The sequence below is a fragment of the Diorhabda carinulata genome, chromosome Y, assembly GCF_026250575.1.
Source record: "Diorhabda carinulata isolate Delta chromosome Y, icDioCari1.1, whole genome shotgun sequence".
Taxonomy (NCBI): Eukaryota; Metazoa; Arthropoda; class Insecta; order Coleoptera; family Chrysomelidae; genus Diorhabda; species Diorhabda carinulata.
This window is the reverse complement of record NC_079473.1, coordinates 2,370,237-2,442,325: the sequence shown is the minus strand read 5'-3', so window position 1 is coordinate 2,442,325 and position 72,089 is coordinate 2,370,237. Positions and strand designations below refer to the sequence as shown.

The following is a 72,089-nucleotide window of genomic DNA, read 5'->3' as shown; positions in this document are numbered from 1 at the left end:
TTGGATTGTAAATAAAGTGAATTTAACTTATATTGTTTAGTGATTGATGTCTTGTACCTTGTTATTTTCAAACTAAAACTATTTAGATGATGTTTCTGTTTGCCAATGAACACGAAAATTGTTCAGAAAATGGGAAAGTTTTGAAATTATAAAAAAGAAAAAAAAGATCGTTTTAGTTCCATAAAAGGTTATTAGTTTTTCAACTAGAAATATTTAGGCAATTTAAAAGAAATTTGCTTCAGTCTCAACAACTAAGCCCCGTAATGGTTCGTATTTCTATATCAAAATGAATCATTCATTGAGATCTCTCTGTGGTAAAGCATTGTCGGTCGAATATAGAAACACCCTGTATTTACTAAGTTATATATAGATTATGTAAATTCCAAAGATAATAATCTTGATGTATTTACTCAACCTCTAGACAGAACTAAATTTGTTTATTTCAAAAAAGTTCTGCGTATATTTTAGGATTTAGCTTTACTTCGTTTGTTCTATATGTATGTTTTAATACAATTTCAATGTTGTTCTTTTTTATACTGTTTACTCCTTTATTGTATAAGCAGCTTGGGCTCCCCTATGGTGGTTAGGTTAGGTTTTTGTGCCAAATGGAATTGGGCATCAAATTGACGGAAAGGAGCATAAAAATGGTTGGTTCGGCGGATAACGCGTTAATCATGGAGTTACTCATATTTATGACGTTTTAATAAAAATATAATTGAATTTTTTTCAGAAATTTAAGGAAAAGGCATGAAACTGTTGAAATTAGGCATAAAAAATGATTTGCATAAAATTAATTAAAAAAAAAATGATTTTTCAACAAACTTTATTGAGAAAATTAACAAATTTTTATCAAAAATTAGAACGAGAATTTTTCCTTGAAATCACGACACCATCACTCAAAAGTATATTTCTGGTATTCTCCTCATATTTCGTCCACCTTCTCTTCTTCATCCTCCTCTACTTCTTGCTCCTCTTCTTCGTAGTCTCCCGCCGAAGATTCCGTCTCATCACCCAACTTCGCACGTTTCTTCTGTTTACCGCCTCCATCCTCACTCGCGTATCTCTGTCGCTTCGTCTTTCTGGAAGATTTCGCATATCTATATATGAAGCTGTACATTTTCAGTCTGTCGAGCAGCTTCATTTCGACGGCTTCTTTAGCCTGTTTGACGGCTACGTCCATCCTGAATTTGAGTTTATTGAATTTATCGTTCAGCACAAGGTTATCGTCGATATTTTTCAAGAACGGTTTCAAATTTTCGGCCTTTACCCAAGATCTAGTCACCGCGTCGGAATCGAAAAATGTCACGTGGTAGTGCGTCTGAAAATAATCGTTAACCGTCAATACACAGTGTGACTAATTCCATAGATTGAATACCTTGTGTCATTTCAAGAATTTTATCGAAATATATTACGAAAAAATAATCGATTAACCACCCTGTATATGACCATCAGAATTTAAAAACTTAATATAAAAATAATAAAACCTGTATATGAGTTTACAAATTTCCCACTCTCTACTCTCAATTGATAAAAAAAATCGCACTCTATTTAAGGTAACTTGAAATTTATTTCGATTTTCACTCCAAATGAAATATTGGAATAAGTAAAAAAATCACCCTGTATATAAGGTAACTTAATAATTTCGATATTAAAACAAAATCATCCTGTACGTTTCATGAACTAAAAAAATGGTACTACACTAATCTAATGAAAGTGACCAAGAGAAATATTAGACTTACCGGTTCTAAGGAATCTTTCAAGCAAAAATAATTTTCGATATCAGGATCATCTTCCACCATAGCCGGCCACCATGGATAACCTTCGATTTTCGCCCAGACGATGCTACCCGCGTTATATTTATTAAATATCATCAGCTCCTTTTCTTTATCGTCTATCGATTCTTCTTTGATTTCGCATCTATTATACCTCCCATCTGGATTCATCCAACAATACCATTTGTCAGATAGATCCAGGGGATCTTTCACGTCGGGTAGGTATCTATACTTGTCGCAAGAGTCGCAATACACGTAGAGACCGACGTTTCTAAATTCTTGAAGTGATCTCATTTTCTCGTAGAAGCTCTCGTTCGAAAAGTTCATATGTTCCTCCTCTTTCACATCTTTTCTGTTTAGAACTTCCTTGGAATTGGCGTCGCTACAGTTCATTGGTGGTGGTGAATCGAACTTATCTGCAGGAGTCACGATAATCTTCTTACCGTTAGCATCTTTTTCCTCCCTTGGAGCTTGGAACGATACCGTTGAGTTTTGGTCTTGATAAGTTTGTTTTTTCTTCTCCTTAACCAACTTCAACCAGTTATTGAACTTTGTCACTACCAAATTTTTGTAATACAAATTGACTTCTTTACTCAAAGATGACGGCATTTTAAAACTTCTATAATTTTAATATACGAATAACACTTATTAACCGTCTTACTTTCATTCACCTAAAAAAATATTTCTGACAATTGTTGACTTTTGAAATTCAAACACTTTCAAATGTTTATCTCGTTAACTAATCGAAATCATCAATACGCAGTATTAGTGGTGACGTCACAATTTGTAACTGTATCTAAACAAACATATCGTCCATTTAGATACAATAGCTGTGATTTTAGATCAGTTATTATTTCCTTATATTTGAAAAAAAATAAATTATTTTAACTTGTATACATTCACTAGGACGTTTACTAAAGTATATATTCGACTCCAATCAAAACAGGTACGTTTTACCATATAATTTGAATAAAAAGATAAAACTAACCTAACCTCACTATTGTAATTTTGTTAAATATAATTGTTTTAGATAAAATGTACAGTTTGAACTTTTATTTTACGAAATCAAGTCGTTGTGAATGAAATCAACCTTCCTAAATAATTTCACGGTATACTTAAAAAAATTATAAAATTTCTGAAAAATGTGATTTGTTATACCTACTAAAATATCTGATGAGTTTTCATGAATTTCTATTTATAAGTGGAATTATTCAGAAACAGTTAGTTTTGTTTACAAAAATAACAATTGTTCTAATTCTTTTCTCATGTTTTATATCTAATTTTAGCGTTTTTCATCTAAATAATAATGGTGCAGTGCTGGGCACCTGGCTGTAAGCATTACAATGTCAGAGAGCGTTGTAAGTTTTATAGATTTCCAAAGGATCCAAAAGTAAGAAGCAAATGGATAAAGCTAACAAGGTATATAATGATGAATTTTATAACTGTTTAAAATTTTATTTTTTCACAATATTTGTAGAAGAACAACAGAACCAGGTCCCGGAGCTTTTTTGTGTAGTTGTCATTTTGTAGATGGAAAAAAAGAAAATGGGCCAACCATTTTTTTACACAATGAAGGAAAAATGTTTAACGACCAATATCCCCAGAAAAAGAAAAGACCACTTCAAGATGGGTTGGAGTAAGTAGATACCTTTAGTGATTTTTTTATTTCTATTTATTGTTTTATCCATTTGCAGATTGCAAATTGAACCACAAGCATCTACGTCAAAAGAAACAGACGACTTCTCTCAAAGCAACCATGTTATGACAGAAGCAGAAAACTATTTCTTACGACAAAGTCTAGAAAAAGCTACAGGTAGTCTCTCTCACTTATCAGAAACATTCTCCTTTGATCATATTAGGAGTGATAATAACTTGGTCATTTTATATACTGGTTTGCCTACAACAGATGTATTCATGGCTCTGTATCATTTGTTGGAAAAAAATGAAATAAGATATTATTTTAAATGGAAGGTAGAAAAAATGAGAAAAATTGATCAGCTGCTCATGACTTTGATGAAATTGAAACAAAATTTTCCACATCAAGATTTAGCAGTAAGGTTTAATGTTTCACAAGGCACAGTCTCAAATGTTGTAACAACATCGGTGCATGCCTTGCATGAAATTTTATTCAAACAATTCATGTCTGAAATACCAGATAGAAGTAAAAATCAGTTGTGCTTACCAAACTGTTTTAGTAGTTTCACAAATTGTAGAATTATAATAGATTGTACGGAAGTTTATACTTGTATAAATCGCCAAAGTATGTCTTCCCAGAAGTTGACGTACAGCTCATATAAGCATAGAAATACATGCAAAGGATTAGTAGGTGTTGCACCAAATGGTGTAGCTACATTTTTATCATGTTTATATCCAGGTTCAACATCAGACAAAAAAATTGTCAAAGATTGTGGAATCTTAAATCAACTTAAACCTGGAGACTTGGTATTGGCAGATAAAGGATTCCTAATTAAAGATTTAATGCCTCCCGGAGTTCATATTAATATTCCCCCATTTCTTACAACTCCTCAATTCACTACAGAACAAGTTCATCAAACTGAATGCATTGCTCGAGCAAGGATTCATGTGGAGCGTGCTATAAGGAGAATGAAGGTGTTCAATATATTAAATTTAATTCCACATTCTTTGTTACCACATGCTGATGCTGTGTTTCAGGTAGTAGGTGCTTTAACAAACTTGCAGTATCCTTTAATTAAAGAAGTTGGATAACTTTATTATGAAGGGATTTAAGATTAATCATATCGTTAAATTTTGTATAAATAGTTTTTAAGTCTTATGAACCTATTTAACTTGTAAAACATGTTTATCTTTGCATTGTATCAACTTGTCTGTAATATATACATTGTTATTTTAAATCTGTTGTTTTACTTACAAATAAAGTTATTATAGCTAGTTTTATTAAACATTTCTTTTTACTGAACCTTAATTTTCCCCTTTTTATCAAATGTAAATCATTGGCTTACGATTACATAATTAAGACAGTTTATATGTGTTTTCATATTAATTGAGAAGAATATATGTAGTCACACTTTTGTAAACAAAATGCCTTAAGGGCAATTAAAATTTGAGAGCCATGGATAGAAACTCTGAAAAGTGACGTAGTGTTTGAAGTTTTCACACTCTAAATAGCTTATTGTTAATCATTTAAATTCAAAACTTTCTCTCAATTTAATTCCCTTTGCAGGAAATGAATAAAAATTCAGAATTCTGTTAATATTTTATTAGGATAAAATAAATGGTATGAATTTTGAAATATAAAATGTTTTTAAAATATTTAAATTTTTTGTCCATTGTTCACTCCTACCAATTCGTACAATGATACAGTCACTTGGTACCCATATTACTAAATAGCACATATCCTTTTCAGCAATATGTAACGCACCTTGTACTTGGTGATAATAGTGATGATTCTCGTTAATTATCATCAAGTTTTCTTCAAAGTAAACTATGTAGTTTTTGTCTTTTAACACTGGTCTCAATTTTCCAACATTTCTGTGTTTGAAGGGACACTTTACTTCAATTAAGCATCTTTCGCTAACAAACCCATCAGGACTAGCACCCAAAAATCCACAATAGTCCATGCAAAATCCGGCTGGATCCACTGATAATCCGGTAATTTTTTGAAATACAGCAATTGCTGTCACTTCATGTTCTTTTCCCCACTTTATTGCTTGTATACCATCCAGCTCGTACCCTTCTAGTAGGCTTGAAAATAAAGATTTTGAGAATTTGTTCCTCCTGCAGGCTGACAGTATAGAGCCAAATTTACTACCTAGTTATTCTGTACTTTCTAGCAACTAGCCAATTTTCATTAATTGACTGTCCTCTAGTTATTTGTTCAACTTTATTTATAGTATCGATATCTACTGAGCATTTTGATTTTAAAAATGTCTCTTTGTCAGTAGCCTGTGTATACTCTAGTGAATATAAAATATCTTCAATATTCTTTATTATGCTTGTCAATTGTGATTGCTCAGACATAAACAGCCATGTAAATCCAACTGGATTAGAGTATCCTAATTCATTCCTAAAATCTGCCATTTCTTGGGTTGATGCTGGTCTCGAAAAAGCCTGATAATTAGAAAATTTTGATTTGTAGAGATCACTAATCCTCACAATTTTTTCTCCATCGCCAGTAGGTTTGCGCTGATTCCACACACAGGTTTTGTCAGTAACACTGACGTTGTTGTGTGCATGAAAACATACAGCTGCCATGTGATGGCATACTGGCATACTGCTTGTCCCCTGGGGCAGGAGCAGGTGGCATCCAATATACCATCCTCGTAATCAATGGAAACCTGAAAAATAACATGATTATGCAAAATAACAACGATCTTTTTGATATGACTTCAAAACTCACCTCAACATTATAAGTTCTATTCTTCATACTGGCTGTAACTTCACCTCGAAGTAGGGCAGGGGAAATAGCAGGATCGAAAATCATTTTTTTCACATTGCCACTGCTATAAGAGTTTTCACCTCTTTGTAGTTGGGCGATATTGTCCTTAAAAAAGGTTGCTATAGCAGATAATGTTAAAACATGCGTTGATGACACTAGAACAAATAATCAGTATTATTTAATTTGATATATTTCAATATTATTCCAATAGTATACATTAATCCAGTCAGCATAACCTAAAATATAGCTTTTAAAATAAGAAAATACTGTATTTTTTGTCAATTTAAATTATTATAACTATTTTTATTTTATCAAGTGAATACGATTACTTACTTTTTAACAATTTTTTTCCTTTAATAACTCCTATAAAACGCTTAATTAATCAAAAATCTAGACACAAATGGAAAATAGTATGGCTACCAGGTTTGTTTAGATACAAAGAATGTTTGTGACGTCAAACTAATGCCGCGTATTGATGATATCTTTACGTATCGGAAATAAAAAAAAGAAAAAAACGATTTTTCGCCTTGTACATCTCGAAACAAAACCGCTATAGTTACGATGATTTAACTATCTGAAACAAATAAAATGAAAATATGTAGACATATATGTAATACCAACTGTCCATATAGGAGTCTTACCTATATGAGTATTAATAGTATTACCATTGTATAAAGAATATTCTTTAGGCAATAATACGTTAGGCAACGTATTATAGCCAAAATAATATTTTACAACGTTGCCTACAATATTTTTTGTATCGAAACGGAAAACGGCAACATACTAGTACGTTGTGAAGTTGACTTCTTGTGTGATTAGACAGTTTAGGTTATTGCGTATCTGTCATTATATTAAGTTATAACAATAAAAAGGATATTTTTATTCTAATAATACCAAAAACAACAAGTTATGGGTCCGAGACTTTTCACTGTATAAATAAATAATTAGGATTTCGAATCTAAAAACGAAAATTCATTAGAACAAAAAACTTTTCTGGAAACTGTAAAATAAGTGGAATAACTTTAAAAGCATATAGAATTATGGACTTGGTTATAAACCGCATAGGTACCAAGTAGTATTCATGATTATGAATTATAAAAACATACATTTGTCAACATATATTATGAGCTGTACTGGTAATTAAGTGACACGGAAATATTTGAAAAATTGTCTAAGCTGTATGAAGGACATACAGAACAATTAAAAGGTAAGTTCACTCAAAAATTTTTCAGCTATACCTATAAGAGAAATGATAATCAATATATCTGTATTCATAAGCGATAATAATAACCACAATGAGAGGCGATGAGTACACATTTAAAAAACTAGAAGATCAAAGCATGATGAAATCTGCAAAACGTGACATAAGCATAAAAGTTATTAGAAACATACATTTTGATGAATGCTTTCTTCAGAATGTTATAATATTTTCACTGGAACACAAAAGTTGAGTGTCAGACTGGATAATAGAATACATAAAAATGGTTGAAATTAAATTTGATACAAAAGTTCATTAAGTAAATATGAAAAAATGAGGTACTATTCTTGATTATACTCCAGCAAACTTTCCATAACTTAATGGAAAAGTGATTGAGGGTAAACCACGGACACTAAATAATCCAAGTGTATTTGGCTCAGATGCTTATGCCAAACATTTAGAAAAAAACCTCAAAATTTGACAATAAAAAGAAAAAACTTCAGGTGATAGGATACTCGAATGGATATCAGCTCTGGAATAAAAATGAAATACATGATAATTCCTCAAGAAGCTTGAACAATCTTGACAGTACTTTAACTCTTGATAAACATTGTACTTCACAATGAAGCAGGAATGCTTTGTGCTCACTTCCCATTTCATCACACAGAATAGCAAAAAGTCGGGATTGCTTGGGCCGTGACTTAATGAAAGTTACAACCCTCAGTTCATAGCACGAGCACCATCAGTTGTCCGTTTTATTTCGTTATCTGTAATTAAATCATCGAGATATTTAAAAATTTTTTCCGCTGTTGGTTTTGACTATAAAGACTTGCAAAAAAGCAGTTCTTCTTTTATGCTTTAATTGGGTTCGAAACCTAACAAAGGCTAATAGATTAGCTTAGCAAGAAACTTCAGTACTTTCATCAAGTTGATGTGAAAAGTTTGTTTTAAAAATTCCTTTTCAGTGAATGAAACTTCAGATTCTACCCTACAGAATGAGCTGTTCCATTTTTAGCTATCAATACGAATAGGCGATATGATGCAATTGTAGCTTGTCTATTTTGCTCACCAGAAATTGATGTTTTCATTACTGAGTGTGACTTTAAGAATAAGTTCAAGTAAGAGGTGAGAATGCTTATCATTTGAACTGAACTTGAATGTTACAATCATACATAATTTCGAATTGTATAGGTATGAAGAAATTTAAAATGGAACTGAAGATACCTACAATATTAAACTCAAACCTGAATGTATGCAATTATGGAATGAACGTTTGATTGGATTGCACAGTGACAAATTGACAAATGTAAAAGAAGCATTAAGAAAACGAATGGCAATACCAATACTGACAACTCCACATCAGATAATACTTTGAATGGCTAATGAAGATGCTAATAGAAAACAAAATGGGGAAAGTGAATTGAATAATAGAGGTAAATATTTAATTACAATAAATATATGTAAAAACTTATGATATACATGTTGTTTGGTTGATTGTACAATGAATCGACACTGAGAACATACACACAGCTGCCGAAAATTTGTTGAATAAACATATTACAAAAGTAAAAGTGCTTAAAAGATACTATGAAGGTAAGAAGAATACTCACATTGAGAAATCCAAGACATGTACTACTATTACAACACTCACTATTACACTGCCTGGCGCCTGTTTCTATGTTCTCCGTTAGTCTCTATGTATTTTGTACAAATCAAAAAAATATTACCGAGTATAATTTGATTTAAGATCGTCAGTTGATTGAATTAGTAAACTCACTCTCTACTCAATAACAACATTCTGAGGGCTAATGTAAAAGGCTTTTCTGTTCTATTTTTAGCGTGATGGGTGATGGGATGGTTAAAAAATGTTTTTGATGAATTTAAATTTGAAAAATATGTCCCCACTTTCATGAATAAATTCAACGCATTTTTTTATTAAATTAGTTTTTCGCTACCACAAAGTCCTTGCAAAATGAAGTACCCAAGGCCCCTTGCTTCGGGTAATTCATCAGTATTCATGTTTGTTTCCTGTTTCTTTTTTATTGGAACTTCAATACCAGTGACAACGTTAGAACATTCTTCTTGTTGGTTACAAGAGTTAGTTTATTCTTAGAAGAACTTAAAGTTTCAAATGAGTGTAATAATTCAATTTAGGAAAATTTAGATGAAGCGGCTCTTTCAGACATCGTTGTAAAGTACAAAATATGCAATAAATATGCATGTCGATGAGTATGATTTACACAATCTAAATGCTTTTAAGAGGTTGGCAATATCTAATACTAATGAATGAATCACCTCTTCCCAAATAGTATTTACAAAGCCAGATCGATAAGTCCACTTTTTGAATTTCCCGCCTGCCAACTGAAACAGCAACACTGCACATATCAATATGCGGTGTTGTTTGATTACTATATCTATACACCAAAAAATTGCTAACAATAATTTATTCAAACTGCTTAAGTTATTTAAACAACTTTTTTTTATTAATATTAAATATATTGATTAAATCTGAATAACTATATGTAAAAAAAAACTCGCGTGAAGAACAGCAAGGGCACGGAGGTAAACGTATAAATAGTATGGGAGCTCAACAAGATTTGAAATTTTTATAAAAAGATTCATTAATATCTTATATGAAAGAATAATCTAAATCCCTTCAATTTCAAACACATATATAAACATTTTTCTTCAAAACAATTAGAAAACACAATTAAGATTTTTACTTCACCAAAGAGTTTGTGATAACCTTTTCAGAATGTAAATAAATGATTCTGTGAATGTAAAACGATCGGTTAAACTTACATTCTGGTCCACATTTCTTAGAAGCACATTTTAATCATTCTCCAAAGCAACCATGGCATCTTAAATTCAAGTAGTCACAAAAATCTATTTCTAATTTATTTTCATAAGATTAATCTTTTTCTTAAAAGCGTCTTGTAAGATTTTTCAGTTTGTGGTTTTGTTGTAAGTGAATATAGATATATTTTCGAGATCTTACTTTCTTCTTTTTTGGAGGGCTAACGTTTTCATTCAGTGCTCTGACTGACACTGGATATTGACGGTATTGCGGAATTATACTGATACATTTTAACTAGACATGATTTTTTCCTTGGAGGTTTATCGTTATTTTCCTAAATAAAAATATTTTCAAGACCAAGAAAATAATTTTGATGAAAAAGTTTATGAAAATATATAAGCTAGGCAACATCGCTATGTATCTGTAATCGTTTGCGATAAAATGGCTGCCTTTGTTCACTAAAAACTGAGAAAGCATTTTGAATAGATTTGTTGGAGTGAAATATTTTTGAGTGTTTAGTTATTGTTCAAGTGACGTATTAGTCTTAGTTTTAATTTTTAGAAAAGCTTTTTATATTTCCCTATTCCAGTCATATGGTTAAATTAGTTACTTACAAAACTCTACAGAATAGGATACTCAAAAATTGTATATTCTTTTTCTGTTCAAGGTCAAATACCTTTAACTTGATAGTTAATCTGTAGTTTTGTCGTTTTTCAGTTTTATGGAAAAAATAGATTAGATAGTTACATATTTTTATCGTATTCCTACGTCACATCGTTGTGAAGAAGTGATTCATGAGTAAAAATGCAAATAAAATTTGAAAACTTCATTTTTTTGGCCAGCTTATATAATACCAACAAAATACTTCATCAAATTAAAAACAAACAATATTATCACCTTTGCATAAAAATGTACCAACTCAATACTCAACGAAAAGTATATCAATCAGTTGTTCTACAGTTTAGAGACTAGGTACCTAATCATTATAATTACCTAATTATAAAATAATCTTTCTGGCTTTCTGAGTGGCAAATTTATCAATACTTTTAGAAGCACTTAAAGTTTCAGGTGAGTGAAATAATTAAATTTCTAAAAATTTGGATGAAGCGGATCTTTCAGACTGATGTAAACTACAAAATCAGCAATAAGTATGCATTAACAACATTTTTCCAACAGACAATAAATACCTTTCAGATGTTAAGTCTAAACACTGCTAAGAAGTACCCGGTTTAATATCCCCAAATTTAACATAACTTTTTGCCGGAAAGCAATATTCTTTGTAAATAAGCTAATTCTTTTATCAATTACACATTCTTTTTCAAAAATATTTTTTCAGGATTTTCTTCCATTGAAAATTGTCTGCTTTGAAATGAGATCCACAAATATAAACTTCTTCTGGTAAATCTTTTTCCTGTATTTTCAATGCATCTAGCTACTTTTGTCTTTGCTCTACATTCGTACGAAATCTACAATTTTATATTGTAAAAAGTTATCGATTTATCAACAAATAAGACTAATATGTCACTCGAAAAATATCTAAACACTCAAACAAAGGCAGCCATTTTATCGCAAACGAATACAGATACATAAGATGTCTCGGTATAATTCCTCAATACCGCTAATATCCAGTGGAGTCAGAGCACTACATGAAAACTTCAGTCCTCCAATTCTATATCCACTTACAACTAAACCACAAACTGAAAAATCTCACAAGATGCTTTCAAGAAAAAGATTAATCCGATTTAAATCCGCCAGACCTACAGCATCCAGTCAAAATTATCCTCAAACTGATAAAAATAAAGAAAGATCATGGCGACTTGATACCGCAATTTTACCGACATCGAATTAGTCTAAGACACCGATTAAAATAAATAAAAAAAACCATTTCGATATGGTTCGGCAAGTCTATCGCCATCCAGAGGCACTAGTGAACAAATTGCAGAAAAATAACGATATTCTTCCACGAAGAACATCAATCCCGTTTGACGCGACAATGCCGTCATCATCTTATGAAAATAAATTAGAAATGGATTTTTGTGACTGCTTGAATTTAAGATGCCATGGTTGCTTTGGAGAATGCTTAAAATGTGCTTCTAAGAAATGTGGACCAGAATCTAAGTTTAATCGACCGTTTTACATTAACAGAATCATTCATTTACATTCTGAAAAGGTTATCACAAACCTTTTCATGAAGTAAAAATCTTAATTGTGTTTTTTAATTGTTATGAAGAAAAATGTTTACATATGTGTTTGACATTGAAGGTATGTAGACTATTCTTTCATATAAGACGTACATGAATTTTTTTATAAAAATAAATAAAGTTAATTCAGTTTTAATCAATATATTCAATGTTTATAAAAAAAGTTGTTTAAATAACTTAAGCAATTTGAATAAATTATTGTTAGCAATTTTTTGGTATATAGATATAGTAATAAAACAACACTGCATATTGACATGTGCAGTGTTGCCGTTTCAGTTGGCAGGCGGGAAATTCAAAAATTGATGGACATATCGATCTGGCTTTGTAATTACTATTTGGGAAGAGATGATTCATTCATTAATATTAGATATTGTCAACCTCTTAAAAGCATTTAGATTCTGTAAATCATACTCATCAATATGCATATTTATTGCATATTCTGTATTTTACATCAGTCTGAAAGATCCGCTCCATCTATATTTTCCTAAATTGAATTATTATACTCATCTGAAACTTTTAGTGCTTCCAAGAGTGAGGACTCTCTTATAACCAATAAGAAAAATGTTCTAATAATGTCACTGATATTGAGGTTCCAATAAAAAATAAAAACAGGAAATAAACATGAATACTGATGAATTATCCGAAGCAAGGGTTACTTCATTTTGCAAGGACAAGGAAAAACTAATTTACAAAAAAAATGCCTTGAATTTATTCATGAAAGTGGGGACAGATTTTTAAAATTTAAATTCTTTAAAAACATTTTTCAACCATCCCATCACCAAAGAAAAGCTTTTTACATTTCTCGATCCTATCGTATGGTTCAATTAGTTATTAATGTTGCTCGACTTCGAGATAATGAAGGAGTTGAGCGGAAACAAAAATTAAAACAATACATATTTTCTACGAAAAGGATTTTAGGGATCTCAAATATTTGAGTTTATTCACTCGAAAGTAGCTTTTTCATAACTACGATGTTTTATATAAAAACACATGATTTGTTAGTATTTATTTAAGTGATACCAAAATTTAAATTGTCCACAGTAATCAGTACAAGATGAGTAATTATTGAACTTACCACTGAATTTGGAAGTTGTTCTAATTCAATCTGAGTAATGATAGATATGTAATCAAATTACATATTTTGTTCAATGCCTTTAGTGAGTTTACTAATTCAATCAACTGACGATCTTAAATGAAATTATACTCGGTAATATTTTTTTGGTTTGTACAAAACACATAGAGACTAACGGAGAACGTCGAAACAGGCGTCAGGCAGTCGAATAGTGAGTGTGGTAATAGTAGTACATGTCTTGGATTTCTCAATGTGAATATTCTTCTTATCTTCATAGTATCTTTTAAGGACTTCTAGTTTTGTGATATGTTCATTCAACAAATTTTCGGCAGCTGTCTGTATGTCCTCAGTGTCGATTCATTGTACAATGAACCAATCAACATGTAAAGTACGAATCAACTAAGAAAATGCCACAGGCGTCATCAACTAGTTATCGTCTGCCTCACTTTAAAATATTCCCTCTCTGTCGCTTCAGACTGATATACCAGTAGCGTAGGTTCTTATTTCTTATTTACAAAAAAATATATTTTAAAGATTTAAACATATATTACAGTAGGATATTACTTAGTTATTACTATCTTATAGAAATAGCAACTGTTTATTGCATAGAGGTTTGGTGTGCATGGTATATTTATAATAAACGCAGTGTTTGCACGTGTTGAGTGTAATATTTTATCTATGTCGTTAATTAAAAAAAAAAAAAAAATATTCGCTATCAGAACATCCTAGTTAATCCTCTAATAAGCTATCAGTATCCTCGCTGTTTTTGTCTTCACTTTCTTCCGATGAACCCGTGTTTACTGTAAATATTAAGTGATCTAGAGTGTGGTCTAAGATGTGCTCTTTTTGTATAAGGTCATTCTCATATTTTTTAACATGTTGGCAAATATTATACCACTCTTGTTCCGATACCTCCTCAAATTTTTGCCTAGCGAGTGCCGTTGTATTCTAAACCAGCATGTATTATAATCAGCCGTTGGCCTTTAGAAATTGGCTTCTTCATTCCTTTTAGAGTCTCATCGTACCAGCCTCTGTCTTTAACATGACTGCTGTGTATGTAAGTTTCATCAGTATAACATATATTACGGCCTCTGGCGAGATACGATCCAGCTTTCTTTTTTTAGTGTTACGTATTTTTTTCGGCGATTGAAAAGATGTGCTTGGCCCTCTCCACTCAACTTATTGAACTTCTTTTGATATCTTCTGGAAAGTAGACCTTGACACCCCAGTAGCAGCTAGTACTCTTTCCCTGAAATATCACAAAATGTTAATATTCTAATTTAAAATATGACACTCAATAAGTAAGTGCCTATATAAAAATGTGTAAATTCTGCATTTCTTCAATCTACTTCTCGAATTAAATCTCGCTACATACCTGTAATTTTTTAAAGGAATAGTAACTCCTTCATCTGCCTCTTTTTTCATGAAATTAATAATATTTTGATTATGATTTATCGCGTATAATAAGACCTGTTTAACCATTTAATGTATATATTTAAATTATGTTGAGTGCGCTACTGAACTTGGCACATGCGCCTACCTAGAGTAACCGGGCTTGCGCAGAAGAAGACAGACATCAATCATCAAGGAGCCACGAGGCCAACAGCGTTTTTTGTTCAGGCACACAAAGCATTTGTACAATAAAGTGAAAATCGAAACAAATCGTTTTATTGTGCTTCTCACATTGTATACAGTCTACTTTAAAACATTTTCAATCAAGATATCCAACCATTTTGGTCTCTTCGAGCGAATTTAGTGTAAAAGCAGCGGCAACAGTTCACGCTGATTCAACAATTCAAGACAGTACTTACAACAATCAGACAATCACAGGCTGAAAAGTGTAGTGCAAATCATTTATTCTTCCAAACCGTAAGTTTGTTCCATTTTATCATCTGCATGCATAGGGATTTCAAATCATTAAAATCGATATTATTTCATTCTGAATCTCTATAAGTATTTTACTGCAAACTAGTTCATTTCATTTAGTCGGTTCTCACAAAACATCACAATGTTAGCAGGAGAAAATGAAGTAAATGTGTCAAAAGTAGATCAATCGAAATCGGACAAAACCGATATTTTGCTAGAGTTAAAAGAGCAACGCGATGTAGTTATCGAAAAGCTGAATAGGTTTATAAATTTCATTAAATGAGCCAACGAATCCGATTTATTAGAATTAGAATCACGTCTAGACCACGTATCGAGTATTTTCAACCATTTCGAACAAGTTCAGTCACGAATAGAATCGCTAGAAAAGTGTACAACTAATTCAGAATATCGTTAAACATTCGAAAACAGCTTCTTCAAAGCACAAGCCGGCGCTAAAAATAAAATTGTAAAGTTTCACAGCAACATACAAGCCAGAATAACAGCTAGTCATAATGTAGCTAGACAAAATAATTTGTTCAACAATAGTGTTACTGTAAATTCAAAAATTACACTGCCACCAATTGACTTACCTATCTTTGATGGCGATAAAAAAAAATGGGTATTTTTCATTCAAAGATTTCAGGCATTAGTTGACCAGAATCAGCAGTTATCTCAAGTAGAAAAGTTGTATTATTTACAGGGCCGACTTAAGGGTGAGGCAGAAAAATTAATTCAGCAACTTGAGTTGATAGATGAGAATTATTTAGTAGCTTTACGTATATTGCGAGAACGATTTGAAAACAAAAAAATTATTATAGACAATCATGTAGAAGAATTATTTAACATGCCAGTAATTACTAAGGAATCAGCTCATTTTTTAAGAAATTTAACTGACACATTCAAACAACTAATTACTTCACTCAAAGCTCTAGGTGAACCAACTGATTCGTGGGATCGCCTATTAATTCAACTATTAAAAATTAAACTAGACGCACGTACTAGGGAACGTTGGCATGAACATTTACATTTACAAAATAAAAGAGAACCTCCACCATTGTCAGAATTTCTCGACTTTTTAGTAAATCGTTGTGAATGTTTAGAAAGCAAAGAAAAAACTGATAATCAGCAAACCATGTTAAAATCTAACTATTATAATCACACGCACAAAAATGCAAATAACAGTATACAAACAAACAAAATTAATTCTAAATATCCCTCACGAGGTGAAGGTCAAACAATCAGAGGTGATCATAGGTCAGATTCTTGCACTCGTGGAACCTGCAAGGTTTGTCAAAAGAAACATATCACACTAATTCATCGAGACTACATTCAAACACAAAATCACAGCAATCCTTCATTAGCCACAAACACACATTTGGCAATTGAAAATAAACAAAACACAGACGCACCTCAAGAAACTATCCAACTCTCATCAATCACACATCATCTAAATAATAAAAAACAAAATGTTCTTCCCCAGGTAGCAAGGTCACGTGAAAATGACGTCGGAATCTGGTCATGAGATGACTAGTAATGACCAGTTCAATGACGTGAATATAACGTGAAAATGACCTCCTAATGTCTCGGACCAACGACGTCATTTATATCACATGATTTACACGTCACATAAGACGTGATTTTTAATTGTTGTATGACGTGATTATGGCGTCTACTACTACGTCAATTTGTCCCAGTTTAAAAAATGTTTAATAGGCTTCAATTTGTTTTAATAAAGAAAAAGATTTTACATGTACATAGGAAAGGGAGCACACCTATAAAAATAAACCAAAATATTATTTTGATAAAATTTATTTATCAATAGCATGAAAAACATGATGTAACTGCAAAAGAAACTTAAAATTCCAGTTTTCATAACACAAATTAACAATGTATTGTAATATCTGTTCAAATTAGAAATACTGAATAGTATATGGTTTATTTATTATGAAAGTAATATTTTAAAATGTCAAAACGTCCTGTGAAACAAATGACTGCTCTATTTGCATGAAAAATTGGAAAAAAGAACCTAAAATTGGCTATGAATAATAGGCATCGCCATTAGAGAACCCCTTAATTCAAGAACAATACATTTGGCAGTTATTTTCCCAACAGGCCATATTTTGAGATCTGTGAGATTTTCAACTATGAAAATATTTAAATTGCTGGAAGGATATGGATATGTATATAAGTCTGAATAGCCAAGAAACTCTTTGCCAATAAGATATATTTGACTGTCAGCAGATTTTACTATATTATGAATTTCAACTATTTTATTCCCAATTAAAACATAACTATCCGCCTTAGAATGATTAAATGCTGATAATGTTATGCCTGGTAATCTCAATTTATGAAACTGTTGTTTCCATTTCAAATTTTCGTCAAAAATAAGTGGTCCCAATGTATGTTTACTTTCCAATTTATACGTAATATTAGATACTGGCTGTGAAATTAAAAAATCCTTTTCAACAAGTCGTCGATGAACTTGTTGTAGGGGATTGGTTGGAGATTTTATTAATGATTTTATCTCTCCCAAATAATTTTCAAACGGAAAAGTCGAAAAATTGTCCAATTTGCCTAATAAATCTACATCATCACAAAGATGTGACATTAAGTGTACATTATAAACCATGAACTCCAAACCATACAAAGATTTTGAATGTTTGATAAATACATTTATGATATTTCTCACAAAAGGGATTTTAAATTTTTCAATATGGCTCTGTGATAACAATATTGAAACAGAAAAATGAAGAGCAAGAAAGTTTTCATATATAGCTAAATCCACAATATCTTTAAGAACCGAAGGACCTAAGTACACTAAAAACATTCTATATTCAGTAGCTTTCCAATAATTTAGTTCATTAAGCGAACGGGGTTTTCGATTGAATTCTACTGGTATCATATTTTTAAGGTTGAGCAATCGTTCTGAAATCATTTTAACTCTCTGATGTTGTAATCTAACCTTCAAGGATCCTGCAATCCAAGTATTCAGTAGCTTTCTAACTACTCCTAAGCAAATGTTGTGCATGTAGTCAATCGGAAAACTACTAATTAGATCAATTGGTAATTCATGAAAACTAGTCTGCGAGATATGATGCTCATCATCCAATTGTAAGCGAAAAGATTCATTCGTGCGTTTCTGACCATTTAAACCATTGAAAACTACCTTGTGTTTATAATATTCTCCGTGAATTGTGCATCTATCACAAGAGGAATATCCTGAGTGGAATTTAGTGCCTTTTAGATAGACCCTTGCAGGTGCATCGCACACAAAACTATGTACCTCTAATGTGAAGTGTTTGTTACAAATAACAAAACCATTTTGCAATAAATCTTTCAATTCTACTATGAATGGATGAAGAAATGTATTTAAAGGATGTGGTTTATTTTTTCCACAAAAGATGGAAATTGCAAAAGGTCTACTACCAGAAATATTTTTTATTAATCCCAAAATAGGCCAAAACTGCATTTTTGAACTTTTGAAGAGTGGAATGCCATCAACATTAAAACTAATTTGAATTTTGTCTACACAAGTATCATTTGAAATAAGCTTAGAAAGAGCACTCCTCAATCCAAAATAACAGAACTGACCAGATTCTATATCAACAATTGGTGTAAATTTTGGGGTTGATAACAAGGTACGACTGTCTAAAGGAAGTTCAGGGTGGTAAGGATGAAGCAAATGAAGTAGGTGTGTCAAAGCAGAAAGTGAAATTTTATGTTTTATAGCCCATTCAGCCAAATCATTAGCAATAGAAGTTTCTGTGCATAATGAATCATTGTTATCAGAACTGATTGATTTATCAACTTTAACAGATGATGTACTAGTACTAGTACTACTAGTGTTGCTGCTAATAGTATCATTGAAGAAAAAGCAGTCATTTGTTTCATCAACATTTTCTGCACCCCGTCCAGGGTTAACAGAGGTTCTTGACTTATATTGAAATTCTTGTTTGGTCGCTTGTAAAGCCCTTCTACACTTTTGTCTTGAACCAACCAATTCTTTCAACTTACGTTTTGACATTTTTAAAAATAAAAATATATGCTAATAATTCATAAAAAGTAGTTGATAATACAATCAAACCAGAGCACCAGCATTTCTTTTTTGCTCACGTTGTTTGGCATGTTTTAGCCATATTTTGATAGCATTTTCCACATCTGCTTGAGAGGTCAAGGGAGTTTTGATTTGTATGGCACCTGTAACGAAATAAATGAGTGGTTATTTAATGAGAATTATCCCTGTCGCAGAAATAAAAAAATAGTATTATTCTATTATGCTTTATGAAGGACGAATTTAGGCAGTACCACACAAAAACAACGAATAGTACTTACGAATGATGACAGATTTCACTAAAGTGTTGGAAAATGGCACTTTATTGTTTCTCTGCCCCGCAAAATTATACAATTTGGCCAAACCGTTGGTCGAGAGTAGTCTCATGATTCTATTAACATGAGCTGTGGTGCCATTTACTCCAATTGAGGAAAGGTAGGATGCCTAAAGCAAAAAATAAAACTACTATAATAGAACTCCATAATAAAACTATCACAAAATTCTATTTTAGAGTAAGTACAATAAATATTTAGATTACAATTACACTTAAATCAATGGGAGATGTCTAATTCTTAATTCACTTGTAATGAAATTCTATGTAAAAAGTACTTACCAAATCATTAAATTTTTCTTCGGATTTCAAATATTGTTCCAAATTTTCAAACCTCCTTTGATCGTCTATTGGAAACTGCACGGGTATGTCATTGGGTAGACTAGCAACTACTGAACTTCGAGAGTTTTTTAAAAGAGTCTTTACTTCCTTGATCTCTTCTCTCAACTTTTTCAATTCCAGAAAAATTTTCTCTAAATCTATTATATATATATAAAAAAAATTATTCACAGTATTAAACAAATAAAAGAACCTACTTTTTGGATGAATTCTATCTGTATTCTCTTCAGACTGTATATTGGAAGTTGTTTGAATTGATTGCGAATGTGATCCCCCAGGTGTTTGAGAAAGCAATTCTGTACTTTGTCTAGTGGAAGTTGTTGGAGATATTTGTGAATTTGGTTTCACAATCGGCCTAGAAGCTGACTTACCTAAAACAAAAGAAGAATTCTAATTTTTTATTATTTATTTTCAGTGTCAGATTGTACGCTTAGTATCTACGCTAACTGCGTAGAGCCCAGTTTGATCTCATACCTATTAATATCTATAAAAATATTTCATCCTCTTAAAAAATTATTTGTAAATAAAAAAATAAGTTAGACATTATTTCGATTAAAGCTATTTTAAATAGAAACATATTTATAGAAAAGTGTAGTCATTTGGTTCTTCACATAGTGTGAGAGCCTCATTGAAAGCAGCACTCGTTCTGTATGGTGGCCACAAAACATTCTGCTTCAAAGGGGTGAACCAGGAAGAATGAACCAAACCTATTAAACCATTTTCGGAAAATTCTACACCCACAAATGCCATTGTTACTATAAAACTACAAAATAAAGGTCAAAACTCATACCACTGCTAAATACCAAGTTAATAAAAATGCATAAAATCTACTTCTATTTGAGACAAACAAGGTAAATCATAGCACTACAAATATAGCCATTTAAGTCAATGTATGAAGTTAAGACATATGGTTTATTGAGTTTCTTCATCTATTTGAGCGCTAAAATTTTGGAGCCAATTTATTCAATCAATACCTCCAATTGGCTATTTCCCAATCATAAATGTTTCGCTTGAAACATGAAAATTATAACTGAATAAAATTAAGAATTGAGAAATTGAATTATCATTTTCGACCATACATGCCATAACCTTTAACCAGATATATTCAAATCAAAAAATATAAATAACTGTAATAATTATTATACTTACCACAATGGAACAACAGAAAAACTAAAAACACTAATAGCAGCACCGCAGATCATGTAACTATTATTAAATAAAATATATATTCATAATAAAATATATAATCATAATAACCAAGCCGGTTTATGATTAATATAAAATGGTCGTTCGTTGTGGATGGCGGGTTGTCATCATCATGTTAGCTAGCGGCGCAAGCGCATACGCGTTACCTAGTAGATCCCGCCAATTATAAATTTTTATAGGAAGTTTCTTAAAAACAATTATTTATAGATATTAGATAATATTATAGGTTTTGTTTAAATACTATATAAAAAGATCTCAATTTTTTTGGACTTAATAAATAAAAAAATGCTGGAATTTTCAGTGTCATGGTTGTTTATTATCGAAAATAGCCTCACAAAATAATTACATTAGTCACAAAATAAAACAAATGAAATATATCTGATTTTTTCAGATGAGTTATCACTAGATAGTCTCGTCATTATGACGTGACAAGATGTCGTGTTATACACGTCAATTATTTGACGTTATTATCACGTCGATTTTTGGTGGTCTCAGTGTTTTCGACCAGTGATCACCAAATGTTGGCGTCATTATGACGTGCCCTTGCTAGCTGGGTCTTAGCACAGCGGCTGTATTCCTCAAAGATAAATCAGGCAATTTAATCAAAGCACGTGCATTGTTAGACTCGGGTTCTCAATCAAATCTAATAACCTCTGACCTTGCGCGAAAATTAAATATCGGTACTACCAAAATAAACTTACCAGTGATCGGTGTTAATCAGGTTACTACTAATATCACAGAGCAATTAAATATTGATATAATTTCAAGAGAAAACAATTCTTTTCAACAAAATGCTACATTTTTAGTTATAAACCAAATAGCGGGTAATATTCCAAACTTCAAAATCGATTGTCAACATTTAAATATACCGAAACGAAACACATTACTCTTGCGGATCCTGAATTCGATAAATCCGCCAAACTGGATATTCTCTTAGGCGCAGGTGTCTTTTGAGATATTTTAGCGGATGGGCAATTTAAGCTCGGCGACGGTAAACCGATACTTCAGAAAACATTATTTGGATGGGTCATATCGGGACCCATATATCAAAATTATTCAATTCAAAATAACAGTAGTAATACCATATCATGTAATTTAATCACAACTACGCTTGAAAACGCAATTGAGAAATTTTGGAAAATCGAGGAATACCAAGACGATAACAAAACCAAACGGACGATTGAAGAAAAACAATGCGAAGAACATTTCCTAAAAACAATTCAGCGGACCGAAACTGGCAGATTTCGTGCGACGTTGCCAGTTCGCGAAGGTGTAGGCGATTTGGGGAATTCGAAGATGAATGCGATTAAAAGGTTTCACAAATTAGAAAGTAAACTGATCAATGATACAGTCATACGTCAACAATATTCGGAGTTCATGAGGGAATATGAAAAACTCGGGCACATGACCAAGGTGCCGACGTGGGCAACGGAAGTGGATGGAAAGGGAGTTTTTTACCTACCACATCATGGTGTCGTGAAGGATAGTGCAACCACTAAACTACGAGTGGTGTTCGATGCATCCGCCAAAACAGGAAACGGTATTTCGTTGAATGATACGCTAATGGTGGGTCCTACAATACAGGAAGATCTTTTTGCTATCATCATTCGTTTTAGACAACACAATGTAGCAATGGTAGCGGACATAGAGAAGATGTACCGGCAGGTGGAAATTGTAGAAGAGCAACGTGATTTACAGCGAATTATGTGGCGTTCGGATCCAAACCTGCCTCTAGAAGTCTACACATTAAACACCGTAACATACGGCACAGCTCCAGCTTCATTCATTGCTATACGATGCTTGCACCAACTCGCTTTAGAAAACAGTAAAAAGTACCCAGTAGCATCACAAGTAATAACTCGCGATTTTTATGTTGATGACCTCATCACTGGTACAGACACCATTGAAAATGCACAAATTTTGAGGCAAAACATCACCAACATTTTAGAAAGTGGATCCTTTCCTCTTCGGAAGTGGAAAACTAACAAACCAAACATTTTCAACGATATTAACAACATTTCAGATCTACCAGATCATTATCTATCAACCGATGACCAATCAAAAACTTTAGGGCTTGTCTGGAACTCTCAATCAGACACGCTACATTTCAGCACAGATTCAATACAAATTGAAAATAACAATTTCACAAAACGCGAAATACTCTCCGTAATTGCTCAGTTATTCGATTCATTGGGCTTGGTCGGTCCAGTAATTGTTAAAGCCAAAGTTATTCATTTACAAAAGGAATTACCTATTTTGGCTACAATTAAAATTCCTTGACAAATAACAGTTCCCAAAGCCAATATTATTGAAATTCACACTTTCAGCGATGCATCTACTATCGCGTATGGTGCATGTTCATACCTACGAACTGTAGATAACTCCGGACAATGCTCTGTACGTTTAATTTGTGCTAAATCAAGAGTAGCACCTTTAAAGGTTGTCACGTTGCCACGCTTGGAGCTAAACGCAGCCTTATTAGCAACGAATCTGACAGCTAAACTCATGGAGGCTTTTACTTGTCGTATATCTAACATTTTTTATTATACTGATTCAACCATCGTTTTATCGTGGTTAAATACGGAACCCGCACTTTTAAAAACATTTGTAGCAAACCGCGTAGCGGACATACAAGGAAAATCCAAAATCGAAAATTGGCAACATGTAAAATCCGAACATAACGCGGCTGACATCATCTCGAGAGGATCAGTACCCAGTCAGCTGCTCGAATGCGACATGTGGTGGAACGGGCCATTCTTTCTAAGCAATCCTAATCAACCGGTCACGAATAATAATTTTTTACCACTCAATGAATTACCAGAGGTAAAAAATTCCGCGTTAACACAAAATGTAATTATAGCTGATAGTACGATATTCGAGAGATATTCTAATTTCGACAAATTAAACAGAGTCATAGCGTGGATTTTACGATTTAAAGGTAACACATTACGTGCAAAACATGATAGAATATACGGTACAAAACTCACAGTGCACGAATTAAAACTGGCAAAACAAAGTATTATAAGGGCAACGCAATCAGTGCATTTTGCGGAAGAAATAAAATGTTTAATTAAAAATAAACCGCTAAACGCTCATTCAAAATTGTTAACTTTAAACCCATTTTTAGATAGCGATCATTTATTGCGGGTAGGGGGGAGAATTGTCAATTCAAACTTTTCATTTGACAAAAAATTCCCTTACGTCATACCTCATAATGGTCACGTCACGCGCCTTCTAATCGAAAGAGAGCATACATTATTATTACACGCTGGTGCTCAAGCAACTTTGGCCTCTTTCAGAAACAACTTTTGGCCATTGCGGGGTAAACGAATTGTCAAAAAGATTTTACATCAATGTATAACTTGCTTTCGAGTAAAGCCTCGCTCTTACAATGAAAAAATGGGAAACTTACCTAGCGTACGCTTCGCACAAGCTAGACCGTTTTTAAGCAGTGGCATCGATTACGTGGGGCCATTTTCGGTCAAGGAAGTTAAGCACAGAAATAGAAAATTTATAAAGGCATATTTGTGTATTTTTATTTGCATGACTACCAAGGCTGTGCATTTAGTGGTAGCAACTGATTTAACTGCAAATTCGTTTCTAAACGTCCTCAAAAGATTTGTTTCACGGCGCGGTCTATGCAGTGATATATATTCTGACAATGGGGGATGTTTCGTTGGAGCAAACAATGATTTGCGATCGTTCCTAAAAACATTAGAACAAGACAATTCATTTTCTACATTTTGTGACACACAAGGAATTCGGTGGCATTTTAACCCTGCGAACATCCCGCATATGGGTGGTTTGTGGGAATCGGCTGTGAAATCGGCCAAATATCATCTAAAAAGAGTGATAGGCCTAAACTGCTTGTCTTTGGAAGATTTTACCACCCTATGCATTCAGGTGGAGGCCACTCTTAATTCTAGACCTCTCATCCCATTAACCGATGATCCCAACGACCTTTGTCCTTTAACTCCCAGTCACTTTTTAATTGGCGACGTGTTGAAGGCCATACCTCAATCAAACGTTCAGCAAATACCAGTTAACAGTCTATCAACGTATCATGCACTGCAGCAAATGTATCATCATTATTGGCGACGTTGGTCTTCCGAATACGTCTCAACTTTGCAGCAACGTGTAAAGTGGAAAACTGCAAGTAAAGAACTTCTCAATATAGGAGCTCTCGCCTTATTGAAGGATAAGAATTCGCCGCCATTGTATTGGGCTTTAGCTCGCATTGTTAAGCTGCATCCAGGCAGCGATGGCATCACTAGAGTAGTTACCCTCCGTGCGAAGAATGGAATCCTGAAGAGGGCGGTGTCAGAAATTTGCGTCCTACCCATAGACGTTTAAAAAGTGTTTCTTAGTGATTGACATTTATTTTGACATTTTACTTTTAAGTTGTTTGAAAACACATATAAATTTCATAATTTTTTATATTATTTGTCGTTTGAAAGTCGAGCCTTTCAAGGAGGCCGGTATGTTTAACCATTTAATGTATATATTTAAATTATGTTGAGTGCGCTACTGAACTTGGCACATGCGCCTACCTAGAGTAACCGGGCTTGCGCAGAAGAAGACAGACATCAATCATCAAGGAGCCACGAGGCCAACAGCGTTTTTTGTTCAGGCACACAAAGCATTTGTACAATAAAGTGAAAATCGAAACAAATCGTTTTATTGTGCTTCTCACATTGTATACAGTCCACTTTAAAACATTTTCAATCAAGATATCCAACCAAGACCTTGCTTTCCAACTTTTTTTGCGGACATTATTAAAACGATTTTGTCCCTAATGTTCAAAAACAGCGCTATCTGTAGAATAATCTATGGCACAGACTAAAAAATAACACCGAACACAATAAATCACACTATCTACTGAACAACGAATAATACTAAATGCTGAATGTCCGATGTTCGTTCGGTTATGCATCTGACCATAAGCGCAAATTATTTATCATATTACCGTACTTTCCTTCCTAAGTAAAGGCTTGGCAACATCGAAGAGAGGCTCGGGATGGTAATAGATCCATGTATGGAGTGTAGAGAAGGAGTAACATCTCTTATGGACGGTACGTTTAAAATATGGTCTGAATTCTGTAGGGATAATACGTGGCGCTGATTGTACTATGAGATTGAGATCTGAAGTTAAACACTTACTATATCTGAAACTAGCTTCAGATTCTATAAACTAACGAAAACAGAATATTATGTAGGTGGTGAAAAGAATTAAACAACGTTTAAAAATATTAAAAAAATAGTAAAAAAATCATGGTGAAAACTTGTTGTATTTCTGGATGTATAAGTGGTTCTTTAAAAGATTGTGGTATTCGTTCATCTCAAAATATAAAACAAGCAAGTCTCTTTGGAATACCAAAGGTAAGTCATGTTTGAATCTCTTAGAAAGCAAAATTCATTCAAAATTGATATTTTTATATGACTATAACTATTATATTAGTTGCTAATGAAGTTCAATATTTTATTTTTATGAACCGAAATATTTTTTTTATTATTCTATTATTTTTATTGATCTAATTATATCGCTATAATTATTATATTAGTTACGGATAAAATTCAATATTTTATTTTAATCAACCAAAATGTTTTTTTTATACTATTTCATTATTGTTACATGATTCTACTTTTTTTTCATATTAGAATATATGTATTATCTAAACCAAATAAATAGCTAAATAATAAAGTTAATTTAACGAGATTCTGTTTTGTTAATCGTTTCATTATTTTAATACTACTAATTTCATTATCACGGTGCATTATTTAAAGCATTACTATACAGTTATTTTCAAATCAGCGCGTAAAATTCAAGCGAATACCCTCTATAATCAGCGCCACCTATTTTCCCATCAAAAATCAGCTCACATTTTTTAACCCAGAGATGTTCCTCCTTCTCTACACTCCATAGATCCATGGTTACGCGACGACTTACCTTCGAATTCTGATTTGGACCATGCGGCATTCGTGCAGCGTTGCGTCTATTTAGCACTTGCATTTCTATATGAAAAATACCGAACAATCGTAAAAAAACGCCAGTGTCACATAAATGGAATGGGCCTAAGAGAGAAGGAAATTATTGCGGACTTTGTCAGTTATGACGCGTCTGGCCTTTTCTTAGCTGATTTGTACTTTATACAATAAGTTTTTACATATATTTATTGTATTTAAATATTTACCTCTATTATTCGATTCACTTCCCCATTTTGTTTTCTATTAGCATCTTGATTAGCCATTCGAAGTATTATCTGATGTGGATTTGTCAGTATTGGTATTACCATTCGTTTTCTTAATGCTTCTTTTACACTTGTCAATTTGTCACTGTGCAATCCAATCAAACGAAGACTACGAAGAAGAAGAGGAGAAGCAAGAAGTAGAAGAAGAGAAGGAGGACGAAGTATAAGGAGAATAGCAGAAAAATACTTTTGAGTGGCGGTGTCGTGATTTTTAAAAAAATTTTCTATCGGAATTCAAATTTCCGTTCTAATTTTTGTAAAAATTTGTTAATTTTCTCAATAAAGTTTGTTGAAAAAATCCTATTTTTTAAATTTAAATAAATTTCAATAATAAATCATTTTTATGCCCCTTTCCGTCAATTTGATGCCCAATTCCATTTGGCACAAAAATTTCAAAAATATGACTTAATTTATTATTCAACTATCAAGCCGATAATTTTTCTTATGTCTCAAGTCTATCAATTTCAATAAATTCCAATAAAACAACTAGAAAATAGCAATTTTTTTTCGCGTAATTTCGATGCATAAATCAAAGATTCTCAACATTTTTTTAGAATATTGTTGTGTATCGTAAAAAGTATAGAAAAGAAAAACAGCAGTGAGCGAAGAATTACTTAAACTAAAAAAATTTGATTCTTGTATTTTCTAAAATTAATATTCATCATAATAGAAGAGTGATAGTAAATTGACCAAATTTCGACTGGGAAAATGTGAAAACCAACCTGGAAAAATCGGGAGCAGACGAGTACTTGATTTTCAATTTCTACTGAACACCTATTTCAAGAAAAGTTGTGGATGTAACGGATAAAAGTATGAACAACTGTTGACTCGTTTTTCCTGAATTCTCTGTATCTGAGTTAAGAAGCTATGTGCATATCTATGTACTCTGCTTGGAATTGAAGGTAAAGTTATTCCAAGTTTCTCAGACAGAACTAAGACACCGAATGAGAACTCTTACGACAGAATAGAGTGCAGGAAAGCACATTCATTACTTCCTCTACCTTCCGTTGAACTATCAAGAGCTTCTAGAAGAGCGGGGAATGCAGGAAGTTGTTTCATTAAGGTCAACACTGCTTCGAGCATTTCTATACACCTTGTTTTACACAGTGTCTTTGAAAACTATATTTACCTGGCTCAATTCAATCGGAGATATGGAAAGTTGCTGTATACTGCAAGAAGTTACATCTTGGAAATTCCGGTTTGGACTTTCTTAATTATTCCACTCATTTTCATCTGCCATTATTGTGAAAAACTCTAGACTTTTTTCGATTCGATTTACTTCAGCGCGAATTCTGAAGCTAGATTTACTATAAAATTTCCTTGGACGAAACAACTCCCAGTTGCATCTATAATTTCATGTTCTATATGATACGTTTTGGACACAACATAAAACCATCATTTAATAATTGGAATAAGCTTAATTGAGGTACAATCTGCGAAACGGTTTTTGTTGGCAAAAATCTTGAAGAAGCCTATGGATATTTAGCGTCAGTGTGTGAAGTAACTTTTCTTAATTTCATAACTTTCCCATTTTCTGAATAATTCTCGTATTCAATGGCAAACAGAAACATTATCTAAATAGTTTTAGTTTGAAAATAACTAGGTATAAGACATCAATCAATCCAAAATATAAGTCGAATTCACTTTATTTACAATCCAAATTACAAATATAATGATATGAATATTCACTATCTATGGAAATTTAAATACCCAGATCTGATCGACGGTTATTGAACAAAGTCATAGAACATTCTAATCCCGGAGCTTTTGGCGAACATTATCTAATCAAAGTGTATTTCGAACTAGAGTTTCCATAAATAATCCAATTGTTTTATCCTAATTTCACAAAATCTGGTTACAATTGTGAGGAATCAGCGATCAATGTCCAATTTAGCGGAGAATCAATTGAACTACTCATATTATTGATTGTTATACTAATAGATGGAGTATTGTCAATATTCTCAGTAGTTCTAGAATCACTAATTTCATTTATTATTTATTCTGCTACTTTTTAATTTTTTTCTGTATCCTTATATTCTGCTTGATTGCGATTGGTTTTTTCTATCAGATCACCAGATGCAACATTTTCCTACAGACAAATTTAAAAATTACTATATTTAAAATTGGTATTTTCATCTTACCTCTTCATTCGCAAATTTATCCTCAAAACCACTTGATGAAGGACTGGCTTTTCCACTACATTCAATTTGTGATTGCTCTTCTTCTAATATACTTTCCGTTGTTAAATTGATCATTAGAGCTGTACGCAATAGCAGAACATTGTAAAATAAAGTGTTACGACAAACCTGCTAATTTAAAGAAGACTACACTGTTCATATTCCTTTTATTATTCCAAGTCCAGATGATAATTTTGTTTTTTCTTTTGCTGTAAAAACGACATATTTTTTTATATAGCATATTTGTCTTCTGAGTAGAAAGGTAGAGGATTAAGTTTTAATAAACGAAAGACAAAGAGTTATTTTCTTCTATTTTTTTTTTCAAAATGTATATATTTTGCATAGAATAAATATTTTAATTTAATCATGACAACGTTAAGTTCTGTAGATAGAATTGGTCACAACATTACGCAGGCAAAACTCAAAGTTATAAAAGTTTTACATTTGTTTTTCTTATGACGGCGAACCGAGGAGATGGCCGAACCAGAATTTGTTGCGATTATCGAAAATTAAACAAAAATATAATACGCGATAGATTTCCACTTCCCCTTATTGAAGATGTCCTAGACAGCTTACAGAGAGCAAGGATATTCAGCACCCTTGATTTGAAAAATGGATTTTTTCATGTACCTGTTGGAGCAAGAGCACAAAATATACTTCTTTTGTAACGCCGATTGGTCAGTACGAGTTTATGAAATGTCCATTTGGAAGTAGTAGTCAAGCAGTTTTCCAACGATTCATCGCTCATGTCTTCAGGGAGTTGACTGCAGGAATGTACGTTATATACTACATGTTATCATCTTGAGTGCGAACGAAGAAGAGGGGATAGAGACAGCTGCAGAATATGGACTAGAAATGAAAAAGAAAAAGTGTCAACTGTTGAAAACCGAGGTAAAATTTTTAGGATACATAGTAAGTGACAAACAAGTCCCAATCATAACTACATACCTATGCAAATATACATAGTTATTGAGCATTCTTTTAGCAGCGATCTAGTGACGATTCGAAGCTTCACCGGATATACTACATGAGTAGAAAGACGACCCCTGCAGAGATGAAGTATACAAGCTATGAGCTCGAAATACTCGCCATTATTAAAAGTGTGAAGAAATTCCGAATCTACTTGCTAGGAACGAAATTTAAAATAGTTACAGACTGTAATGCATTCATAAAAACCATGGAGAAAAGGGACCTTACAACAGGAGTTGCACGATGGGCCCTGATGCTAGAAGAATTTCAGTATGAAATTGAGTATAGACGATGTAGGCAGATGGCGATAAAAAGGATTTTGACTACCGAAGAGTATGAAGATTTTTATTTAGAGCATGATATATTGTATAAATACGATAATGGATTAAAATTACTTGTCATTCCAAAGAACATGCAGACTTAAAAAATAATAATAAAAGTCCACGAGATAGGAAATTTTTGAAAGAAAAAAACACAAGGAGTAGTAAACAAGGAATTTTACATACCAAGACTAAAAGACAAAATAGAAACGATTAAAAATAACTGTATACCTTGTATATTATGGAATAAAAAGGAAGGAAAGAAAGAATGAATGCTTCATCATATACAAAAACTAGAAGGTCCGCTAGAGACGTATTACGTCGACCAAATAGGACCAATGCAGTGAACAAAAAAATTATCAGCACATTTTTGTGATAGTTGATGACTTTTTCAAATTTGTGTGGCTTTATCCAACAAAATCAACCACGACGAAAGAAGTGACATGTTGTCTTGAAAAATAGCGTAAAATATATCACTTCGTCCTGTACGAAAGAAAGAAGGAATGCTTCATCCTAAAATCAACAAAATCAACGACGACGAAAGAAGTGATATGTTGTGAGCGTAAAATATTTGGAAACCCGTCAATGATAATATCTGACAGAGGATCCGCGTTCCGTTCTGAAGAATTCGAATTATATTGCCGAGAAGAAAATATTAAACATGCGTCAACAATTTGCGGAGTCCCACGAGGTAATGGACAAGCGGAAAGGGCAAATAGGACCCTTATACCAATCTTAACAAATCACAGTTTTGAAGAGCCAGGAAAGTGGTACAAATACGTTGACAAAGTACAGACTGCCTCTAATTCGACCTATCAGCGAAGCATAACTACCACACCCTTTGAAGTATATACATCTGATCCAAAATTAAAGAGAAAATTTTTAGATCCACACGAAATTGTTAAGGTTAAAGAAAATGATAGATATGACGTTGTTAAAATCGGAGATCACGAGGGACCCAATCGAACGACAACATGCGCTGAATATATAAATCCATGGGTCAGCTATGAAAGAGACGATTCCGAGGCGGATTCTGAGCAGAATGGCCCAATGTAGGATCGAGATTATTGCTCTACTCCATCCTACGGCGAGGCGCAAATTCTGTAATAACAGTGTTTTCTTTCTAACCGGCGTTTTAAGCAGAAAAGAACCCTAGACAACCAAGAAAATCATTTAGTTATTTATTGCGTTATGCAGTTCTGTGGTGATACGAGGATGTATTGAAAAATTCTTAGCCTACTATAAAACCAAACAAAATTTCAATGACAAAATATTTTATTACGCAACAAGACCTCCACACCTTTTATTACCTCATCGTTGGGAGAAAATTTACGATCTATTGAACTTTTTTTCAGTTGAGTGATCAGTAATGTCGGATAGTAATCTCCAGTTATTGTTCTACCCTTATTAAAAAAATCAATCATGATTACTCCATGGCAATCCCAAAAAACTGGAGCAAGAACTTTTCTAGCACAATTTTGAACACGAAACTCCTTAGGTCTGGGAAAACCAGAGTGTCGCCATTCCATCCATTGTTGCTTTGTTGTTATAAACTGTATCGATATTTTCGAGGACTGACACAGGGCTGGCCTTCCCGATCGGTCATCATCTTCAATGGAAAATTTACCTCGTAAATCTGCTCACCTCTTAACGCTTCTAAATACAGGTACTTGATGATGGCTCGATACTCCAATTTTTCGATTTTCACATTTTCGGTGGACATATTTTTTCTTTCAATTTATTGCGTAACTCTGGTTTACGTTTTTGACGTAAAACTTAACACTGACACTTTTAATAAGTTATTGTTCGGTATGCTATGGTAACGCAATATTTTGTTTATGCATGGAACTGGTCTAGGCTACCAACTTATAAATACATCGTCGTATAGTTCAAATCGGGGAAGACAATAACCCCCCCACTTTGGGATTCTCAAATATTTGAGGTTACCTACTCCAAAATAACGTTTTCATCACTTTAGGGTTATGTAACACACAATACCAATTTGTTGGGGTTTATCTAAGAGATACAAAAATTTTAAATTGTTCACAATATCCAGTACAAAATGAATAATTACTGAACTTACCACTGAATTTGAAAATTGTTCTAAATCAGTCTGAATTATTATAGCTAGTATTTCCTACAAGAAATAATCCATTGATGATTTGCAGTTATTACAAATACCAAAAACAGTTGAATCACCTCTTCCTGTAGTTTTTTGTATCTTTCGACCAAATGGATCAAATTCCATATTTTTTTCAATGCCTTTAGTGAGTTACTAATTCAATTAACTAACCATTTGAAATCAAATTATACGCGGTAATATCTTTTGTTTTGTACAAAACACATAGAAACTAGAGAACATCGAAACAGGCGTCATACAGTGTAATAGTGAGTGTGCGTGGTAGTAGTAGTAAATGCAGCACACAAATTGTTCTCACGTATTTTATGAAATAATCATCACTTTTCCCCTTTTGTTCACTATCATCATCTTTATTAGCCATTCGAAGTATTATCTGATCTGGAATTGTCAGTATTAATATTGTCATTCGTTTTCTTAATGCGTATTTGACACTTCTCAATTTGTCACTATGCAATCCAATCAACCGTTTATTCCATAATTATATACAGTGAAACTTGGTTAAGTGAGACATCAAGGGGCCTGCACTGTCGTTTCACTTATAGAGGTATTCCACTTACCCAGTGTCTCAGATATACAGGTATAAATAAATATCTGTCTCATTTACATAGGGTTCCATTAATAGAGGTGAGAATACAGGTTCTTTCAGTTATACAGGTTAAATTATTAAATAAAATAAAAGAACGTGTTATGTGTGTAAATGAGTTTTAACACCTTTGAAACATCGCGGAGATTTGGATTTTCCGATTAATAGGATAGGCAACTTTTCAGTTCCTGACATGTTAGCAACTAGAAGTATTGTAATGCGCTCTTTACTGAGTTTTCCGCCATGACAAGACTCACCTTCTAAGGTAAAAGTTTTATCGGTTAGACACTTGTAAAATAAACCCGTTTCGTTTGCGTTCAAAATATCATCAGCAGAATAATTGCGTAATAGAAGTGGTAGGTCTTCAATCCATTGGCTACATTTGTTAACATCAACAGCGTTACTTTCTCCACAAATTGCTTTGAAAACTATACCGTTTCTTTTCTTAAACCCTTCCATCCAACCATTGCTGCTACAAAAATTATGAATATCGAGCCTTCGCGCGAAATCTTGTGCCTTTTCTTTAATCATCGGTCCACTTACCGGAACGTTTTTGTTACGAAGTTGCTTGACCCATGTTAGCAAACACTGTTCAAGTTCAGGATATTCTCATAAACGTACACGTTTTAGTTTTCCTTGTCCTTCAGAACATTGTGATTCAATTTTATGTTTACTCTGAACTATTCTACAAAGAGTAGATTTTGGCACATTAAATTCGGCACAAACTTCTTCGCGTGTCTTCCCACTTTCATAAACGGATATTAACTTCAGTTTTTCACGTAATGATAACGATTGTAACTTTCGTTTTGGCATTTTTCAAATAAACATCTGTATGATAGTAAAGCGAAACTAAAACTGAAGGTAATTGAAGCTCAAAATTTGTACTTACGTACTTGAAATTATGTGTGGAATTTGTGGGTAGAATAAGAATGAGTAAACAAACAATATTATCTCAATTACAGAGGTTTATGCATATAAAATTTACTCGCTATCTCAGTTATAGAGGTAACTATGATGATAAATCGAAAGAACAAATCCCAGATATAGAGGCTTACCTCGTCCCACTAACAGAGGTAATTCAGTGCCAAAGTGTTAGGACCTCAGCATGAGTTCCAGTTATGGAGGTTTCTCACTTATCCAGGTCCCACTTAACCGAGTTTCACTGTATATTCAGATTTGAGATCATAATTGAAGGTATCTAAGGCTCCATTTTCCGATTCTTTTTCATACTTATACAATTCGAAATTATGTATGATTGTACCATTCAAGTCCAGAAAGAAATCATGCTCATTTACGTTTCAAACGATAAGCATTTTTACTTCTTGTCAACATCATTTTCCTCATCATGGCTCTTCACATTATAATTGTTACATAAGATAGCATTAGATGGCTAGTGTATGGTCTCCTATATCAACTACACATGACCACTAGGTGGCAGCAGAACGGACGTCAAGTAGAAACGTCAGTGGTACTCCTGCGCTTATCAGAGATATTGTAAAACATATATAATTCCTTAATAAAATAGTATTCAATAAGTTCTGACTATAATTTAACAAGTTATAAAACATGTAACATGGTGTCAGGTGAAATCACGCCAAGAAGATAAAAGGTGGAAATAAGACTATACTGAAATAAGACACAAATGAATAACAGTAGCTAGAGGTTAATAAACTCTGCCACACACTGATAGAAGCTTGCCGAGACCGAGTAGAAACGCGAAGATTTCACGTAGAGCAGTAATTTAATATTATAAAAAGAAAATGTCAACATTTAAACCACCATAAGCTTTAGTGTTTGATCAAAATACAAGTCAAAACTTTACAAAATTCATAAATAGTTTCAAAATATACATGAAAGCATCTGGCTATGACAGTAAAGATGATGAAATGAAGATCGCTATATTTTTGAATATTGCTGGTGAAGATGCTCAAGAGGTATTTCAAACCTTTAAATTTGATAATGTTGGAGATGAAGAAAAATATGATAAGGTCATAGAAAAGTTTGAAAGTCACTGCATGCCCTTTAAAAATGAGACATTTGATAGATTCAAGTTTAACACGCGCTGTCAGCAAGAAGGGGAAGACTTTGATAACTTTCTTACGGCAATAAAAAAGTTAGCAAAGCCATGCAAGTTCGCAACATTGCATGATTCTCTGGTAAGAGATAGAATAGTAGCTGGTATATTAGATGCAGAGGTACAAGAAAGGCTCTTCAGAGTGAAAAATTTGACTCTGTCAGGCAGAAAACATATGTAGATCCTCAGAAGCAAGTAAAAAGCAAGTTCATAATATAAGAGGGAATGCAACACAAGTGGATGCAGTCAAGAAGCATTATCAATCTTATAGCAGTAGCAGTGCATACGAGTGCTTCAAATGCAAGACAAAACATGGTCCCAGAAACTGTCCTGCCTTCGGGAAGACCTGTTCAGTATGTAAAAAGTCAAATCATTTCGCAGTGGGCTGCTATAATAGGCAGCAATTTAAAGGTAAGGAAAAGATTAGAAGTAAGAAGAAAACGCATGAGGTTGAGAAGAGTGGGTCAGAGAATAGCAGTAACGAGGGAGAATCAGACACACCATATTTAGATTCAGTGACACTTGACCAGGTGAAGTTTAAGAATAAGAATATTTGGACTGAGAATGTATTAATAGATAACGAGTACATTACTTTTAAGATAGATACGGGTATGCTAAGCTAAGGGGTATGTAATATTAGATTGTATGGTAAAAAGAAAATTTTCTAAAATTAAATTTATTGTTGTTGATTGTGACAGTATGCCTATCTTGGGATTAAACACCTATTTCAAGCTTGAATTAATAAAACAAGTTAGTGAAGTTAATAATAAAAATAATTTTTTAACAAAAAATTCTGAGGTTTTTGAGGGTACTGGAAAAGTACCATATAAATATAAGATAGTACTAAAACAAAATGCAGTTCCATATTCTAGTAACTGCAGAAGGGTGCCAGAAACATTAAAACCAAAATTAAAGAAGGCACTAGATGATCTTGAAAACAGGGATATAATTTCCAAGATAGAACCACCAACAGAATGGGTCAATAATATTGTGATTATACAAAAACCAACAGGAGCATTAAGGATATGCCTAGATCCATTACATTTGAACAAATAGTAGCTTAGACAACTTAGGTAAGAATTTTGAGAGATAATTTAACATACCCAGTATCCTTAGGAGCTCTTTTTTGTTAGTTGGATCTTCAAGCACCAAAATGGCTTTTACATAATCTGGATCTGGCCGAACTCCTTCAGCAGAAAATATTTGACCTACATAAGTGACTTCTGAAACTTTAAATTGTACTTTTGATCTGTTGAACTTTATACCAAATTTTTTGGCTCTACTAATAACTTCCTTGAGGATTTCATCATGTTCTTTCTCATCTACTCCCCCAATTATAATATCATCAAAATATATTCCTATTGGCAAACCATAAAGTTTGTTAGGAAGATAGGAGCAGAGAATAAAATAGTAAAAAATAGACTATCGTTGAACACATATGGTAATAATAAAATAAAAGCTAAGGGGTATGTAATATTAGATTGTATGGTAAAAAGAAAATTTTCTAAAATTAAATTTATTGTTGTTGATTGTGACAGTATGCCTATGTTGGGAATAAACACCTGTTTCAAGCTTGAATTAATAAAACAAGTTAGTGAAGTTAATAATAAAAATAATTTTTTAACAAAAAAGGTGAAGGTCCAGTAACCGGGCGATGATTCTTTGACAAATAGTCAGCAAATTCTTGATAAGGAGTTTTAGCCAAAGGCATATCTTTCCACAAATCAGGTGTCAAGTAAGCATATGTTTTAGCTATGGCTGCATAAGTAGCTTTAGCGAAATTACCCAATGTACCAGTTGAACCTCTAGCTGAAGTATAACAATCCTCAATACCAGCCATCTGAAGAAGTTTTTTAGGTACAGGAGCAGATACGATTCCAGTACCACGGGAAGCTGGAATTAACCTCACAGTAACAGATCCACACTTACCAGTTACCTGAAAAGTACAATGCTGGATCAAAGTTATGTTAAATTTGGGGATATTAAACCGGGTACTTCTTAGCAGTGTTTAGACTTAACATCTGAAAGGTATTTATTGTCTGTTGGAAAAATGTTGTTAATGCATACTTATTGCTGATTTTGTAGTTTACATCAGTCTGAAAGATCCGCTTCATCCAAATTTTTAGAAATTTAATTATTTCACTCACCTGAAACTTTAAGTGCTTCTAAAAGTATTGATAAATTTGCCACTCAGAAAGCCAGAAAGATTATTTTATAATTAGGTTATTATAATGATTAGGTACCTAGTCTCTAAACTGTAGAACAACTGATTGATATACTTTTCGTTGAGTATTGAGTTGGTACATTTTTATGTAAAGGTGATAATATTGTTTGTTTTTAATTTGATGAAGTATTTTGTTGGTATTATATAAGCTGGCCAAAAAAATAAAGTTTTCAAATTTTATTTGCATTTTTACTCGTGAATCACTTCTTCACAAAGATGTGACGTAGGAATACGATAAAAATATGTAACTATCTAATCTATTTTTTCCATAAAACTGAAAAACGACAAAACTACAGATTAACTATCAAGTTAAAGGTATTTGACCTTGAACAGAAAAAGAATATACAATTTTTGAGTATCCTATTCTGTAGAGTTTTGTAAGTAACTAATTTAACCATATGACTGGAATAGGGAAATATAAAAAGCTTTTCTAAAAATTAAAACTAAGACTAATACGTCACTTGAACAATATCTAAACACTCAAAAATATTTCACTCCAACAAATCTATTCAAAATGCTTTCTCAGTTATTAGTGAACAAAGGCAGCCATTTTATCGCAAACGAATACAGATATTGTCTAGCTTATATATTTTCATAAACTTTTTCATCAAAATTATTTTCTTGGTCTTGAAAATATTTTTATTTAGGAAAATAACGTTAAACCTCCAAGGAAAAAATCATGTCTAGTTAAGATGTATCAGTATAATTCCGCAATACCGTCAATATCCAGTGTCAGTCAGAGCACTGAATGAAAACGTTAGCCCTCCAAAAAAGAAGAAAGTAAGATTTGATCTCGAAAATATATCTATACCTACTTAAAATTTGGGTTGCCAACTTAACTTTCATAGCTATTATGGTTGAGAGAGAATGAAAAAAAAATCTATCTGCTCAGTAACCATCACAAAAAGCCGTTACATTGTTTTCACCTTTGTATTGATAAATTTCGCAAATCATGCAACTTGGAATTTCGTCGAAATGGTCCAATTAGAACTCTGGTTAGCAAAAAGATATCGAAACAAATTATATATCGTTAAAAAATCTTCACTCTAGCGATGTTTATAAAAAAACAAAAGCTTCCTATCACCTTTACTTTTTTTTAAACGCATAAATTGTTAGAACAATATGAATATTTAAGATACATTACATACTGTGAAAGTTATGAAGTTATAACTTCTTGCATAAGTTGAAATAAGAAGAGACATGGAAATCAGGAAAATGGAAGAAAATATCTTGTTTAACAATTCAGAAATTTTCAAAGTAAAATTTGATTGGATGTCAGTAATTTACAAAAATTTTTTGTCATAATAGTATAGCAAGTCAGCAATGTAAAAAATGAGATCGGGAGTTTTTATGACAGCTATATATGTTATTAAGGAATCAATCCGATGAGTTTTAAACACGAAAAAAAAGGATTATGATGCAATCAAGTGATAAACTCCACTTTAGTCATGAAAATTATGAATTTTGATCTTCTACATTAGAAGATAATCTATAAAAAATACATCGAGGGAAAAAGAAGACATGTACTAACAAAATTAAAAGGAGTAACAGAAAGAGGCATATTCAAAATTATACTTATCTACAATTATTCTATATATCTCATAACAGTAAAGGGTGACATAGAGTTGAAAAGCTAAGAAAAAATGTGTGAAAACATTTCATATAAACATATCAAATAGATACCTTCCATACGACAGCTGTAAGCCTACATTTTGTTGTTTAGGACTTTTTTTGAAAAGAATACTGTACCCTTTTCGTTCTCTCAACGTTTTTGCTTCTATTAGAATGATTTGATAACAATATACTTTCAACTGGTTGTTGAGGAGCTAAAAAAATAAAACATAAGTGTGTGGGTATGTGTCAGTAGAAACGGCATTACCTCACCCAATTCAAACAAACATGTTTCTTGAATATTCAACAACTTTAAAATACCTTTGACATGGAGTACAATAAACCATTAAGTTGCATTAAAATGTATTTGCTAAGCTAAATTTACACTCACCATGTCATATGCATGCAGGACTTTTCAAGAAAATTCTTCATTAATCATTCAGTTTCATTGGCAGATATAGTGTTGAATTTGTACAAAGTGATTAAAGTTATGAAATGGTAAGTGACTTGAAAGTTCTTATTTAAAAACTGGTAAGACAATAATTGGAAATAATTATGGAAACATGATATTGCTAAAGTTATTTTTTTCAGACTAGTATGAGATTTTCAAGGAAAGTCACCTAAAATACTTAAGAAACTATATGATTTTATATCAAATATTGTTGAGCAACTACCAATTATTTTGATAAAGAGTAAATTTATTGGAAAAATGTTAATATTTAGAGAAATATCAATTCATTGGCAACATTTTTCATCAATTCGTTGTAAACTTCAAGTTACTTATTCTTCACAATTGGGGTAGAGTTTCTTTAAAGAATTTAACCAAACAAAAATTACTCAATATATTATTTTCTTACCTCAGAAATATGAATAAAACAAGTAAGATGGGTCAGAACAATACGAGGATCTTTTCTATCACATATTTATTGTGCAGAAATACCACAGTTCACTTGAATGATCTTTATCTTGCAATTCCATAAGGTAGGTACTGCAAAGCTACTAAAGGTCCTCATGTGAATCCATCCAAATGCTTCTATTAAATCAATCATTATATATAGGTAAATATTTAAAAAAAAAAGTGTTGTCGGGGATTGTTTTATCAAATTTCCAAAAATTTTACCTAAATGATAAAATCACTGCAAAAATCTTCAAAACCGGGTGGATGCGGTTCTCTAGTTGCTACTTCAATAAACTAATTCTTTTTTTGTAACTGGACTTTAAAGGAAATTACAATACAAACTTCCAGGCCCAGTTCATATCAAGCTACCATTGAGGAATTGGTGAATATGTTAGAGTATGTACAATTCTTTTTTATTAGAGGCCATTTTGGTAAATAAGAAATCACCCTCCTTTACCTAAAAATAAATTATTAGTAAACTACTTCCAATATTGGTGTAACGCTTATACTTGTTATTAAAAAAGATATTCAAATACTTGTCAACATCTTAAAAGCATTTAGCTTGTTTAAATCATATTCATCAACATAAAACATTGTGGTGTGTATGTGAGCGTTTTCAAATACACAAGTACGTAAAGGTATATTAAGTTCAAAACTCTGACATCAATAAGATGATGATTATGATGACAAAATCAGATGAAAGAATACGACATGCAATATCAAATTACTTAGTTAAAGGTGTAGAAAATGTGAGAAATAATTGTACATACCTACTATAAGAATCAAAATTTTAAAAATATACATTTTCAATCAAAATTTACTTCATTACTTAAACTGTATTCACCTAATCTTCACGTATAAAACTTAAACATAAATAAGTTTTCCGACTAGATACCAATTCCGTTCCTATCATTATAATGAATTACGAAGTTTTTTTGTTTGAAACTTTGGTTTACTTTGACCTTGGACGAATAAAAAAGATGAACCCAGCTGACATGTTTGAATATAATTGAAACCAACTTACAGTAAACCTCAATGTTGTCAAATTTTACAATTTATTTATTAGCTGGATGCATGTTACGTTTCAAAAATATTTATTCATACATCGTAATATTATTAAAAATCAATGAGAATCTGGCTCTAGTTCTCACTAAGTTTGGTTAATTGACAATAATCCCCACAATTGATTTAAAAAAAGAAGAAGAAAATAATTTTGGCGAGAATGTTTATGAAAAAATATAAGCTAGGCAACATTGCTATGTAACTGTATTCGTTTACGCTTTTGTTTTATCTAGAATAGAATGTGTGAATGAAATAATATCAAATACTAGTTTTATTTGAACACAAATTTACTATAGAAATGTGCCAACAAAACTTCGAATCAGCAAATACTTCGAAACATAAAACACACTGAAGTAGCAATTTGTGTGCTGCTTTTACTACTTCTGCTACCACCACACTCACTATTATATGTCTGACGCCGGTTTCGATGTTCACCTCTAGTTTCTATGTGATTTGTACAAAACAAACAAACAAACAAAATATTACTGCGTATAATTTGATATAAGATGGTTATTTGATTGAATTAGTAACTCACTAAAGGTATTGAACAAAATATGTAATTTGATCCGTTTGGTCGAAAGATATAAAAAACTACAGGAAGAGGTGATTTATAAGATATCAACTGTTTTTGGTATTTGTAATAACTGCAAATTATCAAAGGATTATTTCTTAAAGGAAAGACTATCATTACTTTGACTGAAATAGAACAACTTTCAAATTCAGTGGTAAGTTCAATAATTACTCATCTTGTACTGGATACTGTGAACAATTTGAAATTATTATTATTATAATTATTTTCTAGTTTATGGTCTTTGAAAAATAGCAATTGAATGCTCTCAAATTTTTTCGATAATAATATAATGGGATTCGTATAGAACTGCTTTTGTTACTTGCCATTTTTCTTGATTAAAAAGTTTCTTATAATGAAAAGTCACATTATTAACAGAAGTTAATTTGAAATTAGAATTTTCTCTATATAGAAAGATTGTTTTCGAGTTGGTATAATAGTGTTCGTTTCTATAATTGATCTTCACTCAGATTTTTTTGTAATCCATTTACTTAACACACTTTATCTGTCTTGATTAAACTTTCCAATGAATATGTAACCAACTCCTAATTTTGATGTGAGGAGAAAAATAATTATTGAAAAATGTGAAGTTATTTTGGTTTTCTAGAAAATTCCAGTGTAACAGATTTTGTATAGAAATTTTAAAAGTTTTCAGGTCGGTCTGGTGAAAACATCCAAAGCGACCAACATGGATTTTGAAATATAGTTATAGAATTGTTGATGCCATTGAATTTGAAGAAAATTTGTCAGGTTTTCATTTACAAACGCTTTTGAAAATTTTTTAAGATTTATACATCATAGAAATGCATAACTCAATAAATAACTTGATATTAATGAAGATGCAAGAGCCAGGAAGTGTATAGAAAAAGTGAGAAAATTTTTTGATTTAAGTCCAAATTCAGAATCAAATAACAATACTGAAGAGAATGTAGTGGAAAAGCCAGTCCTTCATCAAGTAGATTTGAGGATGAAAATACCAATTTTAAATATAGTAATTTCTAAATTTGTCTGTAGGAAAATGTTGCATCTGGTGATCTGATAGAAAAAACCAATCGCAATCAAGCAGAATCAAAAAATGGAGATATAAAGTTTTGGATAGGCTTAGAAGAGGAATAATATACTTTTGAGGACACACAGTTACTGAAATTATAAAATGATATGAATAGTTCAATTAGTTCAATTGCTTCTCCATCAAATTGGACATGAACGCTGATTCTTCACAATTACAACCAGATTTTGTGAAATTAGAATAAAACAATTGGATGATCTATGGAAAATAGAGTTCGAAATAAACTTTGATCAGATCCCGGAATTTAAATTTCCCAAGATAGTGAATATTCATATCATTATATTTGTAATTTGGATTGTAAATAAAGTGAATTTAACTTATATTGTTTAGTGATTGATGTCTTGTACCTTGTTATTTTCAAACTAAAACTATTTAGATGATGTTTCTGTTTGCCAATGAACACGAAAATTGTTCAGAAAATGGGAAAGTTTTGAAATTATAAAAAAGAAAAAAAAGATCGTTTTAGTTCCATAAAAGGTTATTAGTTTTTCAACTAGAAATATTCAGGCAATTTAAAAGAAATTTGCTTCAGTCTCAACAACTAAGCCCCGTAATGGTTCGTATTTCTATATCAAAATGAATCATTCATTGAGATCTCTCTGTGGTAAAGCATTGTCGGTCGAATATAGAAACACCCTGTATTTACTAAGTTATATATAGATTATGTAAATTCCAAAGATAATAATCTTGATGTATTTACTCAACCTCTAGACAGAACTAAATTTGTTTATTTCAAAGAAGTTCTGCGTATATTTTAGGATTTAGCTTTACTTCGTTTGTTCTATATGTATGTTTTAATACAATTTCAATGTTGTTCTTTTTTATACTGTTTACTCCTTTATTGTATAAGCAGCTTGAAATTTTTGTCACTATCGTCTTGGGCTCCCCTATGGTGGTTAGGTTAGGTTTTTGTGCCAAATGGAATTGGGCATCAAATTGACGGAAAGGAGCATAAAAATGGTTGGTTCGGCGGATAACGCGTTAATCATGGAGTTACTCATATTTATGACGTTTTAATAAAAATATAATTGAATTTTTTTCAGAAATTTAAGGAAAAGGCATGAAACTGTTGAAATTAGGCATAAAAAATGATTTGCATAAAATTAATTAAAAAAAAAATGATTTTTCAACAAACTTTATTGAGAAAATTAACAAATTTTTATCAAAAATTAGAACGAGAATTTTTCCTTGAAATCACGACACCATCACTCAAAAGTATATTTCTGGTATTCTCCTCATATTTCGTCCACCTTTTCTTCTTCATCCTCCTCTACTTCTTGCTCCTCTTCTTCGTAGTCTCCCGCCGAAGATTCCGTCTCATCACCCAACTTCGCACGTTTCTTCTGTTTACCGCCTCCATCCTCACTCGCGTATCTCTGTCGCTTCGTCTTTCTGGAAGATTTCGCATATCTATATATGAAGCTGTACATTTTCAGTCTGTCGAGCAGCTTCATTTCGACGGCTTCTTTAGCCTGTTTGACGGCTACGTCCATCCTGAATTTGAGTTTATTGAATTTATCGTTCAGCACAAGGTTATCGTCGATATTTTTCAAGAACGGTTTCAAATTTTCGGCCTTTACCCAAGATCTAGTCACCGCGTCGGAATCGAAAAATGTCACGTGGTAGTGCGTCTGAAAATAATCGTTAACCGTCAATACACAGTGTGACTAATTCCATAGATTGAATACCTTGTGTCATTTCAAGAATTTTATCGAAATATATTACGAAAAAATAATCGATTAACCACCCTGTATATGACCATCAGAATTTAAAAACTTTCTATAAAAAATAATAAAACCTGTATATGAGTTTACAAATTTCCCACTCTCTACTCTCAATTGATAAAAAAAATCGCACTCTATTTAAGGTAACTTGAAATTTATTTCGATTTTCACTCCAAATGAAATATTGGAATAAGTAAAAAAATCACCCTGTATATAAGGTAACTTAATAATTTCGATATTAAAACAAAATCATCCTGTACGTTTCATGAACTAAAAAAATGGTACTACACTAATCTAATGAAAGTGACCAAGAGAAATATTAGACTTACCGGTTCTAAGGAATCTTTCAAGCAAAAATAATTTTCGATATCAGGATCATCTTCCACCATAGCCGGCCACCATGGATAACCTTCGATTTTCGCCCAGACGATGCTACCCGCGTTATATTTATTAAATATCATCAGCTCCTTTTCTTTATCGTCTATCGATTCTTCTTTGATTTCGCATCTATTATACCTCCCATCTGGATTCATCCAACAATACCATTTGTCAGATAGATCCAGGGGATCTTTCACGTCGGGTAGGTATCTATACTTGTCGCAAGAGTCGCAATACACGTAGAGACCGACGTTTCTAAATTCTTGAAGTGATCTCATTTTCTCGTAGAAGCTCTCGTTCGAAAAGTTCATATGTTCCTCCTCTTTCACATCTTTTCTGTTTAGAACTTCCTTGGAATTGGCGTCGCTACAGTTCATTGGTGGTGGTGAATCGAACTTATCTGCAGGAGTCACGATAATCTTCTTACCGTTAGCATCTTTTTCCTCCCTTGGAGCTTGGAACGATACCGTTGAGTTTTGGTCTTGATAAGTTTGTTTTTTCTTCTCCTTAACCAACTTCAACCAGTTATTGAACTTTGTCACTACCAAATTTTTGTAATACAAATTGACTTCTTTACTCAAAGATGACGGCATTTTAAAACTTCTATAATTTTAATATACGAATAACACTTATTAACCGTCTTACTTTCATTCACCTAAAAAAATATTTCTGACAATTGTTGACTTTTGAAATTCAAACACTTTCAAATGTTTATCTCGTTAACTAATCGAAATCATCAATACGCAGTATTAGTGGTGACGTCACAATTTGTAACTGTATCTAAACAAACATATCGTCCATTTAGATACAATAGCTGTGATTTTAGATCAGTTATTATTTCCTTATATTTGAAAAAAAAATAAATTATTTTAACTTGTATACATTCACTAGGACGTTTACTAAAGTATATATTCGACTCCAATCAAAACAGGTACGTTTTACCATATAATTTGAATAAAAAGATAAAACTAACCTAACCTCACTATTGTAATTTTGTTAAATATAATTGTTTTAGATAAAATGTACAGTTTGAACTTTTATTTTACGAAATCAAGTCGTTGTGAATGAAATCAACCTTCCTAAATAATTTCACGGTATACTTAAAAAAATTATAAAATTTCTGAAAAATGTGATTTGTTATACCTACTAAAATATCTGATGAGTTTTCATGAATTTCTATTTATAAGTGGAATTATTCAGAAACAGTTAGTTTCGTTTACAAAAATAACAATTGTTCTAATTCTTTTCTCATGTTTTATATCTAATTTTAGCGTTTTTCATCTAAATAATAATGGTGCAGTGCTGGGCACCTGGCTGTAAGCATTACAATGTCAGAGAGCGTTGTAAGTTTTATAGATTTCCAAAGGATCCAAAAGTAAGAAGCAAATGGATAAAGCTAACAAGGTATATAATGATGAATTTTATAACTGTTTAAAATTTTATTTTTTCACAATATTTGTAGAAGAACAACAGAACCAGGTCCCGGAGCTTTTTTGTGTAGTTGTCATTTTGTAGATGGAAAAAAAGAAAATGGGCCAACCATTTTTTTACACAATGAAGGAAAAATGTTTAACGACCAATATCCCCAGAAAAAGAAAAGACCACTTCAAGATGGGTTGGAGTAAGTAGATACCTTTAGTGATTTTTTTATTTCTATTTATTGTTTTATCCATTTGCAGATTGCAAATTGAACCACAAGCATCTACGTCAAAAGAAACAGACGACTTCTCTCAAAGCAACCATGTTATGACAGAAGCAGAAAACTATTTCTTACGACAAAGTCTAGAAAAAGCTACAGGTAGTCTCTCTCACTTATCAGAAACATTCTCCTTTGATCATATTAGGAGTGATAATAACTTGGTCATTTTATATACTGGTTTGCCTACAACAGATGTATTCATGGCTCTGTATCATTTGTTGGAAAAAAATGAAATAAGATATTATTTTAAATGGAAGGTAGAAAAAATGAGAAAAATTGATCAGCTGCTCATGACTTTGATGAAATTGAAACAAAATTTTCCACATCAAGATTTAGCAGTAAGGTTTAATGTTTCACAAGGCACAGTCTCAAATGTTGTAACAACATCGGTGCATGCCTTGCATGAAATTTTATTCAAACAATTCATGTCTGAAATACCAGATAGAAGTAAAAATCAGTTGTGCTTACCAAACTGTTTTAGTAGTTTCACAAATTGTAGAATTATAATAGATTGTACGGAAGTTTATACTTGTATAAATCGCCAAAGTATGTCTTCCCAGAAGTTGACGTACAGCTCATATAAGCATAGAAATACATGCAAAGGATTAGTAGGTGTTGCACCAAATGGTGTAGCTACATTTTTATCATGTTTATATCCAGGTTCAACATCAGACAAAAAAATTGTCAAAGATTGTGGAATCTTAAATCAACTTAAACCTGGAGACTTGGTATTGGCAGATAAAGGATTCCTAATTAAAGATTTAATGCCTCCCGGAGTTCATATTAATATTCCCCCATTTCTTACAACTCCTCAATTCACTACAGAACAAGTTCATCAAACTGAATGCATTGCTCGAGCAAGGATTCATGTGGAGCGTGCTATAAGGAGAATGAAGGTGTTCAATATATTAAATTTAATTCCACATTCTTTGTTACCACATGCTGATGCTGTGTTTCAGGTAGTAGGTGCTTTAACAAACTTGCAGTATCCTTTAATTAAAGAAGTTGGATAACTTTATTATGAAGGGATTTAAGATTAATCATATCGTTAGATTTTGTATAAATAGTTTTTAAGTCTTATGAACCTATTTAACTTGTAAAACATGTTTATCTTTGCATTGTATCAACTTGTCTGTAATATATACATTGTTATTTTAAATCTGTTGTTTTACTTACAAATAAAGTTATTATAGCTAGTTTTATTAAACATTTCTTTTTACTGAACCTTAATTTTCCCCTTTTTATCAAATGTAAATCATTGGCTTACGATTACATAATTAAGACAGTTTATATGTGTTTTCATATTAATTGAGAAGAATATATGTAGTCACACTTTTGTAAACAAAATGCCTTAAGGGCAATTAAAATTTGAGAGCCATGGATAGAAACTCTGAAAAGTGACGTAGTGTTTGAAGTTTTCACACTCTAAATAGCTTATTGTTAATCATTTAAATTCAAAACTTTCTCTCAATTTAATTCCCTTTGCAGGAAATGAATAAAAATTCAGAATTCTGTTATTTTATTAGGATAAAATAAATGGTATGAATTTTGAAATATAAAATGTTTTTAAAATATTTAAATTTTTTGTCCATTGTTCACTCCTACCAATTCGTACAATGATACAGTCACTTGGTACCCATATTACTAAATAGCACATATCCTTTTCAGCAATATGTAACGCACCTTGTACTTGGTGATAATAGTGATGATTCTCGTTAATTATCATCAAGTTTTCTTCAAAGTAAACTATGTAGTTTTTGTGTTTTAACACTGGTCTCAATTTTCCAACATTTCTGTGTTTGAAGGGACACTTTACTTCAATTAAGCATCTTTCGCTAACAAACCCATCAGGACTAGCACCCAAAAATCCACAATAGTCCATGCAAAATCCGGCTGGATCCACTGATAATCCGGTAATTTTTTGAAATACAGCAATTGCTGTCACTTCATGTTCTTTTCCCCACTTTATTGCTTGTATACCATCCAGCTCGTACCCTTCTAGTAGGCTTGAAAATAAAGATTTTGAGAATTTGTTCCTCCTGCAGGCTGACAGTATAGAGCCAAATTTACTACCTAGTTATTCTGTACTTTCTAGCAACTAGCCAATTTTCATTAATTGACTGTCCTCTAGTTATTTGTTCAACTTTATTTATAGTATCGATATCTACTGAGCATTTTGATTTTAAAAATGTCTCTTTGTCAGTAGCCTGTGTATACTCTAGTGAATATAAAATATCTTCAATATTCTTTATTATGCTTGTCAATTGTGATTGCTCAGACATAAACAGCCATGTAAATCCAACTGGATTAGAGTATCCTAATTCATTCCTAAAATCTGCCATTTCTTGGGTTGATGCTGGTCTCGAAAAAGCCTGATAATTAGAAAATTTTGATTTGTAGAGATCACTAATCCTCACAATTTTTTCTCCATCGCCAGTAGGTTTGCGCTGATTCCACACACAGGTTTTGTCAGTAACACTGACGTTGTTGTGTGCATGAAAACATACAGCTGCCATGTGATGGCATACTGCTTGTCCCCTGGGGCAGGAGCAGGTGGCATCCAATATACCATCCTCGTAATCAATGGAAACCTGAAAAATAACATGATTATGCAAAATAACAACGATCTTTTTGATATGACTTCAAAACTCACCTCAACATTATAAGTTCTATTCTTCATACTGGCTGTAACTTCACCTCGAAGTAGGGCAGGGGAAATAGCAGGATCGAAAATCATTTTTTTCACATTGCCACTGCTATAAGAGTTTTCACCTCTTTGTAGTTGGGCGATATTGTCCTTAAAAAAGGTTGCTATTGCAGATAATGTTAAAACATGCGTTGATGACACTAGAACAAATAATCAGTATTATTTAATTTGATATATTTCAATATTATTCCAATAGTATACATTAATCCAGTCAGCATAACCTAAAATATAGCTTTTAAAATGAGAAAATACTGTATTTTTTGTCAATTTAAATTATTATAACTATTTTTATTTTATCAAGTGAATACGATTACTTACTTTTTAACAATTTTTTTCCTTTAATAACTCCTATAAAACGCTTAATTAATCAAAAATCTAGACACAAATGGAAAATAGTAGGGCTACCAGGTTTGTTTAGATACAAAGAATGTTTGTGACGTCACACTAATGCCGCGTATTGATGATATCTTTACGTATCGGAAATAAAAAAAAGAAAAAAACGATTTTTCGCCTTGTACATCACGAAACAAAACCGCTATAGTTACGATGATTTAACTATCTGAAACAAATAAAATGAAAATATGTAGACATATATGTAATACCAACTGTCCATATAGGAGTCTTACCTATATGAGTATTAATAGTATTACCATTGTATAAAGAATATTCTTTAGGCAATAATACGTTAGGCAACGTATTATAGCCAAAATAATATTTTACAACGTTGCCTACAATATTTTTTGTATCGAAACGGAAAACGGCAACATACTAGTACGTTGTGAAGTTGACTTCTTGTGTGATTAGACAGTTTAGGTTATTGCGTATCTGTCATTATATTAAGTTATAACAATAAAAAGGATATTTTTATTCTAATAATACCAAAAACAACAAGTTATGGGTCCGAGACTTTTCACTGTATAAATAAATAATTAGGATTTCGAATCTAAAAACGAAAATTCATTAGAACAAAAAACTTTTCTGGAAACTGTAAAATAAGTGGAATAACTTTAAAAGCATATAGAATTATGGACTTGGTTATAAACCGCATAGGTACCAAGTAGTATTCATGATTATGAATTATAAAAACATACATTTGTCAACATATATTATGAGCTGTACTGGTAATTAAGTGACACGGAAATATTTGAAAAATTGTCTAAGCTGTATGAAGGACATACAGAACAATTAAAAGGTAAGTTCACTCAAAAATTTTTCAGCTATACCTATAAGAGAAATGATAATCAATATATCTGTATTCATAAGCGATAATAATAACCACAATGAGAGGCGATGAGTACACATTTAAAAAACTAGAAGATCAAAGCATGATGAAATCTGCAAAACGTGACATAAGCATAAAAGTTATTAGAAACATACATTTTGATGAATGCTTTCTTCAGAATGTTATAATATTTTCACTGGAACACAAAAGTTGAGTGTCAGACTGGATAATAGAATACATAAAAATGGTTGAAATTAAATTTGATACAAAAGTTCATTAAGTAAATATGAAAAAATGAGGTACTATTCTTGATTATACTCCAGCAAACTTTCCATAACTTAATGGAAAAGTGATTGAGGGTAAACCACGGACACTAAATAATCCAAGTGTATTTGGCTCAGATGCTTATGCCAAACATTTAGAAAAAAACCTCAAAATTTGACAATAAAAAGAAAAAACTTCAGGTGATAGGATACTCGAATGGATATCGGCTCTGGAATAAAAATGAAATACATGATAATTCCTCAAGAAGCTTGAACAATCTTGACAGTACTTTAACTCTTGATAAACATTGTACTTCACAATGAAGCAGGAATGCTTTGTGCTCACTTCCCATTTCATCACACAGAATAGCAAAAAGTCGGGATTGCTTGGGCCGTGACTTAATGAAAGTTACAACCCTCAGTTCATAGCACGAGCACCATCAGTTGTCCGTTTTATTTCGTTATCTGTAATTAAATCATCGAGATATTTAAAAATTTTTTCCGCTGTTGGTTTTGACTATAAAGACTTGCAAAAAAGCAGTTCTTCTTTTATGTTTTAATTGGGTTCGAAACCTAACAAAGGCTAATAGATTAGCTTAGCAAGAAACTTCAGTACTTTCATCAAGTTGATGTGAAAAGTTTGTTTTAAAAATTCCTTTTCAGTGAATGAAACTTCAGATTCTACCCTACAGAATGAGCTGTTCTATTTTTAGCTATCAATACGAATAGGCGATATGATGCAATTGTAGCTTGTCTATTTTGCTCACCAGAAATTGATGTTTTCATTACTGAGTGTGACTTTAAGAATAAGTTCGAGTAAGAGGTGAGAATGCTTATCATTTGAACTGAACTTGAATGTTACAATCATACATAATTTCGAATTGTATAGGTATGAAGAAATTGGAAATGGAACTGAAGATACCTACAATATTAAACTCAAACCTGAATGTATGCAATTATGGAATGAACGTTTGATTGGATTGCACAGTGACAAATTGACAAATGTAAAAGAAGCATTAAGAAAACGAATGGCAATACCAATACTGACAACTCCACATCAGATAATACTTTGAATGGCTAATGAAGATGCTAATAGAAAACAAAATGGGGAAAGTGAATTGAATAATAGAGGTAAATATTTAATTACAATAAATATATGTAAATACTTATGATATACATGTTGTTTGGTTGATTGTACAATGAATCGAAACTGAGAACATACACACAGCTGCCGAAAATTTGTTGAATGAACATATTACAAAAGTAAAAGTGCTTAAAAGATACTATGAAGCCAAGAAGAATACTCACATTGAGAAATCCAAGACATGTACTACTATTACAACACTCACTATTACACTGCCTGGCGCCTGTTTCTATGTTCTCCGTTAGTCTCTATGTGTTTTGTACAAATCAAAAAAATATTACCGAGTATAATTTGATTTAAGATCGTCAGTTGATTGAATTAGTAAACTCACTCTCTACTCAATAACAACATTCTGAGGGCTAATGTAAAAGGCTTTTCTGTTCTATTTTTAGCGTGATGGGTAATGGGATGGTTAAAAAATGTTTTTGATGAATTTAAATTTGAAAAATCTGTCCCCACTTTCATGAATAAATTCGACGCATTTTTTTATTAAATTAGTTTTTCGCTACCACAAAGTCCTTGCAAAATGAAGTACCCAAGGCCCCTAGCTTCGGGTAATTCATCAGTATTCATGTTTGTTTCCTGTTTCTTTTTTATTGGAACTTCAATACCAGTGACAACGTTAGAACATTCTTCTTGTTGGTTACAAGAGTTAGTTTATTCTTAGAAGCACTTAAAGTTTCAAATGAGTGTAATAATTCAATTTAGGAAAATTTAGATGAAGCGGTTCTTTCAGACATCGTTGTAAAGTACAAAATATGCAATAAATATGCGTGTCGATGAGTATGATTTACACAATCTAAATGCTTTTAAGAGGTTGGCAATATCTAATACTAATGAATGAATCACCTATTCCCAAATAGTATTTACAAAGCCAGATCGATAAGTCCACTTTTTGAATTTCCCGCCTGCCAACTGAAACAGCAACACTGCACATATCAATATGCGGTGTTGTTTGATTACTATATCTATACACCAAAAAATTGCTAACAATAATTTATTCAAACTGCTTAAGTTATTTAAACAACTTTTTTTTATTAATATTAAATATATTGATTAAATCTGAATAACTATATGTAAAAAAAAACTCGCGTGAAGAACAGCAAGGGCACGGAGGTAAACGTATAAATAGTATGGGAGCTCAACAAGATTTGAAATTTTTATAAAAAGATTCATTAATATCTTATATGAAAGAATAATCTAAATCCCTTCAATTTCAAACACATATATAAACATTTTTCTTCAAAACAATTAGAAAACACAATTAAGATTTTTACTTCACCAAAGAGTTTGTGATAACCTTTTCAGAATGTAAATAAATGATTCTGTGAATGTAAAACGATCGGTTAAACTTACATTCTGGTCCACATTTCTTAGAAGCACATTTTAATCATTCTCCAAAGCAACCATGGCATCTTAAATTCAAGTAGTCACAAAAATCTATTTCTAATTTATTTTCATAAGATTAATCTTTTTCTTAAAAGCGTCTTGTAAGATTTTTCAGTTTGTGGTTTTGTTGTAAGTGAATATAGATATATTTTCGAGATCAAATCTTACTTTCTTCTTTTTTGGAGGGCTAACGTTTTCATTCAGTGCTCTGACTGACACTGGATATTGACGGTATTGCGGAATTATACTGATACATCTTAACTAGACATGATTTTTTCCTTGGAGGTTTATCGTTATTTTCCTAAATAAAAATATTTTCAAGACCAAGAAAATAATTTTGATGAAAAAGTTTATGAAAATATATAAGCTAGACAATATCTGTATTCGTTTGCGATAAAATGGCTGCCTTTGTTCACTAATAACTGAGAAAGCATTTTGAATAGATTTGTTGGAGTGAAATATTTTTGAGTGTTTAGTTATTGTTCAAGTGACGTATTAGTCTTAGTTTTAATTTTTAGAAAAGCTTTTTATATTTCCCTATTCCAGTCATATGGTTAAATTAGTTACTTACAAAACTCTACAGAATAGGATACTCAAAAATTGTATATTCTTTTTCTGTTCAAGGTCAAATACCTTTAACTTGATAGTTAATCTGTAGTTTTGTCGTTTTTCAGTTTTATGGAAAAATAGATTAGATAGTTACATATTTTTATCGTATTCCTACGTCACATCGTTGTGAAGAAGTGATTCACGAGTAAAAATGCAAATAAAATTTGAAAACTTTATTTTTTTGGCCAGCTTATATAATACCAACAAAATACTTCATCAAATTAAAAACAAACAATATTATCACCTTTACATAAAAATGTACCAACTCAATACTCAACGAAAAGTATTTCAATCAGTTGTTCTACAGTTTAGAGACTAGGTACCTAATCATTATAATTACCTAATTATAAAATAATCTTTCTGGCTTTCTGAGTGGCAAATTTATCAATACTTTTAGAAGCACTTAAAGTTTCAGGTGAGTGAAATAATTAAATTTCTAAAAATTTGGATGAAGCGGATCTTTCAGACTGATGTAAACTTCAAAATCAGCAATAAGTATGCATTAACAACATTTTTCCAACAGACAATAAATACCTTTCAGATGTTAAGTCTAAACACTGCTAAGAAGTACCCGGTTTAATATCCCCAAATTTAACATAACTTTTTGCCGGAAAGCAATATTCTTTGTAAATAAGCTAATTCTTTTATCAATTACACATTCTTTTTCAAAAATATTTTTTCGGGATTTTCTTCCATTGAAAATTGTCTGCTTTGAAATGAGATCCACAAATATAAACTTCTTCTGGTAAATCTTTTTCCTGTATTTTCAATGCATCTAGCTACTTTTGTCTTTGCTCTACATTCGTACGAAATCTACAATTTTATATTGTAAAAAGTTATCGATTTATCAACAAATAAGTTTGCGTTACTCCACTGATACTCCCCTATGGAATTAAAAAAAAATAAGACTAATATGTCACTCGAAAAATATCTAAACACTCAAACAAAGGCAGCCATTTTATCGCAAACGAATACAGATTCATAAGATGTCTCGGTATAATTCCTCAATACCGCTAATATCCAGTGGAGTCAGAGCACTACATGAAAACTTTAGTCCTCCAATTCTATATCCACTTACAACTAAACCACAAACTGAAAAATCTCACAAGATGCTTTCAAGAAAAAGATTAATCCGATTTAAATCCGTCAGACCTACAGCATCCAGTCAAAATTATCCTCAAACTGATAAAAATAGAGAAAGATCATGGCGACTTGATACCGCAATTTTACCGACATCGAATTAGTCTAAGACACCGATTAAAATAAATAAAAAAAACCATTTCGATATGGTTCGGCAAGTCTATCGCCATCCAGAGACACTAGTGAACAAATTGCAGAAAAATAACGATATTCTTCCACGAAGAACATCAATCCCGTTTGACGCGACAATGCCGTCATCATCTTATGAAAATAAATTAGAAATGGATTTTTGTGACTGCTTGAATTTAAGATGCCATGGTTGCTTTGGAGAATGCTTAAAATGTGCTTCTAAGAAATGTGGACCAGAATCTAAGTTTAATCGACCGTTTTACATTAACAGAATCATTCATTTACATTCTGAAAAGGTTATCACAAACCTTTTCATAAAGTAAAAATCTTAATTGTGTTTTTTAATTGTTATGAAGAAAAATGTTTACATATGTGTTTGACATTGAAGGTATGTAGACTATTCTTTCATATAAGACGTACATTTTTTTATAAAAATAAATAAAGTTAATTCAGTTTTAATCAATATATTCAATGTTTATAAAAAAAGTTGTTTAAATAACTTAAGCAGTTTGAATAAATTATTGTTAGCAATTTTTTGGTATATAGATATAGTAATAAAACAACACTGCATATTGACATGTGCAGTGTTGCCGTTTCAGTTGGCAGGCGGGAAATTCAAAAATTGATGGACATATCGATCTGGCTTTGTAATTACTATTTGGGAAGAGATGATTCATTCATTAATATTAGATATTGTCAACCTCTTAAAAGCATTTAGATTCTGTAAATCATACTCATCAATATGCATATTTATTGCATATTCTGTATTTTACATCAGTCTGAAAGATCCGCTCCATCTATATTTTCCTAAATTGAATTATTATACTCATCTGAAACTTTTAGTGCTTCCAAGAGTGAGGACTCTCTTATAACCAATAAGAAAAATGTTCTAATAATGTCACTGATATTGAGGTTCCAATAAAAAATAAAAACAGGAAATAAACATGAATACTGATGAATTATCCGAAGCAAGGTTTACTTCATTTTGCAAGGACAAGGAAAAACCAATTTACAAAAAAAATGCCTTGAATTTATTCATGAAAGTGGGAACAGATTTTTAAAATTTAAATTCTTTAAAAACATTTTTCAACCATCCCATCACCAAAGAAAAGCTTTTTACATTTCTCGATCCTATCGTATGGTTCAATTAGTTATTAATGTTGCTCGACTTCGAGATAATGAAGGAGTTGAGCGGAAACAAAAATTAAAACAATACATATTTTCTACGAAAAGGATTTTAGGGATCTCAAATATTTGAGTTTATCTACTCGAAAGTAGCTTTTTCATAACTACGATGTTTTATATAAAAACACATGATTTGTTAGTATTTATTTAAGTGATACCAAAATTTAAATTGTCCACAGTAATCAGTACAAGATGAGTAATTATTGAACTTACCACTGAATTTGGAAGTTGTTCTAATTCAATCTGAGTAATGATAGATATGTAATCAAATTACATATTTTGTTCAATGCCTCTAGTGAGTTTACTAATTCAATCAACTGACGATCTTAAATGAAATTATACTCGGTAATATTTTTTTGGTTTGTACAAAACACATAGAGACTAACGGAGAACGTCGAAACAGGCGTCAGGCAGTCGAATAGTGAGTGTGGTAATAGTAGTACATGTCTTGGATTTCTCAATGTGAATATTCTTCTTATCTTCATAGTATCTTTTAAGGACTTCTAGTTTTGTGATATGTTCATTCAACAAATTTTCGGCAGCTGTCTGTATGTCCTCAGTGTCGATTCATTGTACAATGAACCAATCAACATGTAAAGTACGAATCAACTAAGAAAATGCCACAGGCGTCATCAACTAGTTATCGTCTGCCTCACTTTAAAATATTCCCTCTCTGTCGCTTCAGACTGATATACCAGTGGCGTAGGTTCTTATTTCTTATTTACAAAAAAATATATTTTAAAGATTTAAACATATATTACAGTAGGATATTATTTAGTTATTACTATCTTATAGAAATAGCCACTGTTTATTGCATAGACGTTTGGTGTGCATGGTATATTTATAATAAACGCAGTGTTTGCACGGGAATAATATAGTGTAATATTTTATCTATGTCGTTAATTAAAAAAAAAAACATTATTCGCTATCAGAACATCCTAGTTAATCCTCTAATAAGCTATCAGTATCCTCGCTGTTTTTGTCTTCACTTTCTTCCGATGAACCCGTGTTTACTGTAAATATTAAGTGATCTAGAGTGTGGTCTAAGATGTGCTCTTTTTGTATAAGGTCATTCTCATATTTTTTAACATGTTGGCAAATATTATACCACTCTTGTTCCGATACCTCCTCAAATTTTTGCCTAGCGAGTGCCGTTGTATTGTGCGCAACTACCCAATTTTTTACTAACGCCCAGATTTTTTCGATCGGGTTTAGTTCTGGATGATAAGGAGGTAAACGTAGTACACGATGCCCATGTTGTTGTAACAGTTCGTCTAGTTTGTACTTTATGGGGAAACGAAATTCATTTTCTTGAAAAATGCGGTATAGTTCCGGTTTTGTTAGTTTGGGGTCTGCTGGTAATCCATTTTTTGTTAGCCTGTTGCGTTGTCTATATCGAGGACGGACCTTTCAGGCAGATTCGGCAACAATTGCTTTTGAACCCATGTCATGAAATTTTGATTATTCATATCTTTATGGTAATCACCAATTTATGTACCTGCAAAAACAAACAAGTATATAGTATATAGTAAGTATATTATAATTCTATTGGTATATGATAAGTAGGTGGTAAATGCTATGGTTAATCGCAATTTAAATGCAATTGTACAAAAAAATATTTTTTCTATTCTGGCTAAGCCTGGTCGACACTGGAATCTGAATTTAGATATTGACATTAATATTCATAATTTTCGGTATACGATATGCCGAAATATCGATATTTTAGCCATCACTAATTCTATTTTAAAAAATACAAGTATTCAAACTTCCCTGATTTAAATATAAATTATCAGTTTTTTACGAATCCTTTTTCTAAACCAGCATGTATTATAATCAGCCGTTGGCCTTTAGAAATTGGCTTCTTCATTCCTTTTAGAGTCTCATCGTACCAGCCTCTGTCTTTAACATGACTGCTGTGTATGTAAGTTTCATCAGTATAACATATATTACGGCCTCTGGCGAGATACGATCCAGCTTTCTTTTTTTAGTGTTACGTATTTTTTTCGGCGATTGAAAAGATGTGCTTGGCCCTCTCCACTCAACTTATTGAACTTCTTTTGATATCTTCTGGAAAGTAGACCTTGACACCCCAGTAGCAGCTAGTACTCTTTCCCTGAAATATCACAAAATGTTAATACACTAATTTAAAATATGACAGTCAATAAGTAGGTGCCTATATAAAAATGTGTAAATTCTGCATTTCTTCAACCTACTTCTCGAATTAAATCTCGCTACATACCTGTAATTTTTTAAAGGAATAGTAACTTCATCTGCCTCTTTTTTCATGAAATTAATAATATTTTGATTATGATTTATCGCGTATAATAAGACCTGTTTAACCATTTAATGTATATATTTAAATTATGTTGAGTGCGCTACTGAACTTGGCACATGCGCCTACCTAGAGTAACCGGGCTTGCGCAGAAGAAGACAGACATCAATCATCAAGGAGCCACGAGGCCAACAGCGTTTTTTGTTCAGGCACACAAAGCATTTGTACAATAAAGTGAAAATCGAAACAAATCGTTTTATTGTGCTTCTCACATTGTATACAGTCTACTTTAAAACATTTTCAATCAAGATATCCAACCATTTTGGTCTCTTCGAGCGAATTTAGTGTAAAAGCAGCGGCAACAGTTCACGCTGATTCAACAATTCAAGACAGTACTTACAACAATCAGACAATCACAGGCTGAAAAGTGTAGTGCAAATCATTTATTCTTCCAAACCGTAAGTTTGTTCCATGGCGGGTTGTCATCATCATGTTGGCTAGCGGCGCAAGCGCATACGCGTTACCTAGTAGATCCCGCCAATTATAAATTTTTATAGGAAGTTTCTTAAAAACAATTATTTATAGATATTAGATAATATTATAGGTTTTGTTTAAATACTATAAAATAAAACAAATGAAATATATCTGATTTTTTCAGATGAGTTATCACTAGATAGTCTCGTCATTATGACGTGACAAGATGTCGTGTTATACACGTCAATTATTTGACGTTATTATCACGTCGATTTTTGGTGGTCTCAGTGTTTTCGACCAGTGATCACCAAATGTTGGCGTCATTATGACGTGCCCTTGCTAGCTGGGTCTTAGCACAGCGGCTGTATTCCTCAAAGACAAATCAGGCAATTTAATCAAAGCACGTGCATTGTTAGACTCGGGTTCTCAATCAAATCTAATAACCTCTGACCTTGCGCGAAAATTAAATATCGGTACTACCAAAATAAACTTACCAGTGATCGGTGTTAATCAGGTTACTACTAATATCACAGAGCAATTAAATATTGATATAATTTCAAGAGAAAACAATTGTTTTCAACAAAATGCTACATTTTTAGTTATAAACCAAATAGCGGGTAATATTCCAAACTTCAAAATCGATTGTCAACATTTAAATATACCGAAACGAAACACATTACTCTTGCGGATCCTGAATTCGATAAATCCGCCAAACTGGATATTCTCTTAGGCGCAGGTGTCTTTTGGGATATTTTAGCGGATGGGCAATTTAAGCTCGGCGACGGTAAACCGATACTTCAGAAAACATTATTTGGATGGGTCATATCGGGACCCATATATCAAAATTATTCAATTCAAAATAACAGTAGTAATACCATATCATGTAATTTAATCACAACTACGCTTGAAAACGCAATTGAGAAATTTTGGAAAATCGAGGAATACCAAGACGATAACAAAACCAAACGGACGATTGAAGAAAAACAATGCGAAGAACATTTCCTAAAAACAATTCAGCGGACCGAAACTGGCAGATTTCGTGCGACGTTGCCAGTTCGCGAAGGTGTAGGCGATTTGGGGAATTCGAAGATGAATGCGATTAAAAGGTTTCACAAATTAGAAAGTAAACTGATCAATGATACAGTCATACGTCAATAATATTCGGAGTTCATGAGGGAATATGAAAAACTCGGGCACATGACCAAGGTGCCGACGTGGGCAACGGAAGTGGATGGAAAGGGAGTTTTTTACCTACCACATCATGGTGTCGTGAAGGATAGTGCAACCACTAAACTACGAGTGGTGTTCGATGCATCCGCCAAAACAGGAAACGGTATTTCGTTGAATGATACGCTAATGGTGGGTCCTACAATACAGGAAGATCTTTTTGCTATCATCATTCGTTTTAGACAACACAATGTAGCAATGGTAGCGGACATAGAGAAGATGTACCGGCAGGTGGAAATTGTAGAAGAGCAACGTGATTTACAGCGAATTATGTGGCGTTCGGATCCAAACCTGCCTCTAGAAGTCTACACATTAAACACCGTAACATACGGCACAGCTCCAGCTTCATTCATTGCTATACGATGCTTGCACCAACTCGCTTTAGAAAACAGTAAAAAGTACCCAGTAGCATCACAAGTAATAACTCGCGATTTTTATGTTGATGACCTCATCACTGGTACAGACACCATTGAAAATGCACAAATTTTGAGGCAAAACATCACCAACATTTTAGAAAGTGGATCCTTTCCTCTTCGGAAGTGGAAAACTAACAAACCAAACATTTTCAACGATATTAACAACATTTCAGATCTACCAGATCATTATCTATCAACCGATGACCAATCAAAAACTTTAGGGCTTGTCTGGAACTCTCAATCAGACACGCTAAATTTCAGCACAGATTCAATACAAATTGAAAATAACAATTTCACAAAACGCGAAATACTCTCCGTAATTGCTCAGTTATTCGATCCATTGGGCTTGGTCGGTCCAGTAATTGTTAAAGCCAAAGTTATCATGCAAAAACTTTGGCAGCACAAAGTAGATTGGGATCAAATTGCTCCTTCACCAATAATTTCAGAGTTTATTCATTTACAAAAGGAATTACCTATTTTGGCTCCAATTAAAATTCCTTGACAAATAACAGTTCCCAAAGCCAATATTATTGAAATTCACATTTTCAGCGATGCATCTACTATCGCGTATGGTGCATGTTCATACCTACGAACTGTAGATAACTCCGGACAATGCTCTGTACGTTTAATTTGTGCTAAATCAAGAGTAGCACCTTTAAAGGTTGTCACGTTGCCACGCTTGGAGCTAAACGCAGCTTTATTAGCAACGAATCTGACAGCTAAGCTCATGGAGGCTTTTACTTGTCGTATATCTAACATTTTTTATTATACTGATTCAACCATCGTTGTATCGTGGTTAAATACGGAACCCGCACTTTTAAAAACATTTGTAGCAAACCGCGTAGCGGACATACAAGGAAAATCCAAAATCGAAAATTGGCAACATGTAAAATCCGAACATAACGCGGCTGACATCTCGAGAGGATCACTACCCAGTCAGCTGCTCGAATGCGACATGTGGTGGAACGGGCCATTCTTTCTAAGCAATCCTAATCAACCGGTCACGATTAATAATTTTTTACCACTCAATGAATTACCAGAGGTAAAAAATTCCGCGTTAACACAAAATGTAATTATAGCTGATAGTACGATATTCGAGAGATATTCTAATTTCGACAAATTAAACAGAGTCATAGCGTGGATTTTACGATTTAAAGGTAACACATTACGTGCAAAAAATGATAGAATATACGGTACAAAACTCACAGTGCACGAATTAAAACTGGCAAAACAAAGTATTATAAGGGCAACGCAATCAGTGCATTTTGCGGAAGAAATAAAATGTTTAATTAAAAATAAACCGCTAAACGCTCATTCAAAATTGTTAACTTTAAACCCATTTTTAGATAGCGATCATTTATTACGGGTAGGGGGGAGAATTGTCAATTCAAACTTTTCATTTGACAAAAAATTCCCTTACGTCATACCTCATAATGGTCACGTCACGTGCCTTCTAATCGAAAGAGAGCATACATTATTATTACACGCTGACGCTCAAGCAACTTTGGCCTCTTTCAGAAACAACTTTTGGCCATTGCGGGGTAAACAAATTGTCAAAAAGATTTTACATCAATGTATAACTTGCTTTCGAGTAAAGCCTCGCTCTTACAATGAAAAAATGGGAAACTTACCTAGCGTACGCTTCGCACAAGCTAGACCGTTTTTAAGCAGTGGCATCGATTACGCGGGGCCATTTTCGGTCAAGGAAGTTAAGCACAGAAATAGAAAATTTATAAAGGCATATTTGTGTATTTTTATTTGCATGACTACCAAGGCTGTGCATTTAGAGGTAGCAACTGATTTAACTGCAAATTCGTTTCTAAATGTCCTCAAAAGATTTGTTTCACGGCGCGGTCTATGCAGTGATATATATTCTGACAATGGGGGATGTTTCGTTGGAGCAAACAATGATTTGCGATCGTTCCTAAAAACATTAGAACAAGACAATTCATTTTCTACATTTTGTGACACACAAGGAATTCGGTGGCATTTTAACCCTGCGAACAGCCCGCATATGGGTGGTTTGTGGGAATCGGCTGTGAAATCGGCCAAATATCATCTAAAAAGAGTGATAGGTCTAAACTGCTTGTCTTTGGAAGATTTTACCACCCTATGCATTCAGGTGGAGGCCACTCTTAATTCTAGACCTCTCATCCCATTAACCGATGATCCCAACGACCTTTGTCCTTTAACTCCCAGTCACTTTTTAATTGGCGACGTGTTGAAGGCCATACCTCAATCAAACGTTCAGCAAATACCAGTTAACAGGCTATCAACGTATCATGCACTGCAGCAAATGTATCATCATTATTGGCGACGTTGGTCTTCCGAAAACGTCTCAACTTTGCAGCAACGTGTAAAGTGGAAAACTGCAAGTAAAGAACTTCTCAATATAGGAGCTCTCGCCTTATTGAAGGATAAGAATTCGCCGCCATTGTATTGGGCTTTAGCTCGCATTGTTAAGCTGCATCCAGGCAGCGATGGCATCACTAGAGTAGTTACCCTCCGTGCGAAGAATGGAATCCTGAAGAGGGCGGTGTCAGAAATTTGCGTCCTACCCATAGACGTTTAAAAAGTGTTTCTTAGTGATTGACATTTATTTTGACATTTTACTTTTAAGTTGTTTGAAAACACATATAAATTTCATAATTTTTTATATTATTTGTCGTTTGAAAGTCGAGCCTTTCAAGGAGGCCGGTATGTTTAACCATTTAATGTATATATTTAAATTATGTTGAGTGCGCTACTGAACTTGGTACATGCGCCTACCTAGAGTAACCGGGCTTGCGCAGAAGAAGACAGACATCAATCATCAAGGAGCCACGAGGCCAACAGCGTTTTTTGTTCAGGCACACAAAGCATTTGTACAATAAAGTGAAAATCGAAACAAATCGTTTTATTGTGCTTCTCACATTGTATACAGTCCACTTTAAAACATTTTCAATCAAGATATCCAACCAAGACCTTGCTTTCCAACTTTTTTTGCGGACATTATTAAAACGATTTTGTCCCTAATGTTCAAAAACAGCGCTATCTGTAGAATAAACTATGGCACAGACTAAAAAATAACACCGAACACAATAAATCACACTATCTACTGAACAACGAATAATACTAAATGCTGAATGTCCGATGTTCGTTCGGTTATGCATCTGACCATAAGCGCAAATTATTTATAATATTACCGTACTTTCCTTCCTAAGTAAAGGCTTGGCAATATCGAAGAGAGGCTCGGGATGGTAATAGATCCATGTATGGAGTGTAGAGAAGGAGTAACATCTCTTATGGACGGTACGTTTAAAATATGGTCTGAATTCTGTAGGGATAATACGTGGCGCTGATTGTACTATGAGATTGAGGTCTGAAGTTAAACACTTACTATATCTGAAACTAGCTTCAGATTCTATAAACTAACGAAAACAGAATATTATGTAGGTGGTGAAAAGAATTAAACAACGTTTAAAAATATTAAATAAATAGTAAAAAAATCATGGTGAAAACTTGTTGTATTTCTGGATGTATAAGTGGTTCTTTAAAAGATTGTGGTATTCGTTCATCTCAAAATATAAAACAAGCAAGTCGGTTGGAATACCAAAGGTAAGTCATGTTTGAATCTCTTAGAAAGCAAAATTCATTCAAAATTGATATTTTTATATGACTATAACTATTATATTAGTTGCTAATGAAGTTCAATATTTTATTTTTATGAACCGAAATATTTTTTTTATTATTCTATTATTTTTATTGATCTAATTATATCGCTATAATTATTATATTAGTTACGGATAAAATTCAATATTTTATTTTAATCAACCAAAATGTTTTTTTTATACTATTTCATTATTGTTACATGATTCTACTTTTTTTTCATATTAGAATATATGTATTATCTAAACCAAATAAATAGCTAAATAATAAAGTTAATTTAACGAGATTCTGTTTTGTTAATCGTTTCATTATTTTAATACTACTAATTTCATTATCACGGTGCATTATTTAAAGCATTACTATACAGTTATTTTCAAATCAGCGCGTAAAATTCAAGCGAATACCCTCTATAATCAGCGCCACCTATTTTCCCATCAAAAATCAGCTCACATTTTTTAACCCAGAGATGTTCCTCCTTCTCTACACTCCATAGATCCATGGTTACGCGACGACTTACCTTCGAATTCTGATTTGGACCATGCGGCATTCGTGCAGCGTTGCGTCTATTTAGCACTTGCATTTCTATATGAAAAATATCGAACAATCGTAAAAAAACGCCAGTGTCACATAAATGGAATGGGCCTAAGAGAGAAGGAAATTATTGCGGACTTTGTCAGTTATGACGCGTCTGGCCTTTTCTTAGCTGATTTGTACTTTATACAATAAGTTTTTACATATATTTATTGTATTTAAATATTTACCTCTATTATTCGATTCACTTCCCCATTTTGTTTTCTATTAGCATCTTGATTAGCCATTCGAAGTATTATCTGATGTGGAGTTGTCAGTATTGGTATTACCATTCGTTTTCTTAATGCTTCTTTTACACTTGTCAATTTGTCACTGTGCAATCCAATCAAACGAAGACTACGAAGAAGAAGAGGAGAAGCAAGAAGTAGAAGAAGAGAAGGAGGACGAAGTATAAGGAGAATAGCAGAAAAATACTTTTGAGTGGCGGTGTCGTGATTTTTAAAAAAATTTTCTATCGGAATTCAAATTTCCGTTCTAATTTTTGTAAAAATTTGTTAATTTTCTCAATAAAGTTTGTTGAAAAAATCCTATTTTTTAAATTTAAATAAATTTCAATAATAAATCATTTTTATGCCCCTTTCCGTCAATTTGATGCCCAATTCCATTTGGCACAAAAATTTCAAAAATATGACTTAATTTATTATTCAACTATCAAGCCGATAATTTTTCTTATGTCTCAAGTCTATCAATTTCAATAAATTCCAATAAAACAACTTGAAAATAGCAATTTTTTTTCGCGTAATTTCGATGCATAAATCAAAGATTCTCAACATTTTTTTAGAATATTGTTGTGTATCGTAAAAAGTATAGAAAAGAAAAACAGCAGTGAGCGAAGAATTACTTAAACTAAAAAAATTTGATTCTTGTATTTTCTAAAATTAATATTCATCATAATAGAAGAGTGATAGTAAATTGACCAAATTTCGACTGGGAAAATGTGAAAACCAACCTGGAAAAATCGAGAGCAGACGAGTACTTGATTTTCAATTTCTACTGAACACCTATTTCAAGAAAAGTTGTGGATGTAACGGATAAAAGTATGAACAACTGTTGACTCGTTTTTCCTGAATTCTCTGTATCTGAGTTAAGAAGCTATGTGCATATCTATGTACTCTGCTTGGAATTGAAGGTAAAGTTATTCCAAGTTTCTCAGACAGAACTAAGACACCGAATGAGAACTCTTACGACAGAATAGAGTGCAGGAAAGCACATTCATTACTTCCTCTACCTTCCGTTGAACTATCAAGAGCTTCTAGAAGAGCGGGGAATGCAGGAAGTTGTTTCATTAAGGTCAACACTGCTTCGAGCATTTCTATACACCTTGTTTTACACAGTGTCTTTGAAAACTATATTTACCTGGCTCAATTCAATCGGAGATATGGAAAGTTGCTGTATACTGCAAGAAGTTACATCTTGGAAATTCCGGTTTGGACTTTCTTAATTATTCCACTCATTTTCATCTGCCATTATTGTGAAAAACTCTAGACTTTTTTCGATTCGATTTACTTCAGCGCGAATTCTTAAGCTAGATTTACTATAAAATTTCCTTGGACGAAACAACTCCCAGTTGCATCTATAATTTCATGTTCTATATGATACGTTTTGGACACAACATAAAACCATCATTTAATAATTGGAATAAGCTTAATTGAGGTACAATCTGCGAAACGGTTTTTGTTGGCAAAAATCTTGAAGAAGCCTATGGATATTTAGCGTCAGTGTGTGAAGTAACTTTTCTTAATTTCATAACTTTCCCATTTTCTGAATAATTCTCGTATTCAATGGCAAACAGAAACATTATCTAAATAGTTTTAGTTTGAAAATAACTAGGTATAAGACATCAATCAATCCAAAATATAAGTCGAATTCACTTTATTTACAATCCAAATTACAAATATAATGATATGAATATTCACTATCTATGGAAATTTAAATACCCAGATCTGATCGACGGTTATTGAACAAAGTCATAGAACATTCTAATCCCGGAGCTTTTGGCGAACATTATCTAATCAAAGTGTATTTCGAACTAGAGTTTCCATAAATAATCCAATTGTTTTATCCTAATTTCACAAAATCTGGTTACAATTGTGAGGAATCAGCGATCAATGTCCAATTTAGCGGAGAATCAATTGAACTACTCATATTATTGATTGTTATACTAATAGATGGAGTATTGTCAATATTCTCAGTAGTTCTAGAATCACTAATTTCATTTATTATTTATTCTGCTACTTTTTAATTTTTTTCTGTATCCTTATATTCTGCTTGATTGCGATTGGTTTTTTCTATCAGATCACCAGATGCAACATTTTCCTACAGACAAATTTAAAAATTACTATATTTAAAATTGGTATTTTCATCTTACCTCTTCATTCGCAAATTTATCCTCAAAACCACTTGATGAAGGACTGGCTTTTCCACTACATTCAATTTGTGATTGCTCTTCTTCTAATATACTTTCCGTTGTTAAATTGATCATTAGAGCTGTACGCAATAGCAGAACATTGTAAAATAAAGTGTTACGACAAACCTGCTAATTTAAAGAAGACTACACTGTTCATATTCCTTTTATTATTCCAAGTCCAGATGATAATTTTGTTTTTTCTTTTGCTGTAAAAACGACATATTTTTTTATATAGCATATTTGTCTTCTGAGTAGAAAGGTAGAGAATTAAGTTTTAATAAACGAAAGACAAAGAGTTATTTTCTTCTATTTTTTTTTTCAAAATGTATATATTTTGCATAGAATAAATATTTTAATTTAATCATGACAACGTTAAGTTCTGTAGATAGAATTGGTCACAACATTACGCAGGCAAAACTCAAAGTTATAAAAGTTTTACATTTGTTTTTCTTATGACGGCGAACCGAGGAGATGGCCGAACCAGAATTTGTTGCGATTATCGAAAATTAAACAAAAATATAATACGCGATAGATTTCCACTTCCCCTTATTGAAGATGTCCTAGACAGCTTACAGAGAGCAAGGATATTCAGCACCCTTGATTTGAAAAATGGATTTTTTCATGTACCTGTTGGAGCAAGAGCACAAAATATACTTCTTTTGTAACGCCGATTGGTCAGTACGAGTTTATGAAATGTCCATTTGGAAGTAGTAGTCAAGCAGTTTTCCAACGATTCATCGCTCATGTCTTCAGGGAGTTGACTGCAGGAATGTACGTTATATACTACATGTTATCATCTTGAGTGCGAACGAAGAAGAGGGGATAGAGACAGCTGCAGAATATAGACTAGAAATGAAAAAGAAAAAGTGTCAACTGTTGAAAACCGAGGTAAAATTTTTAGGATACATAGTAAGTAACAAACAAGTCCCAATCATAACTACACACCTATGCAAATATACATAGTTATTGAGCATTCTTTTAGCAGCGATCTAGTGACGATTCGAAGCTTCACCGGATATACTACATGAGTAGAAAGACGACCCCTGCAGAGATGAAGTATACAAGCTATGAGCTCGAAATACTCGCCATTATTAAAAGTGTGAAGAAATTCCGAATCTACTTGCTAGGAACGAAATTTAAAATAGTTACAGACTGTAATGCATTCATAAAAACCATGGAGAAAAGGGACCTTACAACAGGAGTTGCACGATGGGCCCTGATGCTAGAAGAATTTCAGTATGAAATTGAGTATAGACGATGTAGGCAGATGGCGATAAAAAGGATTTTGACTACCGAAGAGTATGAAGATTTTTATTTAGAGCATGATATATTGTATAAATACGATAATGGATTAAAATTACTTGTCATTCCAAAGAACATGCAGACTTAAAAAATAATAAAAGTCCACGAGATAGGAAATTTTTGAAAGAAAAAAACACAAGGAGTAGTAAACAAGGAATTTTACATACCAAGACTAAAAGACAAAATAGAAACGATTAAAAATAACTGTATACCTTGTATATTATGGAATAAAAAGGAAGGAAAGAAAGAATGAATGCTTCATCATATACAAAAACTAGAAGGTCCGCTAGAGACGTATTACGTCGACCAAATAGGACCAATGCAGTGAACAAAAAAATTATCAGCACATTTTTGTGATAGTTGATGACTTTTTCAAATTTGTGTGGCTTTATCCAACAAAATCAACCACGACGAAAGAAGTGACATGTTGTCTTGAAAAATAGCGTAAAATATATCACTTCGTCCTGTACGAAAGAAAGAAGGAATGCTTCATCCTAAAATCAACAAAATCAACGACGACGAAAGAAGTGATATGTTGTGAGCGTAAAATATTTGGAAACCCGTCAATGATAATATCTGACAGAGGATCCGCGTTCCGTTCTGAAGAATTCGAATTATATTGCCGAGAAGAAAATATTAAACATGCGTCAACAACTTGTGGAGTCCCACGAGGTAATGGACAAGCGGAAAGGGCAAATAGGACCCTTATACCAATCTTAACAAATCACAATTTTGAAGAGCCAGGAAAGTGGTACAAATACGTTGACAAAGTACAGACTGCCTCTAATTCGACCTATCAGCGTGGCATAACTACCACACCCTTTGAAGTATATACATCTGATCCAAAATTAAAGAGAAAATTTTTAGATCCACACGAAATTGTTAAGGTTAAAGAAAATGATAGATATGACGTTGTTAAAATCGGAGATCACGAGGGACCCAATCGAACGACAACATGCGCTGAATATATAAATCCATGGGTCAGCTATGAAAGAGACGATTCCGAGGCGGATTCTGAGCAGAATGGCCCAATGTAGGATCGAGATTATTGCTCTACTCCATCCTACGGCGAGGCGCAAATTCTGTAATAACAGTGTTTTCTTTCTAACCGGCGTTTTAAGCAGAAAAGAACCCTAGACAACCAAGAAAATCATTTAGTTATTTATTGCGTTATGCAGTTCTGTGGTGATACGAGGATGTATTGAAAAATTCTTAGCCTACTATAAAACCAAACAAAATTTCAATGACAAAATATTTTATTACGCAACAAGACCTCCACACCTTTTATTACCTCATCGTTGGGAGAAAATTTACGACCTATTGAACTTTTTTTCAGTTGAGTGATCAGTAATGTCGGATAGTAATCTCCAGTTATTGTTCTACCCTTATTAAAAAAATCAATCATGATTACTCCATGGCAATCCCAAAAAACTGGAGCAAGAACTTTTCTAGCACAATTTTGAACACGAAACTCCTTAGGTCTGGGAAAACCAGAGTGTCGCCATTCCATCCATTGTTGCTTTGTTGTCATAAACTGTATCGATATTTTCGAGGACTGACACAGGGCTGGCCTTCCCGATCGGTCATCATCTTCAATGGAAAATTTACCTCGTAAATCTGCTCACCTCTTAACGCTTCTAAATACAGGTACTTGATGATGGCTCGATACTCCAATTTTTCGATTTTCACATTTTCGGTGGACATATTTTTTCTTTCAATTTATTGCGTAACTCTGGTTTACGTTTTTGACGTAAAACTTAACACTGACACTTTTAATAAGTTATTGTTCGGTATGCTATGGTAACGCAATATTTTGTTTATGCATGGAACTGGTCTAGGCTACCAACTTATAAATACATCGTCGTATAGTTCAAATCGGGGAAGACAATAACCCCCCCACTTTGGGATTCTCAAATATTTGAGGTTACCTACTCCAAAATAACGTTTTCATCACTTTAGGGTTATGTAACACACAATACCAATTTGTTGGGGTTTATCTAAGAGATACAAAAATTTTAAATTGTTCACAATATCCAGTACAAAATGAGTAATTACTGAACTTACCACTGAATTTGAAAATTGTTCTAAATCAGTCTGAATTATTATAGCTAGTATTTCCTACAAGAAATAATCCATTGATGATTTGCAGTTATTACAAATACCAAAAACAGTTGAATCACCTCTTCCTGTAGTTTTTTGTATCTTTCGACCAAATGGATCAAATTCCATATTTTTTTCAATGCCTTTAGTGAGTTACTAATTCAATTAACTAACCATTTGAAATCAAATTATACGCGGTAATATCTTTTGTTTTGTACAAAACACATAGAAACTAGAGAACATCGAAACAGGCGTCATACAGTGTAATAGTGAGTGTGCGTGGTAGTAGTAGTAAATGCAGCACACAAATTGTTCTCACGTATTTTATGAAATAATCATCACTTTTCCCCTTTTGTTCACTATCATCATCTTTATTAGCCATTCGAAGTATTATCTGATCTGGAATTGTCAGTATTAATATTGTCATTCGTTTTCTTAATGCGTATTTGACACTTCTCAATTTGTCACTATGCAATCCAATCAACCGTTTATTCCATAATTATATACAGTGAAACTTGGTTAAGTGAGACATCAAGGGGCCTGCACTGTCGTTTCACTTATAGAGGTATTCCACTTACCCAGTGTCTCAGATATACAGGTATAAATAAATATCTGTCTCATTTACTTAGGGTTCCATTAATAGAGGTGAGAATACAGGTTCTTTCAGTTATACAGGTTAAATTATTAAATAAAATAAAAGAACGTGTTATGTGTGTAAATGAGTTTTAACACCTTTGAAACATCGCGGAGATTTGGATTTTCCGATTAATAGGATAGGCAACTTTTCAGTTCCTGACATGTTAGCAACTAGAAGTATTGTAATGCGCTCTTTACTGAGTTTTCCGCCATGACAAGACTCACCTTTTAAGG

At 32.5% G+C, this 72,089-nt stretch overlaps 3 protein-coding genes and 2 long non-coding RNA genes across 5 annotated transcripts; 2 read left to right on the top strand and 3 right to left on the bottom strand.

Annotated features, from left to right (window-relative positions):
• The first annotated feature begins 3,078 nt into the window (after positions 1 to 3,078).
• LOC130903107 (uncharacterized) lies at positions 3,079 to 4,499 on the top strand. The gene is made up of 3 exons (XM_057815367.1): positions 3,079 to 3,191; positions 3,250 to 3,408; positions 3,467 to 4,499. Exons 1-3 carry the CDS (start codon positions 3,079 to 3,081, stop codon positions 4,497 to 4,499), a joined length of 1,305 nt encoding a protein of 434 aa, XP_057671350.1.
• Positions 4,500 to 17,116: 12,617 nt separating this feature from the next.
• On the bottom strand, positions 17,117 to 19,665 carry LOC130903034 (uncharacterized). The gene is made up of 2 exons (XM_057815300.1): positions 19,656 to 19,665; positions 17,117 to 19,520 (listed from the first exon to the last, which is right to left on the bottom strand). The coding sequence occupies exon 2, from the start codon at positions 19,345 to 19,347 to the stop codon at positions 17,350 to 17,352; it is 1,998 nt and encodes a 665-aa protein (XP_057671283.1). The 5' UTR covers positions 19,348 to 19,520; positions 19,656 to 19,665; the 3' UTR covers positions 17,117 to 17,349.
• A 9,863-nt stretch (positions 19,666 to 29,528) lies between these two features.
• LOC130903035 (uncharacterized) lies at positions 29,529 to 29,852 on the bottom strand. The gene is made up of 2 exons (XR_009060524.1): positions 29,640 to 29,852; positions 29,529 to 29,587 (listed from the first exon to the last, which is right to left on the bottom strand). It is a non-coding gene; the product is annotated as an uncharacterized LOC130903035 (long non-coding RNA).
• Positions 29,853 to 46,044: 16,192 nt separating this feature from the next.
• LOC130903105 (uncharacterized) lies at positions 46,045 to 48,007 on the top strand. The gene is made up of 4 exons (XM_057815366.1): positions 46,045 to 46,226; positions 46,567 to 46,699; positions 46,758 to 46,916; positions 46,975 to 48,007. The coding sequence occupies exons 2-4, from the start codon at positions 46,587 to 46,589 to the stop codon at positions 48,005 to 48,007; spliced, it is 1,305 nt and encodes a 434-aa protein (XP_057671349.1). The 5' UTR covers positions 46,045 to 46,226; positions 46,567 to 46,586.
• A 19,660-nt stretch (positions 48,008 to 67,667) lies between these two features.
• Positions 67,668 to 67,991, bottom strand: LOC130903040 (uncharacterized). The gene is made up of 2 exons (XR_009060527.1): positions 67,779 to 67,991; positions 67,668 to 67,726 (listed from the first exon to the last, which is right to left on the bottom strand). It is a non-coding gene; the product is annotated as an uncharacterized LOC130903040 (long non-coding RNA).
• Positions 67,992 to 72,089: the final 4,098 nt, after the last annotated feature.

Coding starts and splice junctions, on each gene's coding strand:
- LOC130903107 (XM_057815367.1), top strand. CDS start 3,079: ATGGTGCAGTGCTGGGCACCTGGCTGTAAGCATTACAATGTCAGAGAG. Junction 3,192..3,249: donor AAATGGATAAAGCTAACAAG/GTATATAATGAT, acceptor CAATATTTGTAG/AAGAACAACAGAACCAGGTC. Junction 3,409..3,466: donor CCACTTCAAGATGGGTTGGA/GTAAGTAGATAC, acceptor ATCCATTTGCAG/ATTGCAAATTGAACCACAAG.
- LOC130903105 (XM_057815366.1), top strand. CDS start 46,587: ATGGTGCAGTGCTGGGCACCTGGCTGTAAGCATTACAATGTCAGAGAG. Junction 46,700..46,757: donor AAATGGATAAAGCTAACAAG/GTATATAATGAT, acceptor CAATATTTGTAG/AAGAACAACAGAACCAGGTC. Junction 46,917..46,974: donor CCACTTCAAGATGGGTTGGA/GTAAGTAGATAC, acceptor ATCCATTTGCAG/ATTGCAAATTGAACCACAAG.
- LOC130903034 (XM_057815300.1), bottom strand. CDS start 19,347: ATGTCAAAACGTAAGTTGAAAGAATTGGTTGGTTCAAGACAAAAGTGT.